The sequence below is a fragment of the Lithobates pipiens genome, unplaced genomic scaffold (assembly GCF_037356315.1).
Source record: "Lithobates pipiens isolate NorthernLeopardFrog02 unplaced genomic scaffold, aLitPip1_a1.2 Scaffold_8, whole genome shotgun sequence".
In the NCBI taxonomy this organism is placed as follows: Eukaryota; Metazoa; Chordata; class Amphibia; order Anura; family Ranidae; genus Lithobates; species Lithobates pipiens.
Genome location: NW_027507903.1, coordinates 541,363,760 through 541,435,848, shown reverse-complemented (window position 1 = coordinate 541,435,848; position 72,089 = coordinate 541,363,760). Strand labels below are relative to the sequence as shown.

The 72,089-nt window shown below is 43.8% G+C and overlaps 1 protein-coding gene across 2 annotated transcripts; it reads left to right on the top strand.

The window, feature by feature from the left end:
- Positions 1-38,321: 38,321 nt before the first annotated feature.
- NKX3-1 (NK3 homeobox 1) lies at positions 38,322-55,751 on the top strand. 2 transcript variants are annotated; one of them, XM_077469721.1, is made up of 2 exons: positions 38,322-38,925; positions 51,888-55,751. In XM_077469721.1, exons 1-2 carry the CDS (start codon positions 38,706-38,708, stop codon positions 52,307-52,309), a joined length of 642 nt encoding a protein of 213 aa, XP_077325847.1. In that variant the 5' UTR covers positions 38,322-38,705; the 3' UTR covers positions 52,310-55,751. The 2 variants fall into 2 exon arrangements, with proteins under 2 accessions (XP_077325847.1, XP_077325846.1); XM_077469720.1 differs by having other exon boundaries at positions 51,885-55,751.
- Positions 55,752-72,089: the final 16,338 nt, after the last annotated feature.

Sequence of the window (72,089 nt, the reverse complement as noted above, 5' to 3'; positions counted from 1 at the left end):
TGTGCTTGATTCCAAAAATTGTTTATAGACATATACATGGTCTACTGATCACATGTGTTGAATTCCTCCGAGATCCATGCCTCATTCATTTTTAGAAATGTGAGGTAGTTAACACTGTCGTGAGCTAGGCGAGTACGCTTATCGGTCACAATCCCCCCTGCTGCGCTGAACGTCCTTTCGGACAGGACACTGGATGAGGGGCAAGCCAACAGTTCGATTGCAAATTGGGCAAGCTCTGGCCAGAGGTCAAGCCTGCCCACCCAGTAGTCTAGGGGTTCATCACTCCTCAGAGCGTCCACATCGGCCGTTAACCCAATGTAGTCGGACACCTGACGGTCTAGGCGTTCCCTGATGCTGGATCCGGATGACACCTGTCGATGGGTCGGCTGAAAGAATGACCTCATATCCGAAGTCACCAACACATCTTCAAACCGGCCTCTTCTTGCAGGCGCTGTTGGATTGGTACCCGCAAATCCTTCTCTGGGAGTGGGAATTGCTCCTCTGCCAGCGCACGCAAAAGCAGAATGCAGCATTTCTCGAAGCAAGGCCTGGAAGTGCTGCATTCTGACAGCCCTCTGCGACGGCGGTAACATTTCCGCCATTTTGTGTTTGTACCGGGGATCTAAGTACGTTGCCACCCAGTACTGGTCCTTGACCCTCATGCTTTTTATACGGGGGTCCCTATTAAAACACTGGAGCATGAAGGCCCCCATTTGCACTCAAGCGGAAGGTATGTGGTGGTGGTGGTGTTGTTGGTGGTAGTGTCTTTGGGGGTGCACATAGCAGAGAGTGAAGAAGAGGGTGCAGATCGAGAGGATGAGGAGGGTGCAGAAGAATAAGGCTGAGTGAGCCACTCAACCAAGTCTGGTGCGTCCTTTAAAGTAATTGAACGCACCTTCTGCAACTTCCCACTTTGGCTCAAGGCTGTTGCTCCTGCCCTACCCCTACCACCCCTGCGGAAGGGCCTGCCTCTTCCTCTGCCTGTCATTTTTTAAATCACCCTGTGACAAAACTCTTAGTCCCTATACCGCTGAAGGACTGCTGCAGTATAGGGCAGCGGTCAGCAGTAGTGCACGTCAACCCTATGTATTGTGGACCGATAGCGGTCCTTACAGAACAGCAGACTGTACTGCACTCAGGCCTATGTACCGTAGCACCCTATACCAAGTTACCAGTCCTTATAAAAACTTTTGTGGACCAAGCAGGTTGTGTGTTAGTGATTAGCAGACTGTACGTCAGTCCCTATACCAATGAAGGACTGCTGCAGTATAGGGCAGCGGTCAGCAGTAGTGCACGGCAACCCTATGTATTGTGGACCGATAGCGGTCCTTACAGAACAGCAGACTGTACTGCACTCAGGCCTATGTACCGTAGCACCCTATACCAAGTTACCAGTCCTTATAAGAACTTTTGTGGACCAAGCAGGTTGTGTGTTAGTGATTAGCAGACTGTACGTCAGTCCCTATACCAATGAAGGACTGCTGCAGTATAGGGCAGCGGTCAGCAGTAGTGCACGTCAACCCTATGTATTGTGGACCGATAGCGGTCCTTACAGAACAGCAGACTGTACTGCACTCAGGCCTATGTACCGTAGCACCCTATACCAAGTTACCAGTCCTTATAAAAACTTTTGTGGACCAAGCAGGTTGTGTGTTAGTGATTAGCAGACTGTACGTCAGTCCCTATACCAATGAAGGACTGCTGCAGTATAGGGCAGCGGTCAGCAGTAGTGCACGGCAACCCTATGTATTGTGGACCGATAGCGGTCCTTACAGAACAGCAGACTGTAACGCACTCAGGCCTATGTACCGTAGCACCCTATACCAAGTTACCAGTCCTTATAAGAACTTTTGTGGACCAAGCAGGTTGTGTGTTAGTGATTAGCAGACTGTACGTCAGTCCCTATACCAATGAAGGACTGCTGCAGTATAGGGCAGCGGTCAGCAGTAGTGCACGGCAACCCTATGTATTGTGGACCGATAGCGGTCCTTACAGAACAGCAGACTGTACTGCACTCAGGCCTATGTACCGTAGCACCCTATACCAAGTTACCAGTCCTTATAAGAACTTTTGTGGACCAAGCAGGTTGTGTGTTAGTGTTTAGCAGACTGTGCGTCAGTCCCTATACCGCTGAAGGACTGCTGCAGTATAGGGCAGCGGTCAGCAGTAGTGCACGTCAACCCTATGTATTGTGGACCGATAGCGGTCCTTACAGAACAGCAGACTGTACTGCACTCAGGCCTATGTACCGTAGCACCCTATACCAAGTTACCAGTCCTTATAAGAACTTTTGTGGACCAAGCAGGTTGTGTGTTAGTGATTAGCAGACTGTACGTCAGTCCCTATACCAATGAAGGACTGCTGCAGTATAGGGCAGCGGTCAGCAGTAGTGCACGGCAACCCTATGTATTGTGGACCGATAGCGGTCCTTACAGAACAGCAGACTGTAACGCACTCAGGCCTATGTACCGTAGCACCCTATACCAAGTTACCAGTCCTTATAAGAACTTTTGTGGACCAAGCAGGTTGTGTGTTAGTGATTAGCAGACTGTACGTCAGTCCCTATACCAATGAAGGACTGCTGCAGTATAGGGCAGCGGTCAGCAGTAGTGCACGGCAACCCTATGTATTGTGGACCGATAGCGGTCCTTACAGAACAGCAGACTGTAACGCACTCAGGCCTATGTACCGTAGCACCCTATACCAAGTTACCAGTCCTTATAAGAACTTTTGTGGACCAAGCAGGTTGTGTGTTAGTGTTTAGCAGACTGTGCGTCAGTCCCTATACCGCTGAAGGACTGCTGCAGTATAGGGCAGCGGTCAGCAGTAGTGCACGGCAACCCTATGTATTGTGGACCGATAGCGGTCCTTACAGAACAGCAGACTGTAACGCACTCAGGCCTATGTACCGTAGCACCCTATACCAAGTTACCAGTCCTTATAAGAACTTTTGTGGACCAAGCAGGTTGTGTGTTAGTGATTAGCAGACTGTACGTCAGTCCCTATACCAATGAAGGACTGCTGCAGTATAGGGCAGCGGTCAGCAGTAGTGCACGTCAACCCTATGTATTGTGGACCGATAGCGGTCCTTACAGAACAGCAGACTGTACTGCACTCAGGCCTATGTACCGTAGCACCCTATACCAAGTTACCAGTCCTTATAAAAACTTTTGTGGACCAAGCAGGTTGTGTGTTAGTGATTAGCAGACTGTACGTCAGTCCCTATACCAATGAAGGACTGCTGCAGTATAGGGCAGCGGTCAGCAGTAGTGCACGGCAACCCTATGTATTGTGGACCGATAGCGGTCCTTACAGAACAGCAGACTGTAACGCACTCAGGCCTATGTACCGTAGCACCCTATACCAAGTTACCAGTCCTTATAAGAACTTTTGTGGACCAAGCAGGTTGTGTGTTAGTGATTAGCAGACTGTACGTCAGTCCCTATACCAATGAAGGACTGCTGCAGTATAGGGCAGCGGTCAGCAGTAGTGCACGGCAACCCTATGTATTGTGGACCGATAGCGGTCCTTACAGAACAGCAGACTGTAACGCACTCAGGCCTATGTACCGTAGCACCCTATACCAAGTTACCAGTCCTTATAAGAACTTTTGTGGACCAAGCAGGTTGTGTATTAGTGTTTAGCAGACTGTGCGTCAGTCCCTATACCGCTGAAGGACTGCTGCAGTATAGGGCAGCGGTCAGCAGTAGTGCACGGCAACCCTATCTATTGTGGACCGATAGCGGTCCTTACAGAACAGCAGACTGTACCGCACCCAAGCCTATGTACCGTAGCACCCTAGACAGACCAAGTTACCAGTCCTGATAAAGAGCTTTGTGGAACAAGTGAGTTGTGAATGATTAGCAGACTGCAGCAGAAGGGCAGCAGTCAAGTATAATATTCTTTCTATATTTGGAAGAAAGAATATTATACGTGTACAAGCCTATTACCGTACCACTGATACCAGTCCTGAAAAGAACCTTTGTGGAACTAATAGTAACAGCAAGTCTTTAAAATTATCCTCACTGCCTGACAACACTGCTTCCTGCCTGTCCCTATACAAATTGGCAAAAAAGAGTAGGCTGGAACGATTAGCTGGAACAGCTCTTTTGTGGACCTGATAGTAACAGCTAATGATGATGATGATGATGATGATGAAGAAAGACTAATCTGGCTGAGCTGTCCCTAAAATAGCAGCATACAGCGCTCTGTCCCTTTATCTAAACTGACAAAAGAAACTCAGGCTGCTGACCTAACACCTATACCAGTCCTGAAAAGAACTTTTGTGTACCAAATAGCTAGCGTTTTCTCTGTCCCTACTCCACACAGGATCCTTTCCCTACAGTGACAGAAGAAAGAATGTAAAATGGCCACCGGATCGGGTGTATTTATAGGTTAGGGGGAATGTCCAAGTGTCCATGAGCTGTCATGTCTCAATTGGTTGTCCTGTAACACATGATAAACGTGTCACGAAAGGTTAAAGTTCTTGTATACATTAAACACGTAAGTCCGCCGGGGCGAACGACGGAAAAAGGCGTTCGAACCCGCGGACGGCGAAAGTCGGAAATTCGCCGCGAAACGACCGCCGGGCGAACCGTTCGGCCATCACTAATTATGAAATCTCCAAATGCAGCGCACAAATTTCTTCTTCTTTAATGGGATAATAATGAAGCTGCTTTGCTGGTGATACTGATGGAGTTATTGCAAATTAATTTTCAAAGGTTTTTTTTTTCTTAGTGATATCAAGAATAATATTATTATGTATTTTTTATTTTATTTGGCCAAATTACCACAACACCATTATCCTGTAGTTTTTAAGATCAAAGATACAACTATGTTGGTGTCCCTTGTCAATTTTACATTGTATTTTTTTTAAATGTAACTGCCTACTCCCAAACTGTCATTTGAAGTAAAACACATAGCCAAGTATTATTCTACACAATTTTTTTATTATGCTTTAAAAAAAGAAAACAAATAAATTTAGTCATGCTATCTGCCAATATAACTTAACCAAAAAGTGCATTCTATGCATCCAAAAATATAGAAAATATTCCAAGTCAAATCATTATTCAACCAAAAAAATAATAATGTCAAAGCAATAACTCCAAGGCCAATAATAAATAACACGTTATCTCCTCCAATTCCGCAACATGTCTGGTTGGCGAACGGCCGTTCAGAAACAAACTGAAAAGTGCGAAATGAAAAACACAAAAAGAAAAGCATGAATCAACACTCACCAACTTCTACTGGCACTAAATTAACAGAAGAAGCCCAAAGGGTGGCACTTAAGAGCTGAAAAACCACGTAGTACGTCACTACATTCGTAATTGTTGGCCAAAATTTGTGTGACCATGTGTATGCAAGACAAGTTTGAGCCAACAACCTTTGGACAAAATTCCACGGTTTTGTTGTCGTAAAGTCCGATCGCGCGTACGAGGCATAACACTTCTTCGTACTCTATCCAAAACTATTAAGAAAAAAGGTTTGGATAAATATAAAACCAAATGATTCATATTTTAATCACTTGCTGCCAATGGCAATTTTGAATTTTATTAAGCTCGGCCCTCTCTCAGAAATTAGTGCTTAGAGTCCAGTCCACACTACACACAGCATAAGGGGCAGAGATGAGAACAGAATAGATCCTAGGCAGGATAGCAGATTTGTCCCTCCCCATCCCTTCGATTCGCATTAATAAGAACTGCAATAAACAGAGGAAAGCCACCATATCTGTACTGTGCAATGGCATGACCCTACTCCATCAGACACCAACTGCCTACAAATGTATCTTTCCTTGTGAAATAACAGGTAGGTGCACCAATTTTACCAATTGTATCGCCCTGGCTTACTGCAGGAGTGTCTGAGCCCCCATCCATCCTGTCCTAGGTTGCCTTGTGGATGATCCAGCTCAGATGGGAGAAAGGCAGCTCATAATCATGGGACTAATTATTAAAGAAACAAATGTAATATAATACAGGCATACCCCACTTTTAAGTACACAAAAGCTGGAAAGTGCAAAATTAGGTTCCCTTCTGCATAGAAACCAATGAGCTTCTAACCCCAGCTTGTTCAATTAAGCTTAGGTAATAAAACCCGGAAGCTCATTGGTTTCTATGCAGAAGTGAGCCTGATTTTTGCACTTTGCAGCTTTAGTAAATAAGCCCCAATGTGTACTTAAAAGTGGGGTATGCCTGTATAGAGCAAAAGTATATATAATATATGTCTGCAATACACATATATTTACCCATGTTTTATCCCTCCTAAGACCCCACAAGTACAGAAAAATACTGCAGAATTCTCTCCTAAGTTCTGTTTTGGGCAGTTTTGCAGAATGAGTGGTGCCAGCACTGCCCATTGTCTTTTGCTAAACTACGTAATCCTTCCCAGGGCCAGGACAAGAGGTGGGCAGGAGTGAAGCAAGGGGGTAAAAATAGATGCAAAGTGATACACCTATTCTACAGCATGTATTATGAGTGGGGGAGGGGGTGCACAGTTCTGGATCCTTGCCCAGGGAGCTGGAGGACCCTTTCCTGGTACTGATCCTTCCACTCTCAGATCCATACAACATAAAGGGTTTATTTACTAAAGCTGAAGAATGCAAAATCAGGCTCAATTCTGCATGTTCAATTAAGCTTTGGCAATAAGACCTGGAAGCTGGTTGGTTTCTATGCAGAAGTGTCAGGACAGCTCTGAATTCTGACCTGATCTATAGGTTTTATTTTATGTTTATAAAACAGATATAACAAAACACATTCAATTATAAATTTAACAGAGCAAAAAGATTCATTGTTAGAATTTGCATAGAATTTGCATTGGGAGCATGGTACTCAGGATGGGGAAGAAGTCATTACAACCTCGGTCCACTGTAAGGTGAACCCATGTAGTAGAATAAGGCCTCATGAACATACCTATATGAAAACTATAAATAAAATATATATATATACACTATTATGTATAATAATGTAAGCTCCTTGAGAACTGTAGACTCTGGTGGTAACTCCATGTCCCGTTTTTTTCTCCTGCCTCTCTGGAGGTCCCTTGGATGGGACAAATGGGACAGCTCCATCCCCTACAACTGGGACACTCCTTGGTATTACTTGGACACTTTCCAGTTTATTAAGGAGCTGGGGCTACATGGAGTGAAGCCCGACTTGTGGAAGCCAAAAACTATCCACAAGTTGATCAGAGCATCGGACATTGTTAAGACTGTTCCAGGCCTCCCTTCAGCCACTTGTAAAGTGGTCTGGAGGAATGTTTCTTCAAAGAGACTTACCAAGAGGCACAAAGATCTGGCATGGATGGCAATCCAAGGGGGGTTGCCACTCAGGACATTCATGCATGCCAGAAACCTGTGCAGATACAGACACTGCCCCTTTTGCATCATCCAGGAGGAAACTGCTCTGCATGTTTTCTGGGAGTGTCCCTTTGCACAGGACCTGTTGAGGGCTCTGGAACCTGATCTCAAAGACTTTGTTCCACAGACTGCCATTACACACTTTGGTGTGCTGAACGGACTCTTTTGTGGAACTCATTCACAGGAGGACATTGATAGTGCCTGGCGGGTGCTGTGTTGCTTTAAGGATGCTGTTTGGTGTGCCAGAAAGCGCCTCATCCACCAGAGGGAGAGGATGTCCATCAAGGACTGCCGCAGACTGATTCACAGTCTGCTCAGAGACTATCACCTGATGGACAACAAGGAGGAAGAGGAGGTCTGAAGATCCCCCCTCCCACCACTATGTAACCTTTTTGGCAGTTCAATAAAGCTTCGGGCCTGTGAACTCTTTCCCCTCCCTACCCCACCTTCTCCACCCCCCCCCCCCCCCCATCACACCTGTTGCTCATTGAAATGCCATTTTGACTTGGACTAAGACTGTATGACTTGATGACATGTTTTTGGTAATGTTTTTGGTAATGCTTTCAGGGTAATGCGGCGTCATGCATGATGTGATGTTTCAGGGTATTATTACTCTGCGCAACACATCAGGCATCATACCGCAGGATGAATGTAATTTATTTGTATGCTTGGAACTGTATTGTTATGTAGTGTATTTATGCGCTGCGTCGCAGTACAGTGTGGAATGTACCCTGTTCAAAGTATTTTGTTTTTTGTATATTTTCTTGCAAAATAAAGTATACATTTTCAATCAAAAAATGTAAGCTCCTTCAGGGTAGGGACTGATGTGAATGTACGATGTATATGTAAAGCGCTGCGTAAATTGATGGCGCTATATAAGTAACTGAAATAAATAAATAAACAAATATAATATATAGAAACTATAGGCTAGGTTCACATTGCCGCGTCAGGGGAATGTGCTCAAAATCGCATGCATTCCCAACCTGCAGAGAAACATGCTGCACTTTAGCAGACGCGCAGGGTGTCATATGGGCTACATTCACATCTGTGTTTTTGGTCAGCAGCGAGCAGATATGGAGAAATCAGCAGGGGGTCCCCATGATTAGCTGCAAGACTCAAGCCCCATTGAAAGCAATTGGAAGCTGCCGGCTTCTGCAGCTAATTGCGGCCGCTCACATGTAATACGCTATGGGAGCAATCGTCCCTGGATGCAGTCTGTGTCCAGGTCTGATCGCTCTCAAGTAATCGCTGCATAGCGAATTACATGTGAGTGGCTGCAGTTGTCTGCGGGTGCCAACGGCCTCCTATTGGTTTCAATGGGGCTGCCTCCTGCAGCTAATCACTGGGACCCCCTGCTGATTTTCTGATTTTCCCTTTTTTTTTTCTGTTCGCCGTCAGCCAGAAAGGTAAATATGAATGGACCTTTATTCTTAAAGCCGTGTTCCAGCCCAAAGTTTTTTTTTTTTTAAAGTCAGCTGCAAACACTGTAGCTGCTGACTTTTAATAAAGACACTTACCTGTCCAGGGAGCCGGCGATGTCAACCCCACGAGGCCGATCTATCCATCGGATCGGGTGCAGATGCTGCCATTACAACTAAGGGAAACCGGCAGTGGAGCCTTGAAGCTTCACTGCCAATTTCCGACTGTGCAAGCCGTGAGCCGCTTTGTGAATGGCCAGCTTGTCTTCTGGGACACAAACGTTCCAGAAAACAACGGGAGGGCTCTCGTGTGAAGTCCTCGGCTGCAGCCCGGCTGGATCAGAAGTACTCTTAGTACTTCTAAAAAAGGTACGAGAGAAAAAAAAAATGTTTAAATATCCAAAAACTAGGGGTGGAGAGGTGGTCTTTCGTTTAAGACCACCTCTCAAAATTGGGTGGAATTCCGCTTTAATAGCATTGCAATGCATCAGCAACCGTGGTGCGTCCAGCAGCGATCACTGCAGGTAATCACTGGCTGTGCAGACAGCCACGAATAGCTGCGGCCAGCGACACTATCATTGAAGTGTACAGGCTTGGTGACTACAGCTAGATGCTCACACCTGTCAAAAACGGCAACATGATCCTGCAGATTTCTGCCATTGCCATTCGCACCTTGGCTAAATTAATGTGCAAAGGCAACTTCATGGTTAAATTTTTTTTATGTACAGATCAGAATACAGCATAAGTTTACTTACCTTTATGCAGCTGTGTAAAGAAAAAAAAGTTTATTGATAATAACCCTGTGTTTTTTGCAGTTGCATGCATGAGCCCTTACAATTTCTCCTGCATGGGGTTAAAAATTCACTGGCTAAGCTCTTGTTACCTGGAATTCTATATTCACCAGTGGCAGCCTGTAATGCAGGAAGCAGGGGTTGCCCCCCCTTTCCATGTGCCCGGCCCCTTAATCTACATGCAGGGCGCCAGATGCATGGATTCCAATGGGTTTATTTTTTAAGCACATGATTAGAGCCAGAGGCTCTAATAAGCTTAAAAAAAGGGTGGGCTCGGGGTGCAGACCACAGCGCCCCAAGCCAACCTAGTTATGTGACAATAGCAAATTAATATTTCCTATTGTCTTCCTGATTCTCCTCCAATCAGGAAGAGGGCCATGAGACCCGTCAACCGATTTGCCCAAAAGGAGGAATATCCCATTGGTTGGTTGGGGGAGGAGGGAGGAGATGCACGGCGGATGCCGCCATGATGCAGAGGAGGAGGAGATGCACGGCGGAAGCTGCCATGATGCAGAGGAGGAGATGCACGGCGGAAGCCACTATGATGCAGAGGAGGGGGAGATGCATGGCAGAAGCCTGCCATGATGCGGAGGAAGAGGAAATGCACGGCGGAAGCCGCCATGATGCGGAGGAGGAGGAAATGCACGGCGGAGGCCGCTATGATGCAGAGGAGGAGGAGATGCACGGCGGAAGCCGCCATGATGCGGAGGAGGAGGAGATGCACGGCGGAAGCCACTATGATGCAGAGGAGGAGGAGATGCACGGCGGAAGCCGCCATGATGCGGAGGAGGAGGAAATGCACGGCGGAAGCCGCCATGATGCGGAGGAGGAGGAGATGCACGGTGGAAGCCGCCATGATGCGGAGGAGGAGGAGATGCACGGCGGAAGCCACCATGATGCGGAGGAGGAGGAGATGCACAGTGGAAGCCACCATGATGCGGAGGAGGAGGAGATGCACGGCGGAAGCCACCATGATGCGGAGGAGGAGGAGATGCACAGCGGAAGCCGCCATGATGCAGAGGAGGAGGAGATGCACGGCGGAAGCCACTATGATGCAGAGGAGGAGGAGACGCAGGGGAAGCCGCTGCCCGTTGCACAGAGGAAACGCTGCCCAATAGATGGGGTAATTGCGGGGCTGGTGTCCGACTAACTAAATATACCACCAGCCGCCACTGATTTTCACCATATCTAAATCATTATTTCTATACAGAAGGTGAATGAAATGAGAAGAGTAAAATAAAAAATAAATAAAAAAAAACAGTTGATGACTTTCATTGTAAGGACAGGTGCACTTCACAAGTTATAATACGTCCCCTTCATCTATTGTCCTATGTATCATATTAGTGCTACACCGTTCTCACCATGTGCCAAAATAAAGAAACTTCTATTGACAAATATGTAATATTTAAGCTGAACGTTGACACATTTTGCTTCATATTGTTCTGATATTATTCTGGGCACACAGCCAGCGAGTAAAATATTATTTGTATCAATTTGTTTCCAAGTCCAATTTGGTTATTTATATTGTCACATCATTATCCAGATAGAAGAAAGAATATTACCGTCAATTGCCTGCAAAGCAAACAAGGCACAACAACCACAATGTGATGTCATAATGGAGATGGTAAGCGTTTGAGGGTCGGAGGAGTTGAAAGAGATAAAGGAGAACTCTGGACAAGATAAAATTTAGGCAAGAGACAGTCATTTAAGGGGAAAAGAATAAATCGAATGCTCCGTAAGGTTTTGGTTTTGTGGCAGAAGTATAATCTTTTTCAAACAATATTTACAAAGGGTCTGTTCCTTTTTTACACATTAATGCTAGGAGGCAGCTCAAATTACTCCAAAAACGTGGCAGCTTTGATTGGCTCACATAGTGGTCACATGATGGAGAGCCAGTCCAAGTAGAAGCTGCATAGGCATGTGCAGGGGTTGTGCCGGGTGTGCCTGGGCACACCCTAATCCCTATGTGCAGTGCTGATCCCCCCTTACAGCCTGGGCTCCCCCGTGTTGGCATCCTTGCCCCTTTGTGCTGCTGGCTTCCCTCCACTCCCCCCTCCAGCTGCTGCAGGGAATGTTTCAGGATGGAGAGTGGGGGAAGGGGATACTAAATATGTCATTTACCCACCCTTTCCTTTTCTAAATGAACACAATGAGGACGCTCACACACTGTGTTCATTCGTAACTGAAGCATAGTAAACTATGTTTACTATGCTTCAGTTTGTGAATAACCAGGAAGTCTCTCAGCACAGAGCACGTCCCATGCATTCCCTGTCCAATGTAGCTGAAGCTGCAGAGAAAGGCATGTGTGTTTGAGCTTTGAGCTAATGCAATAGGCTGCACACACCTATGGTTTACCTTCTTAATTACCTTGATGCAAAGCTACGTGTTGTGATTCACTAATGTGCATTGTAACATATTGTTGTGAACAGCTCTACATAAAAAAATTCAGACAGCTGCATTTTAACACAACACACACCAACACATTTGTTTAGTGGGAACGGGGCACATAAAGACCAATTGAAAGTCAATGAAGCTCAGCGCACTTGGTGTGAACGAGCCCAAAGGCCCATCCAGACTTGACATTGTAGTACTGTCTTATCATGTGCTAAAGTGGTGCGAAAGCTAAGGCAGGCCATACATGGTTCAAATCTCGACCTGTTCAGCACAAACCAACTGAGATTCGAACGGTGTATGGTCAGGCTGAATGTACCAAGTTGATCCATCGTTCAACGTAAGTACAACCAGTATGTAGGTTTTACCTATGATTATCACTAGCGGCTGCTATAGCCTCTAGCAATAATCACTGTCTCCTCCAGGAGGAATCAAGCAAATTCCTTTCCTGCAACCCGTGGTTGCAGGAAAGAATTTTGCTTCATGTATAGCCTGCCTAAAACATTTTTTCCCTATTCCTTGCATTAAGATAAAAACGGTTTAGCCACTTGCTGTGCCTTTCCACCTCCCCCCTGCTCCAACACCTAACTGAGTCCTGTATGGATCCAGCACTGTGCTCATCTGCAGGTCTTCTCCCTTTGTCTTTCTCTTCTCACAAGAGTTTCAAGAAGCAGTGGGAGCCATTGGCTCCTGATGTTGTCAATCAAATCCTATGAGCATAGTGTCTAGCGACAATCAGCGACATCTACTAGTTAAAGCAGCACATATTGCACACATTACACTTGTTAGGCACACACTTAACCCTTTCATTGCTCCAGATGTTAACCCCATTCCAGCCAGTGTATTTAGTACAATGACAGTGTATAGTATTAGAACTGATCACTGTATTAGTGTTACTGGTGATGGCAGTGACAGTTAGTCAATCCCCACCCAGTGTCAGTTAGTGCAGGGGCTGACTGACAACTCATGGGACCCCCGGGCAATAGGAGATTATGGGGCCCCCAGGCAATCAGAGATTATGGGGCCACACAGTATACACACACAGTATACAATCACATAGTATACACACAGACATGTTTCTATTGGCTGAGAAGGTACTGGAGAGGTGGGGCAGCTATAATCTCAGGATTTTTAGACCAAAAGGATGTCAGTAAGGGATATTTCAGAGACAGAAGTAAAAAAAAACACAGGTTTTTATATACTGTCCCTGGTTTTACTGAGGCTGGCAACCCTGATGGGGCCCCTTAGTGGCTCGGGGCCCTCGGGCAGTGCCCGAGTGGCCGAATGGTCAGTCCACCCCTGAGTTAGTGTCAGATTTTCCGCCGCGCTATCATGGTCCCACTATAAGTCATTGATCACCGCCATTACTAGTATAGAAAAAAATAAAAATAAAATTCCAGTATATATAAAATCATTTGTAGAAGCTATAACTTTCATGCAAACCAATCAGTATACACTTATTGGGATTTTTTTCTTTACCAAAGACATGTAGCAGAATACATTTTGGCTTTAATGTATGAAGAAATATTATATGTTTTATAGCAGAAAGCAAAAAATATTTTTATTTTAATCTTTTCTGTCTTCTTTCATTTACATAATATTTGGGCTTAAATTTATAAAGAATATTTTTTTTCTATGGGATATGTTTTATGGCAGAAAGCAAAAACATTTTTTTATTTTCAACATTTTCTGTCTTTTTCTGTTTATATAAAATTTTGGCTTAAATTTATGAATTTTTTTTATTATTATTGGATATGTTTTATGGCAGAAAGCAGAAAGAATTTTTTTCCCCCAAATTTTCAGTCTTTTTACACTTATATAAGAAAAAACTCAGTGGCGATCAAATACCACCAAAAGAAAGCTCTATTTGTGTAAAAAAAAATATATCAGTTTTGTTTGGGTACAGTGTTGTATGACCGCGCAATCACCAGTTAAATTAGCGCAGTGCTGAAAGGCAAAAAAACCTGATCATGAAGAGGTGAAACCTTCCGGACCTGAAGTAGTTCTCATTATTCCTAAATAGCTCCACTTCTTTTTAAATCCAATATCACTTTGGGAACTGGGAACTGTGCGTGGGAATCATTAATTGAAAGATTATTATAATGTAAGTTCAGCTGAGTTTGGATGGGATGGTTCTAGGGAGGCATTATGCTGCTTGTTTCTGTGGTCAGAGAAAACAAGTAATTGTCCTAATTGCTTGTCAAACCTGACTCATTAAAAACAATTAGCTGTAGATTGTGTCTGCAGAGGAGGCTATCTGACCCAGCCATCAGCAGCTCAATGTGTGATCTTCTAATTACACCCCATCTGATGATCCTACCACTCCTGATAACAATCCACAGGAGGAAAACAGGGTGATGTCACCCTGCCACTCTCCCCCTGCCCCCCACACACACACATACAATGGTGTTAGTGACTTAAGTAGCATGAAGCTAATTAGTTAAAAAGACAAACACTACATGACACCACCTGTAACTTCCCTGCTCTTTTCCTGTCCATGTGTCCATAGTCTACTGCTGTCCAATGCTGGACACATTGACCAAGAATTGGTAGCCTATCTTGAGTTTGAGGGATGGTTCTGATAAAGCACACTTTGCACCCAATGCCATGCCATGAGAGATACAACGGGTACCCTATTCTCTATAAGACAAATACATGGATGCTGTTGTGAACAGTGTCAAAGCCTATGTTAATGTTTCAATATCAGACCAATTCCCATGGAGGTTCTTTTCAGACCTGCAATGTGTTTAAATGACAAGCCATATCACTGTACATCCATGGATAAGGCTCATCCTGTATACCATACGCATATATTCATACAACGATTAGACCAAATTATAGAAGGCTGCTGTTGTGAAAGGGCGGGTGGCCCCACTTGCATACCATGTTTGAATATGAAAAGGACACTTTTATAGCAACCAAAAAATTATGTTTCAAGAGTGTTACAGAGCGTCTGTAAAGTCTCAAAATCCAGAAATATCTATTAGCATAATTCCAATCAGAGCACTTAGAGGTTGGCTCATATTTCTTCACCTCCATTATACCAGGACAATGAGGATATTCAACACCACTATACCAGGGGCAAGGCTGTTTTTTTACCACCATAACTAGTGACGTCACAAGGGTTGGTATCACTTGGTGTGGTATAACATGGTATCACCCCACCTAGGGTAGCCAATTCATCCCTTTAAAACTGAGCACATATTAATTACACAGGTTCTGTGTCTGAGTAAGGTGATAATTAAACTCACTTGGTGCCTTATCTGCATTTAATTAGCCTCAAAACCTGTGTAATTCAGTTGTGTTCAGGTTTAAAGGGATGAGGTGGCAACTCTAACCCCACCCACCATCAGGCTCTCTCCTGTCTTACCTGCCACAGTGCCCTGCAGGGTGCTGGGTGGGCTAGTTTCCGGCCGACATGGATGGGGGGGGGGACATTGTGGCTTCTTACTTGATGGTGTCACCCCTCTAGTGTGTGTCCCCCATAGCGACACCACTGACCATGACACCAGGAACAAGGAAGTATATTTACCACCATTACACCAATGGCAAGGCAATATAATGACTACCATGACACCAGGAGCAAGGCAGTGTATATATATATATATATATATATATATATATATATATATACCCCCATTACACCCACAGCAAGGCAGTATATTGACTATCATGCAGGGGTGGACTGACCATTCGGCCACTCGGGCACTGCCCGAGGGCCCCAAGCCACTAGGGGGCCTCATCAGGGTTGCCAGCCTCAGTAAAAGCAGTGACAGTATGTAAACATTTGTGTTTTCCTTACATCTGTCTCTGAAATGTCCCTTACCGACATCCTTTTGGTCTAAAAATCCTGAGATTATAGCTGCCCCACCTCTCCAGTACCTTCTCAGCCAATAGAAACATGTCTGTGTGATTGTATACTGTGTGTGTGTATACTGTGTGGCCCCATAATCTCTGATTGCCTGGGTGCCCCATAATCTCCTAATGCCCGGGGGCCCCATGAGTTGTCAGTCCGCCCCTGCTATCATGACACCAGAAACAAGGCAGTATATTAAGTACTATGATACCATGAACAGGACCACACACTTTCTAAGATGTCTTTAAGAACACTACAATGCAATTTAGGCCTCATGCACACGGGTGTATTAAAATACTTCTATGCCAGGAGCTGGCAGAAAAAAAACAGCTTAAAAGATGTTTATTTTGGCATGTAATTACACAAGTTTATGCGCATCTACATGAGAATGGCATTTAGAGGTGTAAGTTAGTAGCTAGTTATTCTAGTTATTCTAGCCATTAAAATACATTTACACGTGTTTATGTGCTTTTACACACTTTTAGGTGCGTTTTTGTGTGCTTAAGTATAAAAAATGCAAATATGCTTCTCCAGCAGTTCGGGGCATTTTTTAATGCCTCTGAAAACAGCATGCACATATGTATTTAAATGCCTACCTGTGCATGGGCACATTAGCTAAAATGCAGCTGCATTCAAAGGCAAAAAAACAAAATGCCAGACCCCTGAAATCTGCGTTTTTTTAATGCCATGTGCATGAGGCCTTGCTTTCTACTGCATCACCCAGGCAATATAAAAATAAAAATATGGGCAATACAAATATATTTTATATAGGCAATGATCTTCACAAATACACAGTTTAAGTAATTTTTACATTCAGCCGAGTGTTAAAATATGAATTTCCTATTACTAAGTTTGTCTATAACTAATGAAATCCTACAAAGGTTATTTGGCCTGTTCTAAAAGTATGTGCTAAGAGAGGCAATATATGTCAGTGAGATGCAATAAATCAGCTAATTAGACACACTTCTTCCCAGTATGGAGGGCTCCCAGCAGAGTACATAGGGTGGGAAGATGTCTGACACTTTCCTGAGCGGGGAGCTGAGGGTCATCATGGGCTCCTCCAAACAAACACTACAATGTGTGCTGCAGGTGAGGGGCTCTTAAGCTGTTGAACAGATAGAAGGAGTTGTGCGGAGCCCACCCAGTCTGCACACTAATTAGGGGGAGCTGAGATCAGAGGCCATGACACTGGGCAGACTCACTAAATACAGTATGGGTTGAATAGACCTATAAATCAGTACAAAGTGCCTCCATGGGGTGATAAGCACTGATGTGGAAGTGTACTGTTACACTGTGTATATTACAGACCAGTCCTTCCAGTAAAAAGCGCTTAGTAGTCACTGGTCAGCAGTTTACACAACCAGCAGATCCCTTTCTCTTTGTGGAGTCAGCCTATGATATCAATGTACCTGGGTAAAACATGCCATTCACAATGTGCACAATGCAGCTTTCCACAGATTTAAAAAATATTTATACTAATTCAATGAATAAAAAACGTATTTAAAAAAAAAATTTAATATTTAAATTATACAAAGGGAGGGTTTGTGTTAGCAAAATACAAATGGGCAGGGCTTATACCATTTTGTCCGCAATAATGCTGTGTGTTATTAGCCTACAACAGGAACTGAATGCATTTCTGGCAGGTCATTTTTTGGAAAATAGGCATGTATTGAGGACATGTACTGCATATGTTTTTTTTTTTTTTTTGCCTTGATATACACTTTAAAGAGGAGTTCCAGTCTCCTGTGAAAAAAAATAAAAGCCAGCAGCTACAAAAACAAAAAAAAAGCCACTCACCTGTCCCACAATCCAGTGATGTGCTCACCCTAGTCAGTTGCACCCACTATCTTTGTTCCTACCCGGGTGCCCACTGTGCATGCGTGAATAGCACTGCGCAGTTCTCCCACATTCTTTGTGGCTTAAGTATTGGGGTTGTTTGCTTACTTTGTGAAAAGTCATATGCAACTGGGATCAGTAAAAGAGTGACTAACAGGTCCCAAAAGACTGCGAGGGGGGAGGGGAGGCAGGTAGCTGAACTTTAATTTCCGACTGCCTAGGCTAGGTTGCAAGTACCTGTCAAAATCGGGGTACCCCGCTCCTCAAAAGTGCCAATTCTTCAAGAGGAGCAGGGGACGAGTCCCTAAAACAGAACTTCACCTTTTGTGTGAGGCTCCGCTTTAAGGCTTGGTTCACACCTATGCAGTTTGGTTTTGATCCGTTTCTGCAGTGCTTTTTGCACACGTTTTTTACGCATCTTTCACACTTTTTTTATGCAGTCTGTGTTTTCCATTTATTATGCTTTTTTTCCCCCCAATTTGTTGGTGGGTGGATTAAAAAATGCAACATGCAAATCGTAGCAAAACACACAACAAACTTTTCTGCAGCTTCTCCATTATAGTCTATTGAACCAAAAACACACCATTTTGCTGTTAAAAAAGTCCCTGACCCTTTCTAAAATCACAGCAGCTAAAAAAGGCATAAATGTGAACACTTTCCATAAGAAATCATGTTAAATTATTATTATTATTGTACTGGGCCCCAGCAAGGCTTGCCCACGCTAACCCTGGTAGCAGTGACAGTGGAATTGTGGTCAGTGTGCTGGTGTCATACATATATGGTGGTCATGCCCACGTCTGATCGGCTTCTGGTCCAGAGTCTTTGGCCTATTGCAATCCTTATTTCATGTAACAATGCTTAAAGATGCCTGACTGGCTGTTTTACATTGTCCTATACCAGGTCTTTTCACGCTTCAGCAGAAATTGGCATCATACCTTTCTATATCTGCCAAGCGAAATCTAGCCCAGGCCTGGAAGACTCCATCTGTTGCTTTCCAGGGAGCGAAGGCCAAAATGACCGCACTGATGGTGGATGAGCAGATGTCTAGTATTTTGAAGGATTCACATGCAAAATTCTTAAAAGTTTTGGACCCTTAGATGACGTACTCCTGCCCGTCTCTGTCCCCGACTAGCTATGATCGACTTTAAACTTTGCTTATGCGGGACCCGCGCCTGTGGTACTTGCCCTCTCCTGGGGCCTTTCTCTCTCTTTCGTTTTCTTCTTTCCCCCCTTTTTAATTCTCCTCTGTCTTTCTTTTCCTCTTCATTCTTGATATGACAGCTATTACATGGAGAATGATTTCCCTTAGGGGACAATACAGTATAACTTGTGCTATTTACCTTTCCTCTACCCTGACCCTTTTCAGTTTATAGTTATGTTAATCATTCTACGTACATACGCTTTTTATTTTGTATGTGCCTGTTTAATATTGCCCCTGTGTGGGAAAACCATGGTGTGTCATACTCTCTCGAAACTTAATAAAAAATATTGAAACAAATTATTATTATTATACAGGTTTTATATAGCGCCAAACTGCGCAGGGCTTAACAAAATAAAGGCAGACAGTACATTACAATTTGGCATAGTAGGAATCAGAGGGCCCTGCTCCTTAGAGCTTATAATCTAAAAAGGAAGGGTTAATTGACAAATTGTTAAATGGACTGTAGTGCTTTTCTTTAAAAAGCATTAAAAAACGCATAGGTGTGAACCGAGTCTGAGGATCCAAGAGCCCAACAGTGATTTATTGATTTAATAATTGACCACAGAAATAACAGACATGACCAGGATTAGTGAATCAAGAGACTGGCAATGATTTACTCTTTCACTGATCCCGGTCGCATCTGACTTTTCACACTGTAAGCAAACAACCCCAGTATTTAAAGAACAAGCGGGAACTATGAGCCCCAAAATGCATTGGATGTTGGTTGATGTTTCCATGGTCATTTACTGAACCAATATTAGTCCTCTACTTATTTGTTTGGCAATCTTTTTGGTGTAACTGTATAAGGACTACTCAGTTTGAGAGATCCATATTTTTGAGGGCCCCCCCCCCCCACTTTGTGGAGAGCATTGAACCCAAGCCATTTTACTCCACTAAGGTTTTTTTTCTCTATTGGTAGAGGATCCCTATGCAACACTTCACCTTCACCTCATCTTCACCTCACCTTCACCTCATCTTCTCATCACCTTTACCTCATCTTCACCTCGCCTTCACCTCACCTTCATCTCATCTTCACCTCACCTTCTCCTCATCTTCACCTCACCTTCACCTCACCTTCACCTCATCTTCTCGTCACCTTCACCTCACCTTCACCTCATCTTCTCCTCACCTTTACCTCATCTTCTCCTCACCTTCACCTCATCTTCTCCTCACCTTCACCTCACCTTCACCTCATCTTCATCTCATCTTCACCTCACCTTCTCCTCATCTTCACCTCACCTTCACCTCACCTTCACCTCATCTTCACCTCACCTTCACCTTATCTTCATCTCATCTTCACCTCACCTTCGCCTCATCTTCACCTCATCTTCACCTCACCTTCACTTTATCTTTACCTCACCTTCACCTCATCTTCAACTCATCTTCACCTCATCTTCACCTCACCTTCACTTCATCTTCACCTCATCTTTGATACATTTGAAGGAAACCTTTGTTGAGAGAATATAAAGAAATATAGAGGCTGCCATTGCTGGCCTCCCTCAGAAAATGTTAGTTGCCTAGCTGGTGTGCCAAATCTTAATAACTTAATTAAAGCGGTTTTGTACTCAAAATTGCAACTTAATGTTATTTAAATCACTTTGGACCATATATGCTGAAATGACCATTAAAAAAAATTATTACGCAGTAATTACTTTTTAGTAGTAATTATTATAATGTCTTCCGGGCTCTCCTCCCTGGGAGTAGGCGTGTTTATCCCCTTTCCCCGGCTTCGCAAAGACCCCTGGGAGCTTTGTTAGATTCTTCCCAAGAATCCGTGGGGGATGCCGTCATGCCGAAATCTCGTGAGATTCCGGCGACGCCGCCCGTTGTGATGGCAACCCGAAATTCTACGGCGCTGCTCACTGATATCACTGAGCATGCGCGGGATCGAGCGGTGAATGCTGGGAGCACAGCATTCACCGCCTCCAGGAAATCAGTGCTTGTGGGCTTCAAATGCCCACAATAAAAATGGAAACCGCCGGGAGGAATTTTTATAAGTTTACCTCATGGATGAAATCGGCAAGCAACGGATATAAAAGTTGCAAGAAGTGAGTGATAGCATAATACTTTAAACGTATAGCAATGAGACACAAAAAAAAGAAAATTATAGGTCAGCGGAATCCCGCTTTAACGTGACGTAAAATGACTTCATTAAGTGAATTACACATTCAAGGTTAGTGTCTCAAAAAGAGTATCCAAAATGTCCTACAAGTTTTCTCTATTGTATCACTTGACAGGCGGACACCCTTCTAGAATGATCATTCAACACTTTTAAATGAATGTGTGTTTTGCCCCTGCAGGCAAAAGCTACAGGTTCTCTTAAACCCCCCCTCTCTAGAAGTATACACTCAACTTCTGCTGTTCAGAAGCTAAGAGCAGGAGTATCTGGCTTGTATAGACAAGTCACCCAAGTCATAGCTTAGACAGTGCTATAGATTCTCCCCATGTGATTGGGCCAGTACTGTCACATTGGGGTTGATTTACTAAAGGCAAACTGCAGCTGCTCCAGAGCTTATTAAATTAGCACATATTTGATTGTGTTAATTAAAAAAAAAATGAATTTTAAAAATTAAAAAAAAAATGTATTCCTTGCATGTGATTGGATATTCTCTGTGAAGTCTTACCTTATTTACTAAGTTCTGGAGCAACTGCACGTTGAAAAGTGTACAGTCTTTTTGCCTTTAGCAAATCAACCACATTGTGAGAGTCACATGCCCCTTCCTACTTGGAAGTATGAGGTATTTCTTTGTTTACAGCATCTGAACAGAGCAGTAGAGGAGTGAAGAAAGTGTGTTCTTCAGGAAAGAATAACCTGTTGAATGGCCCTGCATCGGCATAAACTGATCACAAATTAACGTGATCAGTGATACTTACTAATTTTCACAAAAATTATTTTATATATGGTAAACTGTAACATATTAATTGATATCTAATGTTTGGTTTATAATATACGCATAAAAAATCCCATTCCTATTCACTCCGTTTATGATACTTACTAATATTTACACTATTGCATGATTGTTCGCAATTGTCATGGGTCTTTGCCATCCCTGTAAATATCTGCAAACTGTTGGGCCTTGGGCATCCCCATTATTCAGTGAGTCAATCAAGATCCTGTGTGGCAAAGCCCTTAGGGACTGTTGTTGCCTATATACTTTTTATGTGTTTTACTGTTTTACATGATTTACATGCAGCAAGCAGGAGTTTTTAATATTTTTTCGTAGTGTGTAAGGTCACCATTAAAGTGGACATCCACTCAAAAGTAAACGTGCCACCTATTCAACTCCCCTCCCCCATCCCTAACACTTTAGATTTTTTTTTTTTTAAGAGGAACAGGTACCTTTTATGACAGGTACCCACTCCCACTTCCCCAATTCTCACCTTAGGCGAGAAGGATGTGGACTGCCCACGTCTCAGTTAGTTGCATCACGTCGCAATACATCCTAGGAGTAGCAGCACCGTGGGGAGCTGGCTGTGATTCCTTAGAAATGTGATTCCTTAGAAATGTGGCTTGCATATCCAAAATGGCAGCACCAGAGACCAGCAGTGGTAATAAGAACTGGCTGTGGGAAAACAGAGCTGGACCCCAGGCACAGGTATGTACCTTATTTTTACAGTAATTGTAGCTGCTGACTTTTAAATAAATAATTAAGCGAATAATAAAAGAATGCCGTTATTATTTAAGAGCAGAAGTGTAGATGAGTCATTTACAAAGCGTGAGCCTTACATAGCACCACACACATTACAATGCAATTGTATATTCTCCTTTAGCACTACCAACAACTATGTAGTGCAGGGGTCTTCCTGATTAGATACAGATTGATTGATCAGTGTAGTTTGGTCCATATATTACATAGTTTTGGTAAATATAAAGTTGAGTGTACAAAGATTGTATGCTCAGATTATATTGAGTACTGTACTGTCACTGTAAGACATGTCACCATAAATTTCATGGTGACATGTCTTACATGGTGACTTACTTACCTAGGTAGATGCAACATCGGTCCGATGCTGCATCTTTCCCCTGCCGGCTCCATGGCTGGAAACCGAGCAATCAAACACCGCAGATCGCTCAGTTCTCAGGGCTCAGCAAGCAGAGAGTTGGTGACTGTCAGTCTCCAGCTCTCTGTTCTGCACTCCATGCTCACTGGAGAGCTGGGCTGTGGAGGGCGCAGGAACGGCCGGCTACGGAACTCGGAAGCTCGACCAGGTTCTGGTCCAGGCATGTAAGCGGATCCTGACCATATGATCGCGATCCTTCCAAGCCTGGACTAGCTCTGTGATGTCAGCCAACAGTGGGCTTCACCCCGCTGTCTGCTGAAAACATGTCACAGGAGTGCACACCATAGTGCACTCATGTGATCCACAAAAATACAGCCAAATGAGCTTTGGCTGTACTTCTATAACTTTGAAAACTATCCTTTTCTGCAGGCATCTCATCCAATTGTACTATGTTCATGTGGATCTATAGTATATACAGCAGAGGCAGGAGGAGGAATTGCTGGAGAATAAGCATTTGAGATACGTCATATATTCTGATATCAGGTCTGTCCAGACACAGCTCCTAGTGGCGCATTATACTCATTCTTCCTGTTTACAACACACACACACAGTACATATGTATATATTATTATATTATTCAGCTTTAATCCATAAAGCTCTGCTGTGGAAATGCTCTTATTTGTGAAAAGGAAGCTGTAAGAATAGCAGAGTCTGAAACCAAAACACCACTACTGGCAGGATTATTCCCAGGAAGCTGCCCTGACCACTGGCTGCCAGTCTGTGCCCGCTGACTGACTGTAATTATCTGTCTAATTACGATGTGTCGCCTCTGGCTAATGATAGCTGTCACTATGCTAGTATGAAAACATTGTCCTCATACTACTCTTCTATATAGACAGGGAGAAGTACCGGTATGTACAGCACACAGAAGAAATGGACAACCACAAGGAATTATTCATTAATGAATTGCTGATTTTTATATAGCTCCAACAATTTACACTGTGCTTTACTCTTCGTATAATCATATGATCCCTTGCTTTCAAAGAGTTTACAATCTAAGGTCCTATCTCACTTACATACATACAGGATATAGACAGGAGCCAATTAACCTAGCATGGCTCTGGAGTGTGGGAGGAAACCCATGCAAGCACAGGGAGAACCTGCAACCTCCATGCAATGTATCCTGGCCAGACTTTAAACCATGGACCCCAGTGTTGCAAAGCAGATGTGCTGACTAGTAATAGGCTTGGGTTCAGTCCACACCCAAGTTCATTCAAACCCTTTAGTTAGTATCATTTGATCAATTTCACACTCTTTATATGGCCAAATGGTCATCTTAGGTCAATGATGTCTTGAGCATCTGCACCACTTTGTATATAGGAATCTCCCACCCAGCTCATTGGCCCAACCATGACTAATAAATTTGGACCACACCTAAGTTCACCCCTAGTGTGAACCACTAAGTCACTGTGCTGCCTTTAGTAAGGTGTAAATATTGTTTTATGCAAAACCATAGGTAGAAAATAGGAGGATCAATTCAGTGGATCAGACTTCATACCCACATATTTGGCCTTGGTGTGTGACTCACTAATGTAGAAAACAAGGGATTGTACCTTCAATAACAAAGCAAGCAAGAACAGATCCCATACTTTTTATTATAAGACTACATGAGAATAACTGTCAGAAATTATTCTTACCTTAAACATATTGACTCATTATTGGTTTTTCATTTTGATCACTAAAGTAATAAGGCGCATTAGAGGGTATACTTGCACATAATAATAAATAACTCCTAAAGTGTATCCAAACCAAAAATGTAATATATCGCAGCTTACTAGTCATTGGTATGGTGGCTGCATTCATCTTTCCTTTTTCCAGCTTTATTTGCTTTATATTCACCTGGGAATCTGGCAAATAACACACTTCCCCTCCTTGGGTGGCTACGTCACCCCTCCACTGTATCAATGGAGGGAACCATGGTTGTCACCCTAAGCTGCTCACCTGATATTGAATATAAACATGTTTGTATTCCTTCATCTCCATTAAATGGGGCAAAACAGTTTGTAGTTTACAGACGATAGTTAGGAAGGAAGATAGAATGTAAGCTCTACGAGCGGGGGCCCTCCTGTCCGTTTTGTATTGTACTGTAATTATGCTGTCCCCCTCTACATTGTAAAGCACTGCATAAACTGCCGGCGCTATATAAATCATGGATAATAATAATAATATTCTTCCGTACAGCTCACAGGAAGTGACAAGGACACCTTGCAATATATAGAAGTTGCAGCCAAAAGAAAACACAAGTCCAACCTAGGTGTGTGATATGTCAGTATTACATTGTATATTCCTGTATGCTGCGGTCATTCAGGTGCTTATCTAATAGTTTCATTAAACTATCGATGCCCCCGATGAGACCACCGCTTGTGGAAGGGAATTCTACATGCTTGCTGCTCTTACAGTAAAGAACCCTCTACGTAGTTTAAGGTTAAACCTCTTTTTTTCTAATTTTAATGTTACACTTTTTTTTCTTGGGTTTAGTTATACTTGCACTGACACTATAAAATTTTACATACATGAACATTTCCCCCGTATTAACACAATACTCTCATCACCACAATAAGAATGGACGACGTGACACAAAAAAAGAACATAATTCCAAAACAGAAGACATCTGTACAAATGTTTTCATCTTCCTAACGAGTCTAATGTGTGACAGTCCGAGAGTGTTTACCTGATTGTGACCAGTGTCAGTCAATGTGTACATTGTGTCAAAGATCCTGACCAGTGTGTCACAGACCACATACATGAGATGTCACACACCATGTACAATGTGACATGTATTTTGTATTAGTTATCAGACCCGGCACAGTGTGTCACAGACCACATACACAAATTGTCACATGCCATTTACACAAGATGTCACAGACTGAGTACATGAGATACCACAGAGCATTTATAATGTGATATATATATATACTGTACATTGTATTGGATGTTGGACCCTGGACAATGTATCACAGCCCATCTACACAGGATGTCACATTTTAATACATACTATTGGTTGTTGGACCCTGTATAGTATGTCACAGGTCACAGATGGAACACCGTGAAGCATCTATGAAACACAACAGTATCTACACTGAAAGCAGGTTTTACAGCAGATGTAAAGAAATGTGATTTGATGGCAGAGAATGTAACTTTGGAGTTTTGGGGTGAGGGTGCACTCATCAGATGATCGAATGACTGTTGTATTTTGTAAATATATGAATTGTAGATTCCCAGACCTGTTAGGTCTCTATATGCATATGTATATTGATATATATATTGTTCTGTTATTCATTTACATGTTTATTAAAATATTTTTTTTTTATTTAAGTGATATTACACATAGTGATATTGCACAAAAGCTCAGGAAGAAGCCATGATTATGGTAAAACATGTAGAGGCAACCAACTTTTGTAATACGACTGCCTAACCCTTTAAACCATTTATCGTATTAATAAAACTGATGAAATTATTATTGCTGTGCTTGCCGACCAGCCACTGCAGTTGTACGGCTCGGATGCGCGAATTGCCAGCATGTTACGTCACTTCCAATTTTGGCCACTAGGGGCACGCACCCCCTGCTTGCCCAAGGAGCCGATGTGAGTGGTCGCGATCACCGCCGGGCTCCCATGATCGCTCGGGGCACACCGAGAATCGGGATCTGTGTGTAAACACACAGTTTCCAGTTCTCTGAGGGAAGAAGAGACAGATCATCTGTGCATACAGAGTATGAACAGCGATCTGTCATCTCCCCTACACAGCCCTCTCCCCCCTACACACTAGGGAACACAATTAACCCCTTGATCGCCCCCTAGTGTTAACCCCTTCCCTATCAGTGACATTTTTACAGCAATCAAACAGCACTGATCGCTGTATTAACCTACCTGGCGGTATGATTCAGTCTGGAATTAGGTGTTGAAAGCGGTACAATTATTTTGCACGGAAATCTGGCTTTTATTTTGTAGTCCTGTAATTCTTAGGAATAACGCTCTTAAATCTGTTCAAACCAGAGTCTAGCAGACATCCCGGGTATGATAAAGTTTATAATATAATAAAGAATAATAAAAATTATTCAATAATGTAATAAAATCCTAAAACACTGAAAAATTTACACTTTTTGGTTGCTATGGACAATCTCCAAATTCCAGGCAGTAAAAAACTGTATTTATAATATAAAAGTGCATGCAGGGCATTGCACAGACCACTAGGGACAAAGGGGGTGTGTATTTTTTAATACAGCACTGTAATCTGTAAGATTACAGTGCTGTGTGTGTTTAGTGTGTTTTTACTTTTTTGAATTTGCCGCCGTTCTCCGCTCCCGTGCGCCTTAACGTCGCAGGGAATGGAGCTCGGCGGCATTCGGCACTGTGAATCGAGCGGAGGACAGCTCGATCGCACAGCGCGGTGGACATCGCTGGATCCAGGGGACAAGGTGAGTAACGCTCCCTGTGTCCTCCCTTGCATCGAGTGAAGCCATCCCGAGTCTGGCTCGGGGTTACCGCTCCTATCAGTATATTCCTACCCCGAGCCAGACTCTGGATTACCGCTAGGGGGGTTAATGCCAATGGTCCCAAAAATGTGTCAAAATTGTCAGACGTGTCCGCCATAATGTCACTGTCCTCATAAAAATCGCAGATCGCCGCCATTACTAGTAAAAAAAAAAATCATAATAAAAATGCCATAAAATTATCCCCTATTTTGTAGACGCTGTAACTTTTGTGAAAACCAATCAAAAAAAACAATCATTTTTTTTTAAACAAAAATATGTAGAATACATATCGGCTTAAACTGAGAAAAAAAATTGTTTTTATATATATATATATATATATATATATATATATTTTTTTTTTTTTTTTTTTTTTGGGGGATATTTAATATAGCAAAAAGTAAAAAATATTGAGCTTTTTTTCAAAATTGTCACTCTTTTTTTGTTTATAGCGCAAACAATAAAAACTGCAAAGGTGATCAAATACCACCAAAAGAAAGCTCTATTTGTGGGAAAAAAAGGACGTCAATTTTGTTTGGGTGCAACATCGCACGACGGCGCAATTGTCAGCTAAAGTGATGCAGTGCCGAATTGCAAAAAGTGCTCTGGTCAGGAAGGGGGTAAAATCTTCTGGGGCTGAAGCGGTTAAGTAATTTTTCTGCACCTTAAATCTCTCGTCCCTGTTTCCTATTTGTTAACTGATTTTTTTATTTTCTGCACAGATTTATATTGAATAGATTTAATTTCCTTTGCATTGTATCCAAGGCTTTTTTTTCAGTTGGAACATGGGGAACGCAGTTCCAGTATCTCCAGCACTGAATGGGGTGCTGGAGGATCTATTGTCGCTGGGGGGGGGGGAGATCACTTGCTGCTGGGAGGGATCTACTATTGAGGAGGAGTCTATTGTTACTGGCTGCTGGGAGATCTACTGTATTATTACATTGGGGTATATTGTTGATGGGGGGGGGGGTTATTGTTGTTGGGTAGTATTTTATTACTGAGGGTCTATTGTTGCTGGGGGGAGTAGAATCTATTATTGCTGGGGGGATCTATTGTTACTGAGGGTCTATTGTCCCTGAGGGATCTATTGTTGCAGGGGAGTCTATTGTTGCTGGAGGGGGAGTGGTCCATTGTTGCTTCAATAGCACTGAATGGGGTGCTGGAGGATCTATTGTCACTGGGGGGGTCACTTGTTGCTGGGAGGAGGGGTCTATTGTTACTGGCAAATCTACTGTATTATTACATTGGGGTATATTGTTGATGGGGGGGGGAGTTATTGTTGTTGGGGTAGTATTTTGTTGCTGATGTTCTATTGTTGCTGGGGGGAGTAGAATCTATTATTGCTGGGGGGATCTATTGTCGCTGGGGGATCTAGTGTTGCAGGGGAGTCTATTGTTGCTTTAGGGGGAGTGGTCCATTGTTGCTTCAGGATCTATTGTTTCTGGGTGGAATCTATTGTTGCTGGTGGGAATCTGTTGTTGCTGGGGGGGATCTATTGTTCCTAAATGCAGAGGATCCTGCTCGGAGGTGGGTAGGGGATGGAGACAAGAGGTGAAAGGGAGAGTACTTGCACCTATTGTCTGAGAAAAAGGCCCTGATTGTATCTAATGCAGAGCAGCACTAGGGGTTTATTTGCTGGTTACATAGGGGTTAATTTACTAAAAATTGAGAGTGCAAAATCTAGTGCAGCTCTGCATGGTAGCCAATCAGCTTCTAACTTCAGCTTCTCTAATTAAGCTTTGACAAAAAAAAATGGAAGCTGATTGGTTTCTTAGCAGATCTGCACCAGATTTTACACTCTCTAGTTTTAAGTAAATCAACACCATAGTGTCCCACTACACAAACCCAGACAAAGATGGCAATAAAACCCTGACAATGAATTTAAGCCCTTGTACACACGGTCGAAAATTCCGACCACAAAATCCGTCTGATTTTTTCAGATGGATTTTGTCCGAAACTGGTGTTGCATACACACGGTCGGACAAAGTCGTCGGAAAATCCGATAGTTCGGAACGCAATGACATTCGTTCGTTCTGATGATGTTCGTTCATTCCAACGGAACTATGTTCAGCCTAGTAGCCAATAGCTTTGCTCTCATACTTTGATCTGAGCATGTGTGGCACTTTGTCCGATTGGAATTCTCTACAAACGATCGGACAAAGTGTTGTCTGAAAATTTTATATCCAGCTCTCAAACTTTGTTGGTTGGACATTCCAATGGAAAAAGTCCAATGGAGCCCACACACGGTGTGTAAGCCTTAACCACTTGGTCCAGAAGTTAAGAAAAAAATTGATGGTCGGATCACCAGGAGTGAAGTGTTGAGACCAAGTTGCCTATCTGCCTTTTCCTGTTTGGTTGAGACCTATTGAGATTGAGGGGTCTTCATTTACCTTCCAATGCCTATTTGACCTTTGTTATGAGGGTCCGAAGAGGAGAGTAAGCGGCAGTGTGATCAGGTTTCCGGTAGTGGTTTCTCTTTCCTGTCCGTATCCAGTGACTACTCTATTATATATGTTGTTTCTAATATCTACTATGGACCAAAACCCAGTGGACTCATTTAATAAGCGCTGCACCCATTGCATATTATCTTGTGCTGTTGTTCATCAATATTGTGCTGGCTGCTTTCAAAGGATATTACTATTCGTGTAAAGTGTGATAAGCGCAGCAGTTACCCATTTTTGGAACTATAAAATTTTGTAAATAAGTTAATTTTCTCCTCCACTGATGGGCGCTGATGAAGCTGCACTGACAGGCACTGATGAGGTGGCACTAATGAGGTGGCACTGATGGGCACTGATGATGAAAGCACTAATATGCAGCACTGATGGGCACTGATAGGCAACACTGAATTGCACTGAAAGGCCGCACTGATGGGCATTTATAGGTGGCACTGATGGGCACTGATAGACAGCACTGATGAAGAGGCACTGGCAGGCATTACTGATGGGCACTGATTGGCACCTGTAATGGGCACTGATTGGCAACCCAGGTGGACATACCCGGTGGTCCTGGGTGGGCATTCCTGGTTGGACACGGGTGGGCATCCTTGGGGGGGCTGCACTGATAATCAGCGCAGACTCCCAAGTCAAAAGAGCAGCAGATCGGCTCTCCTCTGCTCGAGTCTGTCAGTACGAGTGGAGGAGAAGCCGATAAATGGCTCTTCCTGTTTATGCTGTGATCAGATGTGATTGGACACAGCTGAGCACATGGTAAAGAGCCTACATCAGAGGCTCTTTACTGAGATCGGTGATGTGCTGTGTCAGACTGACACACCACACCAATGATCGAAGAGCTGCATGCACCCGCGAGCAAGCAATCATGGATTATTCTGCTGGATGTCATATGATGTCAAGTCAGAATAACTTAACCACTTTCCGGCCATCATTCTGCTATATCACGGGTGGGAAGTGGTTGAAGAGGAGCTCCAGGCTCCCTCCAAAAAATGTAAAAGTCAGCACCTGCAAATAGTGTAGCTGCTGACTTTTAGGATAAGGACACTTACCTGTCCAGGGATACAGCGATGTCTTCACCTGAGCCGATTCTTTCATTTACTTTGGGTGCAGGCGCTGGCATCTAAAATAAGGGAAACAGGAAGTGAAGCCTTTGGGGCTTCACAGCCAGTTTCCTACTGCGCATTGTGTGAGTCATGCTGCTCCTTGTGAATGGTCCTGTAGTCCTCTGGGACCTGTGATGTGTCCCAGAAGACTGCAGGGGAGGAGGGGGGCTGAATGCCTTGCTCAGATTACCACAGTGGTCTGAGTTGGAAGTGGGAATGGGTACCTGTCGAAACCAGGTACCCACTCGCCCCCACCCAAAAGCAGCAGGGGAGCTCTGCTCCAAAAAGTCCCTTCTATTGCTCTCAGCCTCTTCCAAATCCTTCAACTTCTTTTTTTTGCTGCTGTGATCTGACTTCCTGTTAGACGGTGGCTACTATTGTTCTTGGTGGTCCCGATGTATGTAGGAATGCAGCCACCCTTTCTTTCTCACTCCCGAGATGGACTAAGGACTATTGACTATGGGAGTTGTAATGCATAGAGCAGTGCAAGTGACTGCAACTAACATGAACTGCTCAAACAAAAGGAAATGAGAGGGAATAGGTGAGGCACATAAGCCTGATTATACAATGTTCCTTTGTTTTTTTACCAACAACTTTGTAGTGAACACAAAGATCGGTTCCTCTAATCTTTCCTCATAGCTGAGCTCCTCCATGCCTCTTATCAGTTTGGTTTTCCTTCTCTGCCCTTTCTCCAGTTCCCCAATATCCTTTTTTGAGAACTGGTTCCCAAAACTGAACTGTATATTCCAGATGAGGTCTTACTAATGATTTGTCCAGGGGCAACATGATATCTCTCTCTCTGGAGTCCACACCTCTCTTAACCTCCCTAGCGGTGATCCCGAGTCTGGCTCGGGCTGGGATTTCAGTACCACGAGCGGTAACCCCCGAGCCAGACTCGGGATCCCATCACTGGATACAGGGAGAGGTTACTTACCTTGTCCCCTGGATCCAGCCATGTCCTCCACGCTGTGTGAGCGAGTGCCCGAGTGCCGCCGGGCTCCGTTCCCTGCAACGTTACGACGCACGGGAGCGGAGATCGGCACCAAATTCAAAAAAGTAAAAACACACAATACACATACAGAACTGTAATCTTACAGATTACAGTACTGTATAAAAAAATACACACCCCCTTTGTCCCTAGTGGTCTGTCCAGTGCCCTGCATGTAGTTTTATATTATAAATACTGTTTTTTTCTGCCTGGAATTTGGAGATTGTCCATAGCAACCAAAAACTGTCCCTTTATGTCAAAAGTGATTTTAGACCAGCTAGAAAACAGCGATAATAAATTAGAATCACTTGCACAATTGAGCGATAGCGATTTGTGGGGAGATCCGTCATCAAACACTAAATCTAATGACAGCGACAATTCTGCAAATGAGCAAATTTCAGTGTTTTTGGATTTGATTACATTATTGAATATTTTTTATTATTATTTATTATCATTATTTATTATATTATACATTTTATCATACCCTTGATGTCTGCTAGACTCTGATTTGAACAGATTTAAGAGAGTTATTCCTAAGAATTGCAGGCCTACAATATAAAACACCAAATTTCCATGCAAAATAATTGTACCGCTTTCAGCACCTAAAATCAGAACTAATCATACCGCCAGGGAGGTTAATACAAGGAAGAATATCTCTCTCTCTGGAGTCCATACCTCTTCTAATTCAAGAAAGGACTTTGCTCGCTTTGGAAACCGCAGCTTGGCATTGCATGTTATTATTGAGTTTATGATCTACCAAAACCCCCAGATCCTTCTCCACTATGGATCCCCCCCAGTTGTACTCCCCCTAGTATGTATGCTGCATGCATATTCTTAGCCCCCAAGTGCATAACTTTACATTTCTCAACATTAAACCTCATCTGCCACATAGTCAATTAGACAGAGCATTGAGGTCGGCTTGTAAATTTGACTTTATTCCACTGCATAACTTGGTGTCATCTGCAAAGACTGAAATGGCATTTTTAATCCCAGACCCAATATCATTTATAAAGATCTTAAAAAGTAAGGGTCCCAGCACTGAACCTTGGGGTACACCACTGATAACCTTAGACCATTCAGAGTAAGAATCATTAATCACTACTCTCTGAATTCTGTATTTTAGCCAGTTTTCTATCCAAACTGATATTTCCAAGACTTTACCTTAGGCCGCGTACACACGGGCGGACTGTCTGACGGACTTGGTCCGCTGAAACGTGTTTCAGCGGACAGTCCGCTCGTGTGTGGGCTTCAGCGGACTTTTTCAGCGGACAGTCTGGCGGACTAAGTCTTTCGGAATTTCCGTAATATTGTCCGTCCAACTTTGGTTTCAGCGGACAGTCCGCTCGTGAGTAGGCTAGTTGGACGGACTAAGTATGGCGCATGCTCAGAAAGGATTTACACGGCCGAAGGTTGCATTGCAGTGTATTGGACGTCGTATTTCTAGTCCCGTCGTACGTGCTGTACACGTCATCGCGCAAGCTTTCAGCGGACTGTCTGTTCATCGTGTGTGGTCAAGTCCGTTCATTCAAAAGTAGGACGGACTGTCTGTCAGATTGTCTGACGGACTTAGTTGGCCAGACAGTCCGCCCGTGTGTACGCGGCCTTACACATTAGACATGTGTGGGGAACTGTATGGAATGCGTTTGTAAAATCCAAGTACACCACGTCCACCGCCATCCCTCTGTCCAAGGTTTTACTTACCTCCTTATAAAAAAGAAATCAGGTTTGTCTGACAACTTCTGTCTTTCATGAATCCATGCTGTCTGTTGCTTCAAATAATTTTTTTCCAGCAATAACTCATCTATGTGGTCTTTTATGAAACTCTCCAGTATCTTCCCGACTATAGAAGTTAAACTAACAGGTCTATAGTTACTTGGTAAAGATTTTGATCCTTTTTTAAATATAGGCACCACATTGGCCCTACGCCAATCCAGTGGTACCATTTCCATCATTAATGAGTCCCTAAAAATTAGATACAATGGCATTAAAATGACAGAGCTCAATTCTTTTGGGATCCGTGGATGGATGCCATCTGGTTCAGGTGTTTTATCCACCTTTATTCTGTCGAAATATTTCTGGACCATATCACTTTTGAGCCATTGTGGAGCATTTGGGGCTGCGTCACTACCACCTTCATTATGGACATGAGCTCCCCCATGCCCCTTTGTATACACAGAACTGAAGAAAGTATTTAATAAATTAGCCTTCTCTTTGTCCCCAGTCACCCACTCTAGATTGTTCTGTAAAGGGCCTACATGCTCAGACCTGACCTTTTTACTATTAATATATTTGAAGAATTTTTTGGGGTTTGTCCTACTATCTTTTGCAATCTGTCATTCATTTTGAATTTTTGCGTCCTTGATTTCCTTTTTCCAAAATTTGTTATATTCTTTGTAACATTTAAACGACAATAGTGTTCCTTCATTTTTTTTTTTTAAAAAGCTCTTTTTGTATTGTTAATAGTTTTTTTTAACTTTGGCCGTGAGCCTTGTAGGTTTTAATTTTGGCCTTTTAAACAAAGTTATTGCCCATGGGAATATACTTTGCAGTGAGTTTGAAGAACTCCCATTTCTGTTCTGTGTCTATTGATGCCAATATTCCCTCCCAGTCTAAGCTGGAGAGCAGCCCTCTTTCTTGGAAAATTTGCTCTCTTAAAGGTAAGCGTTTTTATCTTTCCTGTATGTATTTTTTGCTTACAGCTAACATCAAATAAAATTGTGTTATGGGCCCTGCTACCCAGATGTTCCTTTATATGAACATTAGTAATAAGCTCTGCATGGTTTGAGATTACCAGGTCCAATAGAGCATCATTCCTAGTCGGGCCCTCAATAAACTGGACCATAAAATTGTCCTGTAATAGCTTTATACATTTTCGCCCTTTAACTGTCCCAGCAGTGCCATTACTCCAGTCAATTTCCGGGTAGTTAAAATCCCTCATTATTATCGCCGTCCCAGCCCTTGCAGCCCTTTCCATCTGTGCAAGGAGCTGAGTCTCCACCTCCACATTAACATTGGGTGGTCTATAGCAAACTCCACTTATTAACTTTGAACTGCACACATCTATCTTCAGTTCCACCCATAAATCTTCAGCCACATAACACTCTCCTTCAATTAGGTACTCATTTACACTCACTTTGTGATCACTTCTCACATAGAGACAGAGCCCGCCCCTTTCCTTTTTACCCTGTCTTTCCAAAACAGTGCATAGCCAGGAATAATAATTGCCCAGTCGTGTGAGGGCTGAAGCCAAGTTTCAGCAATACCGATTACATCATAGCTCACCTCGTGCACCAGAGCTTCCAACTCACCTATTTTGCTTGGCAGACTTCTGGCATCGTTGAACAAACACTTTAATGCAGCATTATTATCATTATTATTCTATTCTATTCTTTTATTTTCTATTCCATTTTGTTTTTTTTTACTCTATTTTATTCTATTCTTTCAATTTCTGTTATATTCTTTTCTATTCTACTCTATTTTTTCTATTCTATTCCTTTATCTTCTTTTCTATTTTATTGGCTTTGGAAATTGGAAAACAATTAAAAAACTATTACAATTCGAATTTCTAATTCTTTTTTGAATTGATCCAAAAATTAATTAAACAGATTCAACTAATTTAACTAAATTAATTTATGTAAATAACGGATCAAAACAAAACTCATTTTTTTGTTCTGCACATGTCTAATAGATTGCAACTTACCAGTCCTTTGATGTAGTTACTGTAATAGTTTTATTTTTTATTTTAGGCTTTTTTTCCCTTTATTTTCATCTGGTGATCCGACCAATAAGACACTTCTTGTACTGGGGTGGATCCACTCTGGATAGAGGAACAATGGAGCCACCCGTGAACAGCAGCATTGTCAGTCTGGGGAGAAGGTCGTGTTAGATGCACTAGCAGATTACACTCCCCATACACTGTTAATTTTTGTCCACAGCTGCTTGTCAAGAAAACATTTTCAACATGTGCCTTGGACAGAAGTTGATCAAAAAACTGACTTCTGTCAAGCAGGGACGACCACACACTGACCAATCTTCCAAATTGCTATCAGTGTATGGCCAGCTTTAGATAGACTTGCCTAAAAAATTTACGCCAAATCCAGCTAATACTCTTTAAACAGTTACAGTAACTTTTTATTTTTGTTCCTTTTGTGATAGAGCTGACCATTGTTTTTTTTATTGTTTTTTTATTTAGCGCAACACATTTATTTAACATGACCATTGTAAGTACCCCTGTCAATATTTAATGGTTTGTCTCAACCCTCTAATTGCCACTTATGCGGAGAAGCTCAATCTGTTAAAACAGTATTAAACCCAAAAACAAAAATGTAATATTGCAGTATAACAATTATTAAATATGGGGGCTGATTGGATATGGGTTTCCGTAAGACATGATGGAATGTCCTTTACTTTCCTATGTGCTTGTATTATTTCCCTTGTTTCTCCCAATAAAATGTTTAAAAAAAATAAATAAATATGGGGGCTGTATTGGTCTTTTATAAACTCTTTCTCCCCTCTGTTTCCACCTGTGATCTGACCAGTAACACACCTCCTGTATTAGAGTGCCTCTACTCTGGATGAAGGAGCACAGTTGGACCTTTGGGGGAGAATTTTTTGGGGGGGCAGCAAACAAAATCCCCCCCACCCGCCCATCAGCCCTGCACTTACCCCATCCAGGTCGCAGGCGGCTTCAGCGACTTCCCTGGCTTCTCCTCCAGGCCAATCCAGTCTTAAGACCCCCTTCCTGTCCTGATTGGCTAAGAGGAGAAGCAGGAAGACAATAGTGAATGTTGATTCAATAATGTCACAAGTGGGTAAGCTCAAGGTGCTGAGCCCAACCTTTCTGAAGCCAATTAGAGCCTTAGGCTCTAATAATGTGCTTAAAAAATAAAAAAACCTAAAAGAAATCTATGCGTCCGGCACCCCGCATGGAGATTAGGTGCCGGCGCATTGAAATTAGGGGGGGTGGCGCCCCTTATGAACCAGCCACTGCTGGATCTGGGGTCTTATTGACCCCAGATCTCTCAATAAAGAGGACCTGTCATGTTTATTTCTATTACAGGGGATGTTTCCATTCCTTGTATAAGGGATAAAAGTGATCTAAAAAGTAAAATAAATAAGATTTTTTTTTTAAAGTGCCTCATCCCTCCGTGCTCACACGCAGAAACGAACGCATACATAAGTCATGCCTGCATATGTAAATGGTGTTCAAACCACGCGTGTGAGGTATCATTGCCATCGTTAGAGCGAGAGCAATAATTCTAGCATAAGACCTCCTCTGTAACTCTAAACGGGTAACCTGTAAAAAAAAAAAAAATGAATGCGTCACCTATGGAGATTTTTAAGTACCATAGTTTGTCGCCATTCCACGAGCGTGACCATCTTTAAAGCGTGACATGTTAGGTTTTACTCAGCATAACATCATCTTCCACATTATACAATAAATTTGGGTCACTATTATGTTCTTTTTTATTATTATTATTCATTAACGTGTATATTTTCCCCATAAGAATTGCATTTGAAAGACCTCTGCACAAATACAGTGCGACATAAAATATAGCAACAACCACCAGTGAATTTTCTAGGGTCTCTGCTAAAATATATATATAGAGATATATAGATCTCTCTCTCTCTCTCTCTCTCTCTCTCTCTCTCTCCATATATATATATATATATATACAGTATACAATGTTTGGGGATTCTAAGTATATTTTTGGCAAACAAAATACTGATTTTAACTTTATAAATGTCAGAAAAAGACAGCAAGTTATTAAGTATAATAATTCAACACTTGCGTAGTCCTATACTCAAGAAAGGTGTTTATTACTTCTAGATATACTTTGTTATCAAGGAGCTATTTTGCTTTCCCCAGAGTGCAGCTTTAAGCAATGCAAACAGTAATATATGATTTTTTTTCCTCTGGGGTTTCTATAAGCTGTAAATTGTAGTATGTGTGTCTAGCTTTATGTCTCAATCTCATTAGCATCCCTAATTAGTGTCACTCATTTGTACGTGTGAATTCAGGCACTCTGCATGTGAATGGTCCCCTGCTGTCCCCCTATTCTGGGATGACATTGTGATATCAAGGAAGAAGCAGGGTTAGTGTAAACACATAGTAAATGACAGGAGGATTACTAATACAATCAGCAGTGAAGTCCCAGTACCGGGAGATAATGACCGCTAATTACTGCTGAGAAGTTAATCCTTTTCTTAGTGTCCTGATCAGCGGATACAGTGATCCCCCTAATTAATATTACACTGTACATACACACACCTGGCACAGGTACCTCTGCATGCCTCAGCACATATACAATATCAGCTTATGACTGTAATAAACTGAGAATATAATAGATGTGTATATAAGGTGTATATAGACTTGTGCTGTCCATAGCGCTCGCAGAGTCTGTAGCGATGTGCTTAGGATTTGCGGCATTCCTCCGCTGGGTGGAACGAGAGCCGTTGTACCTGTCCAGTGCAAGGGAGGGGAGGACAGGGGTGTGAGCTTAGCCAATCAGCAGGAGGACAGGGGTGTAAGGCCAGCCAATCAGCGAGTTCTGGGTGAGCGCATGGGAGCTATATGTAGAGGAGATAGAGAAGGTGTATGACTGTATGCGATAAAGTATCAGGATAGGTATCCTGCAGATCTGGGACATATTACAGACTTTTTTTGATAAGATTCCCATGAAGTCCACCCATATGATCTGCTGTCAGATCTACTAGTATCCTGTAGCTGTCTTCTTTAAGTATCTGATCTCACCCTAAAGTTTTCTGGACAGCTTCTGCCAACATGTCTTCTGTCACCATCAGCCGGCCTCGGACATCCTTCCTCATCCAGGACATTCTCTCAGATCTGGGGGGTAAAAACAGAGACAGAGACCCAGGTGACAACCAAGAGAAGAGTACAGGAGAGGAGGAGGGGGAGATCACCCCACAGAGGGAGAAGACTGGGGGGGACCCTGACAGGGGACATCAGAACCCACTGGAGGCTCAGAGCCTGAAGATGACTGGTAAGTGACATGTCTAAATATAATGTGTATATCAATAGAAGATTTAGATGGCACTACAAATATCAGCATACCTTTCATTTTTCACATGTGCTCACTCTTTACTATAATTTTCCTGTATGTAGCCTCCAGCTGCTGTGGAACTACAAGTCCCAGCATTAGATGAAATACGTTTGCCAGGGCATGCGGGAGATTTGCAGTTCCACAAGACTGGGAAGCACATGTTCGTTCATAATAGATGTTTTAGAGTAAGACCATCCAGGGTTCCTCCAGATTTTGCTTGGAATTTAGAGTACAGTGGCAGTTTGATCTCCCAACCTTCAATGATCACCAATGTTAGGGGGCGATTTCCTCAATGGGTCACTTCAACACCAATGGAAAGGGACTTTTCTCCATGGATCTCCAACATAAGGGGGGATTTCCCCCTGACATCCAATGTAAGAGATTAGTTATTATACAGTGGTCCCAATTTTCTCCATTGACCACCAGTATTATTGGCAATTTCTCATTGACCAACAATTATATAAATTATTTAAGGTACTTATATAGCGCCGTCAATTTACGCAGCACTTTACATATACATTGTACATTCACATCGGTCCTTACCCTCAAGGAGCTTACAATCCAACAATGTAGGGGGTCACTTCTACACTGAACACCAATGGAAAGGGGCTTTTCTCCATTGCCCAAATATGTAAGAGGGCACTACTATTTTAAAATATGTAAGGGGACACTACCATTTTAGTTTCCAGGTCATTAATATTTTTTGTTTCATGTATTTTTACCATGTAGAGCAGAGGAGTGATGTAAAATAATTCAATCTGGGTAGCAAAGATCTAGTCATGTCATTTTCTTTATTCTTCTATTTAAAACATTCATACAGCTTACTGATCAAGCTAATGTATTATGATTTGTAGATATAATAATTTTCTCAGGTTTTCTATTAGACCTTAAAAATATTTCAAAAATGTATTCTGCAATAAAAAGGTTGGGAATGGCTGTTGTAAATTATCAACACAAATAACATTAGAAATGACATTTTCTGGATGAGGGGGCTTTGTGGATATTTTGTAGAGTACCACTCATTGACAGTGCATGTTTTCCAGCTCTCCCTATAGAATTATACAGGGTTTTTCAGAGCAGTAATGGTAAGCAGACTGCAGTCCCTTATTTGCTGTGTTCACATGTAAGTGGTTCTCAGCCAGCAACCTGTGCATATAAGTAAACATGGACAGGTGGGGGCCCGTAGAAATGAATGATGATCCAGTAAATACACAGAAATTAAATTTGACTTATTGACCTATTTATTTTTTTCTTTCTTTCTTTTTTTTTTCTTTCTTTTATTTAATATTTTTTAATTCATTGTAGTTTATTTTTTATTTATTTAATGTTCTGTGAGTTTTGTTTTTTTCCTTTAAATCAGCTTCCAGGTTTTTTTCATCAAAGCTTAATTAAACCTGCTTAAATTGGCCCTCATTCACATTGAAAGTGGCTCTGACATCACACAACTTCATCTGAAATCGCACAATTTCAAAGCCGCATGTCAGTGCGACATCGGGTGTGACTTGGAAGACATCTGTGCGGCTTCATGCATAGATGTCTATACAAGTCGCACCTAAAATCGTCAAAAGTAGTGCAGGAACGACTTTTTCAAATCGTTGCAGCGTCACACCAATTTGAGCAGTGCAGTTGCTGGCAATAGGGTGTGACTTGTCATGCGATTGAACCTGTTCAGTCGCAGTAATGCGAACAAAGTAAATCAACCCCTAATTAGTCTAATTAGGGGCCCAGTTTAGTTGAAAACTATATACACCTAAAACTGCCAACTTTTGCCCAAATGTCGGGCAAATAAAAAGAAAGAAAATCTGCACCTACAGAAATATGGGGAATGCCATTGCCAAGCAGCTAAGAACAGAATCAAATTTTCCTGTCTGTCTGGTTTTAGTGCATTCTGAATCATTGATCTAGAAGATGCATACAATTTACAAAAAGTGATATGAGAACTCCAGAACGGTGTCCTTGTTCCAGATCAGTCCTCCAAAAATAAAAAACCATTGAACCAGTATGACATGCAGGAAACTAGCAATTTCAGAAGCAGAAGCCAGCTATGACAAATCTCCTTTAATACCGTTGTAGCCCTCCTGCCCTACAGCTCTGACCTAATCCCACCTGGGACAATATCTGCATGGAGTTTGTTGTTCTTCTTGTGTTTATATGGCTTTCTGCAGGGTTGTCTGCCTGTCACACTGAATGACGCATGCTTTGTGCTACTTCACTGTTAGCACATGGCTGACTGCATCCCACACACAGCTTTTTCCACCCTCCTCCTGTCTCATCTCCCCCACCAGCCACAGGGTTGCTTGTGTGTTTTTACAGGTTAAATGAACCTGAACAGGGCAGAAGGGTCATTGCTAGTGATGGACGAACTTCCGACGGGACGTTTCGCGAACGCGAAACGCGAACGGACACAAACGTTCGCGAAAACGACCGTTCGCCGCGGGCTCCATTGACTTCAATGGGAGGCGAATTTCGCAAACCTTTAGGTCGAATTTGCGGCCACGGGGTAATTATTAGGGGGTAGCACGTAGTCCCACCACCTGGACAATAGCATAATACATGTATGAGGTGAATTTGGGATCGATAACTACAAGCATTTTTTTTTTATTTGGGAAATTGTTCTGACAATTCAGGACTATGGAGCTAATGAAGGCAATGGAGGAGAGGGAAGGTCAGGGACCAGGGTAGGCAAACAAGAGGGTGCAGGAGATACAGAGCACTGACAGCAGCACCGTAATACAGAGCACTGACATCAGCACCGTGACATACAGCGCTGACAGCAGCTCCGTGACATACAGCGCTGACAGCAGCTCCGTGACATACAGCGCTGACAGCAGCTCCGTGACATACAGCGCTGACAGCAGCTCCGTGACATACAGCGCTGACAGCAGCTCCGTGACATACAGCGCTGACAGCAGCACCGTGACATACAGCGCTGACAGCAGCTCCGTGACATACAGCGCTGACAGCAGCTCCGTGACATACAGCGCTGACAGCAGCTCCGTGACATACAGCACTGACAGCAGCTCCGTGACATACAGCGCTGACAGCAGCTCCGTGACATACAGCGCTGACAGCAGCTCCGTGACATACAGCGCTGACAGCAGCTCCGTGACATACAGCGCTGACAGCAGCTCCGTGACATACAGCGCTGACAGCAGCACCGTGACATACAGCGCTGACAGCAGCTCCGTGACATACAGCGCTGACAGCAGCTCCGTGACATACAGCGCTGACAGCAGCTCCGTGACATACAGCGCTGACAGCAGCTCCGTGACATACAGCGCTGACAGCAGCTCCGTGACATACAGCGCTGACAGCAGCTCCGTGACATACAGCGCTGACAGCAGCTCCGTGACATACAGCGCTGACAGCAGCTCCGTGACATACAGCGCTGACAGCAGCTCCGTGACATACAGCGCTGACAGCAGCTCCGTGACATACAGCGCTGACAGCAGCACCGTGACATACAGCGCTGACAGCAGCTCCGTGACATACAGCGCTGACAGCAGCTCCGTGACATACAGCGCTGACAGCAGCTCCGTGACATACAGCACTGACAGCAGCTCCGTGACATACAGCGCTGACAGCAGCTCCGTGACATACAGCGCTGACAGCAGCTCCGTGACATACAGCACTGACAGCAGCTCCGTGACATACAGCGCTGACAGCAGCTCCGTGACATACAGCGCTGACAGCAGCTCCGTGACATACAGCGCTGACAGCAGCTCCGTGACATACAGCGCTGACAGCAGCTCCGTGACATACAGCGCTGACAGCAGCTCCGTGACATACAGCGCTGACAGCAGCTCCGTGACATACAGCGCTGACAGCAGCTCCGTGACATACAGCGCTGACAGCAGCTCCGTGACATACAGCGCTGACAGCAGCTCCGTGACATACAGCGCTGACAGCAGCACCGTGACATACAGCGCTGACAGCAGCTCCGTGACATACAGCGCTGACAGCAGCTCCGTGACATACAGCGCTGACAGCAGCTCCGTGACATACAGCACTGACAGCAGCTCCGTGACATACAGCGCTGACAGCAGCTCCGTGACATACAGCGCTGACAGCAGCACCGTGACATACAGCGCTGACAGCAGCTCCGTGACATACAGCGCTGACAGCAGCTCCGTGACATACAGCGCTGACAGCAGCTCCGTGACATACAGCGCTGACAGCAGCTCCGTGACATACAGCGCTGACAGCAGCTCCGTGACATACAGCGCTGACAGCAGCTCCGTGACATACAGCGCTGACAGCAGCTCCGTGACATACAGCGCTGACAGCAGCTCCGTGACATACAGCGCTGACAGCAGCTCCGTGACATACAGCGCTGACAGCAGCTCCGTGACATACAGCGCTGACAGCAGCACCGTAAGCAGCCCCAGGAGGAAGTCAGCACAGCACAGGGATGGTGTGATCCCCTCATAATAAGAACCCCCAGGAGGAAGTCAGCACAGCACAGGGATGGTGGGAGCCCCTCATAATAAGAACACCCAGGAGGAAGTCAGCACAGCACAGGGATGGTGGGAACCCCTCATAATAAGCAGCCCCAGTAGAAATATGACACCGCTCAACCTCTTCAAAGAGGAGGGTAGGGGCATATAGTACGGTGTGCTTTTTTGGGTCAGGGAAGTGAGCCAAATGAATTAAGAAGGTCTGTGTGCTTGATTCCAAAAATTGTTTATAGACATATACATGGTCTACTGATCACATGTGTTGAATTCCTCCGAGATCCATGCCTCATTCATTTTTAGAAATGTGAGGTAGTTAACACTGTGGTGAGCTAGGCGAGTACGCTTATCGGTCACAATCCCCCCTGCTGCGCTGAACGTCCTTTCGGACAGGACACTGGATGAGGGGCAAGCCAACAGTTCGATTGCAAATTGGGCAAGCTCTGGCCAGAGGTCAAGCCTGCCCACCCAGTAGTCTAGGGGTTCATCACTCCTCAGAGCGTCCACATCGGCCGTTAACCCAATGTAGTCGGACACCTGACGGTCTAGGCGTTCCCTGATGCTGGATCCGGATGACACCTGTCGATGGGTCGGCTGAAAGAATGACCTCATATCCGAAGTCACCAACACATCTTCAAACCGGCCTCTTCTTGCAGGCGCTGTTGGATTGGTACCCGCAAATCCTTCTCTGGGAGTGGGAATTGCTCCTCTGCCAGCGCACGCAAAAGCAGAATGCAGCATTTCTCGAAGCAAGGCCTGGAAGTGCTGCATTCTGACAGCCCTCTGCGACGGCGGTAACATTTCCGCCATTTTGTGTTTGTACCGGGGGTCTAAGTACGTTGCCACCCAGTACTGGTCCTTGACCCTCATGCTTTTTATACGGGGGTCCCTATTAAAACACTGGAGCATGAAGGCCCCCATTTGCACTAAAGTGGAAGCGGTGTGGTGGCCTGGCTCCTGCTCATCATCCAGGATAATGTCGTCCTCTTCATTCTCCTCTCCCCATCCTCGCACAACAGGGATCCCAGAAAGGTTTAAAGCATGCTCTTCTTGCTCCTGCTCATCCGCCCCGGCACCATCCTCCTCTGACTCCTCATCAGACTCCTGTTGTTGACTTGTCTCAGATAGAGTAGCCCCCCCTGGGAATTCATCCAGCATTGCGACTTCCTCATCTTCCCGCTCCTGCTCCTCCACAGCCTGATCAATGACACGACGCAATGCACGCTCCAGAAAGAAGGCATAAGGTACCATGTCACTGATGGCGCCATGGCTGCGACTGACCAGTTTGGTGATCTCCTCAAATGGCCGCAGAAGTCTGCATGTGTCGCGCATGAGCAGCCACTGGCGCGGTGAAAAAAAACCCAGCTCCCCAGAACCGTTTCTTTCGCAGAGTTCATACAGGTAGACGTTAACTGCACGTTTCTGCTGGAGCAGCCTATCAAGCATATAGAAGGTTGAGTTCCATCGCGTCGGGCAATCGCAAATAAGACGTCTGACCGGCAGATGGTGTCGCCGCTGAATGTCAGCAAGGCGAGCCATGGCCGTGTAAGATCTTCTGAAATGGGCCGAGATTTTCCTTGCCTGCCGCAAGATGTCCTGGACCCCAGGGTATTTGACAAGGAATCGCTGCACGACCAAGTTTAAGACGTGTGCCATGCACGGCACGTGCGTGATTTTGCCCTGTTTCAATGCGCTAAGCAGATTGGCACCGTTGTCACACACCACTTTACCAACTGTCAAATTGAGCGGTGTTAGCCACTCATCTGCCTGTGAACGCAAAGCTGAAAGGAGTGCCGGGCCAGTGTGGCTCTTTGCTTCCAGGCACAACAGACGCAGCACGGCATGGCAACGTCTCACCTGGCATGTGGAATAGGTTCTGGGGAGCTTGGGCGGTGCAGTGGAAGAGACGCTAGCAGCGGAAAAGGAGGAGGCAGCTGAGGAGGAGAGGGAGGAGGATGGAGTAGGAGGAGGAGAAGAAGAGTCAGGCCTGCATGCAATCCGTGGCGGTAAAACCAAATCTACACGGGTGCCACGGGTTACATGCTTGACGGCCGTCAGAAGGTTCACCCAGTGGGCAGTAAAACTGATATACCTTCCCTGCCCGTGTTTGCTAGACCACGTGTCTGTGGTCAGATGTATCTTGGCACCGACACTGTGTGCCAGAGATACATTCACTTGCCGCTGAACATGGCCATATAGCTCTGGGATGCCCTTCTCTGAGAAATACTTCCTTCCTGGGACCTTCCATTGTGGTGTTCCAATGGCCACAAATTTGCGAAAGGCCTCCGAGTCCACCAGTTTATATGGCAGTAGTTGGCGGGCTATGAGTTCTGACAAGCCAGCCGCCAACCGTTGGGCAAGAGGGTTATCCGGCGTCATCATTTTTTTACGCTCAAACATTAGGCCCACGGAAGCCTGCCTTTTTGCAGAAAAATGTGAGCTTGGCGTGATGGAAGGTGGAGTGGAGGACAATTGTGAGGAGAGAGGAGAAGGAGAAGTAGAAGACGAGGCTGGACGGTGAGAGCCTGCAGTGTGGCTTTGTGTGTTCCGTTGCTCCCACTGGGCTCGGTGATGGCTGCTCATGTGCCTTCTTAAGGCGGTCGTCCCTAGGTGAGTATTGGGCTTACCGCGACTAACGCGTTGACTGCAAAGATTGCAGATGGCAACGCTATTGTCAGCAGCGGACACGTTAAAAAAAGCCCACACTGCGGAGCCATGTGCCGGTGTCCTGGGAGCGCCAGATGTGACCGTACATGGTCGATGACTCGCTCCTGATACATTTGCAGTCTGCTTTGTCCCTGCTGTGCAATGTAAGTCATTGCTGCTTCTCCTCCCTATCTGCTGGTCCATATCTCCCTCTGAACTCCCCTCCTCTTCCTCTCTTGTGGGCACCCACGTGACATCACTAGACACGTCATCATCAACGTCACCTTCCCCACCGCTATAAGTAGAGTAGGCAGCAACACCGGGGACCAACCTCCTCCTTGGGCTGATCTGGGTACTGGCGTCAGACTGCTGAGTAGCGCTTGTTGCTACCTCCTCTTCCTGATCCAATACCAAGAGTGGCTGCGCATCAGAAATGTCCTCTTGATATGGATCGGAAAATAATTCCAGTGACTCAAGCGGAAGGTATGTGGTGGTGGTGGTGGTGGTCGTGTTGTTGGTGGTAGTGTCTTTGGGGGTGCACATAGCAGAGAGTGAAGAAGAGGGTGCAGATCGAGAGGATGAGGAGGGTGCAGAAGAGTAAGGCTGAGCGAGCCACTCAACCAAGTCTGGTGCATCCTTTAAAGTAATTGAACGCACCTTCTGCAACTTCCCACTTTGGCTCAAGCCTGTTGCTCCTGCCCTACCCCTACCACCCCTGCGGAAGGGCCTGCCTCTTCCTCTGCATGTCATTTTTTAAATGACCCTGTGACAAAACTCTTAGTCCCTATACCGCTGAAGGACTGCTGCAGTATAGGTGAGCGGTCAGCAGTGGTGCACGTCAACCCTATCTATTGTGGACCTATAGCGGTCCTTACAGAACAGCAGACTGTACCGCACTCAAGCCTATGTACCGTAGCACCCTATACCAAGTTACCAGTCCTTATAAGAACTTTTGTGGACCAAGCAGGTTGTGTATTAGTGTTTAGCAGACTGTACGTCAGTCCCTATACCGCTGAAGGACTGCTGCAGTATAGGGCAGCGGTCAGCAGTGGTGCACGTCAACCCTATCTATTGTGGACCGATAGCGGTCCTTACAGAACAGCAGACTGTACCGCACTCAAGCCTATGTACCGTAGCACCCTATACCAAGTTACCAGTCCTTATAAGAACTTTTGTGGACCAAGCAGGTTGTGTATTAGTGTTTAGCAGACTGTACGTCAGTCCCTATACCGCTGAAGGACTGCTGCAGTATAGGGCAGCGGTCAGCAGTGGTGCACGTCAACCCTATCTATTGTGGACCGATAGCGGTCCTTACAGAACAGCAGACTGTACCGCACTCAAGCCTATGTACCGTAGCACCCTATACCAAGTTACCAGTCCTTATAAGAACTTTTGTGGAACAAGCAGGTTGTGTGTTAGTGATTAGCAGACTGTACGTCAGTCCCTATACCAATGAAGGACTGCTGCAGTATAGGGCAGCGGTCAGCAGTAGTGCACGGCAACCCTATGTATTGTGGACCGATAGCGGTCCTTACAGAACAGCAGACTGTACTGCACTCAGGCCTATGTACCGTAGCACCCTATACCAAGTTACCAGTCCTTATAAGAACTTTTGTGGACCAAGCAGGTTGTGTGTTAGTGTTTAGCAGACTGTGCGTCAGTCCCTATACCGCTGAAGGACTGCTGCAGTATAGGGCAGCGGTCAGCAGTAGTGCACGGCAACCCTATGTATTGTGGACCGATAGCGGTCCTTACAGAACAGCAGACTGTAACGCACTCAGGCCTATGTACCGTAGCACCCTATACCAAGTTACCAGTCCTTATAAGAACTTTTGTGGACCAAGCAGGTTGTGTGTTAGTGATTAGCAGACTGTACGTCAGTCCCTATACCAATGAAGGACTGCTGCAGTATAGGGCAGCGGTCAGCAGTAGTGCACGGCAACCCTATGTATTGTGGACCGATAGCGGTCCTTACAGAACAGCAGACTGTAACGCACTCAGGCCTATGTACCGTAGCACCCTATACCAAGTTACCAGTCCTTATAAAAACTTTTGTGGACCAAGCAGGTTGTGTGTTAGTGTTTAGCAGACTGTGCGTCAGTCCCTATACCGCTGAAGGACTGCTGCAGTATAGGGCAGCGGTCAGCAGTGGTGCACGTCAACCCTATCTATTGTGGACCGATAGCGGTCCTTACAGAACAGCAGACTGTACCGCACTCAAGCCTATGTACCGTAGCACCCTATACCAAGTTACCAGTCCTTATAAGAACTTTTGTGGACCAAGCAGGTTGTGTATTAGTGTTTAGCAGACTGTACGTCAGTCCCTATACCGCTGAAGGACTGCTGCAGTATAGGGCAGCGGTCAGCAGTGGTGCACGTCAACCCTATCTATTGTGGACCGATAGCGGTCCTTACAGAACAGCAGACTGTACCGCACTCAAGCCTATGTACCGTAGCACCCTATACCAAGTTACCAGTCCTTATAAGAACTTTTGTGGAACAAGCAGGTTGTGTGTTAGTGATTAGCAGACTGTACGTCAGTCCCTATACCAATGAAGGACTGCTGCAGTATAGGGCAGCGGTCAGCAGTAGTGCACGGCAACCCTATGTATTGTGGACCGATAGCGGTCCTTACAGAACAGCAGACTGTAACGCACTCAGGCCTATGTACCGTAGCACCCTATACCAAGTTACCAGTCCTTATAAGAACTTTTGTGGACCAAGCAGGTTGTGTGTTAGTGATTAGCAGACTGTACGTCAGTCCCTATACCAATGAAGGACTGCTGCAGTATAGGGCAGCGGTCAGCAGTAGTGCACGGCAACCCTATGTATTGTGGACCGATAGCGGTCCTTACAGAACAGCAGACTGTACTGCACTCAGGCCTATGTACCGTAGCACCCTATACCAAGTTACCAGTCCTTATAAAAACTTTTGTGGACCAAGCAGGTTGTGTGTTAGTGTTTAGCAGACTGTGCGTCAGTCCCTATACCGCTGAAGGACTGCTGCAGTATAGGGCAGCGGTCAGCAGTAGTGCACGGCAACCCTATGTATTGTGGACCGATAGCGGTCCTTACAGAACAGCAGACTGTAACGCACTCAGGCCTATGTACCGTAGCACCCTATACCAAGTTACCAGTCCTTATAAGAACTTTTGTGGACCAAGCAGGTTGTGTGTTAGTGATTAGCAGACTGTACGTCAGTCCCTATACCAATGAAGGACTGCTGCAGTATAGGGCAGCGGTCAGCAGTAGTGCACGGCAACCCTATGTATTGTGGACCGATAGCGGTCCTTACAGAACAGCAGACTGTACCGCACCCAAGCCTATGTACCGTAGCACCCTAGACAGACCAAGTTACCAGTCCTGATAAAGAGCTTTGTGGAACAAGTGAGTTGTGAATGATTAGCAGACTGCAGCAGAAGGGCAGCAGTCAAGTATAATATTCTTTCTATATTTGGAAGAAAGAATATTATACGTGTACAAGCCTATTACCGTACCACTGATACCAGTCCTGAAAAGAACCTTTGTGGAACTAATAGTAACAGCAAGTCTTTAAAATTATCCTCACTGCCTGACACACTGCTTCCTGCCTGTCCCTATACAAATTGGCAAAAAAGAGTAGGCTGGAACGATTAGCTGGAACAGCTCTTTTGTGGACCTGATAGTAACAGCTAATGATGATGATGATGATGATGATGAAGAAAGACTAATCTGGCTGAGCTGTCCCTAAAATAGCAGCATACAGCGCTCTGTCCCTTTATCTAAACTGACAAAAGAAACTCAGGCTGCTGACCTAACACCTATACCAGTCCTGAAAAGAACTTTTGTGTACCAAATAGCTAGCGTTTTCTCTGTCCCTACTCCACACAGGATCCTTTCCCTACAGTGACAGAAGAAAGAATGTAAAATGGCCACCGGATCGGGTGTATTTATAGGTTAGGGGGAATGTCCAAGTGTCCATGAGCTGTCATGTCTCAATTGGTTGTCCTGTAACACATGATAAACGTGTCACGAAAGGTTAAAGTTCTTGTATACATTAAACACGTAAGTCCGCCGGGGCGAACGACGGAAAAAGGCGTTCGAACCCGCGGACGGCGAAAGTCGGAAATTCGCCGCGAAACGACCGCCGGGCGAACCGTTCGGCCATCACTAGTCATTGCTAATTCCCCAGCTTCTTCTCACCAGTAAATACAAGCATCCCATCTCCAGATCACTGACACACACATCTGTGGTGGCATTTCACGCCTCAATCTAGCTGTACACATTTCATCTTCTCTGGATCGGCTTGCTATTTTATGTTGAGAGCCACAGCACCAATGGTTGCCTGAATACCCAAACAATGACCGCATCTGATAGGATGCAGTTGCTGTTTGGCCGATAATTTCCACCCAGCTCAGTCGATTTTTTAATTAAAATTTATCAAGATGAGTGGTGCTGGTGTCCTATCACATTGTGTCCAGGACACACAGATTCCGAAAATAGCCGAAGATGAACAGCGCCTGCACCGTGAGTCCAGGTTCTAGCCCCACCATCCAAGTGGACATAGATTAGGAATAAAAAGAGCCGAGCGGAGCGTAGCCGTGCCCGAAATGTGGCGAGCGAAGCGAGCCCGCGAGAGGCCCTCTAATATTTGCAGCCCTATGTCCACTTGGATGGTGGGGCTAGCACCTCCACTGACGGCGCATCTTCTGAGATTTTACGAATCTCCTTCTGCTCTGTAATGCGCAAGCGCTGCGCCTGTGCAGTATGCCAGAACACCGGCAAGGCCAGCCACTGCTCGAATTTTGGCTGATTCAGCAGGAAATCATCAAAATTTAGGTCCTGTAAAATTTGATAATTTAGTCTGGTTGGGCATTTTACTTGGCTTGGCTTGTTTAAAGGAGTTGCAAAGAGCGAATATGCAGCAATCCATTTCAACCAGTTTCAGTACATTTTTTAGTCTGATGAATGAAACATAATTTCTCTTGGCTGCTTTGGTTTACTGCATTATTGACTTTATATTGTTATCCTTTATACCAGAATCAGAATTGAGACACATCCCACTCACTATAATCAGTGCAATAATCATTGTAAACCTGTTTTTACCTTGAATACTAAATCATGAGCCAGGGATTTAAAAAAACAGAATGCTTGCTAGTGTGTCACTGTCATTCAACTTTAGTGGACATTGCCCTTTACTGTGTCCAGTCTCAATTTCTTTAAGCTGGTCATAGATGGATCGAAATTCGACTGGTTCAGCAGGGACCAGGCAAATTTTGATACATGTGTGGCCACTTCCACAAAAATCAAACAGGCTTGTTGGAAAAATTTTCTTGATCAGTGGTTGCAGCCATTGGGATGTAAGGGTACATTTAGAGCCGGTTCACACTGCGGGCGATGCGAGGCGACACGACTCGCCGCGCTCTCGCAAGTCGCCCCCGTTCTGTACAATGGAACCGTTCTGAGAGGAGCGACTCGAGTCGCTCCGACTCAGAAAAAAGGTTCCTGTACTACTTCTGGGCGACCTGGGGGCGACTTGCATTGACTTCTATACAGAAGTCATCTGCAAGTTGCCGCTGAGGTCGCGGCAGGTCACGGCGAGGCAAGTCGGTGTCGCCTCGCATCGCCTGCAGTGTGAACCGGCCCTTACACCGGCATTTGGTCCAACCTGCAATCATGTATATATTTTGTTTTCTAACCTGCAAATGAAAAAAATGCTACCATCTTTGTAGTTGAACAACACAGTTTTTTTCCTTGTATCTCCAATCAGACCTGTCTGAACATGCATTACCTACCTCTCTCCTCTTGTTTCCCCTCTAGCAGAAAATCAGATGGCAGTGGAGCAGTTGGACTTTGAGACACCTCAGCAGCCTACAGTAGAGGAGGATAAAGTGACCAAGCAGCCCCAGAAAAGGTCCCGTGCTGCCTTCTCACATTCCCAGGTGATAGAGCTGGAAAGAAAGTTCTCCAGCCAGAAATATCTGTCTGCTCCAGAAAGAGCCCAACTGGCCAAGAGCCTGAAGCTAACTGAGACCCAAGTGAAGATCTGGTTCCAGAACCGGAGATATAAAACAAAGAGGAAACAGCTGGCCACTGACCTGGAGGAACTTGACAAAACCTCATCTCTCCCCATCCTGTGTCGCGATGGAGATCTGAGCCGGAACTCTCTCCTCAGCCTCTACCAGAACTACCACTGTTACCCATACCTGTACTACTTGGCAGGCTGGCATCCACCACTGTGGTGATGGACTGACTTCGAACATCCCAAATTTTAATATATTTTTTTTATAATTGTGTTTTATATGTTGATTCCAGGTGGGATGGCCTATGGTAGCACCCCCTAGAAGAAGTAAGACGTTTAAAGTACCCCTTGGTGATTGCTGTTCAGGTGTTCAAACAGAGGGTATGGGTGTAGCCTCATGTGGCAGAGGCCAGTAGAGAAATAAGATATCCTTTGGAATTTTCTAGAGCATGTAAGTGTCTTGACAGCACGTATCTCTACTCAAAACAAAAATTTCAATCCTAGATAGACTTCAGTGGCTTAAATCATGACTCCCTATATTCATGAGTTGCTCCATCTGCAAGATCTTTACAATGGCATGCCTGATTTTAATGCAACAGTCTCCAGGGGATTTACCTCTAAAATCTGTTTTCTCTTTTTATTCCATAACTGAGAATGCAGCAGGCAGAGTAAGATTCCCTTGCTAGTCTTTGTAACAGTTGCTGTTGCTTCAGGCCTGGGAATTCTAGTGGGTAGTTCTTAGTGCTTAAAGCCCAACTCCATCTGAAGAGAAGGGTAAAGCCTCGTACACGGTACAATTGTTGGCAGTGGATTGTCTGTTGACAGACTGTTGTCCTAAAATCTTATCGTTAGTACGCTCCTTTTGATAATTCTTGTCCAATTTTCGGCCAACAAATGTTGGATGACAGGCTAGTAAATTTTCGGTAGACAACAGCTTGACGTCAGATTTTCGTATGGTCAGTACACAAATCCATCTCACAAAAGTCGAAAGTACAAACATGCTCGGAATCAGTGCTCACCAAACACAACATTAGTAGAAGGGCCCAAAGGGTGGCGCTCAAGAGCTGAAATTCCTCATAGTATGTCACTACGTTCAGGTTTGGGGCACGAAAATTGTGTACCATTAGTATGCATGACAAAATCCTGGCACACGCCCTTTTGGCAAAAATCTGACGCTCAGTTGGCCAACACTCGTACCGTGTGGGCTTTAGACCCTCTGTTATGTTTGTTATTGCTTTGTCCCTATTGAGGAGATTTAACCTCACTCCCTGTGAGGACAGAAAGTGATGGGAAATCTCTCCAACAGGTAATCAGAGAAACACAAAAACACATTTTAGAAGAATATGGAAGGGTTAGAATTTCTGGCAATATTTTTATTGCTGCCTGTGCTTTCTTTTCCCAATTACAACCTCTCCTTTTATTTTTTATGTTGGTGCCACAGGAACAAGAAGTGAAGCAAGATCTCTCTAGTGGGGGGTTGCCCAGTTCTTTCGGCATGTATTCTAACCCTTCTTGGTGTTTAGCAATTGCAATCTTAAGTCACCCATAGATGGATGGAAGTTCTTGTTGAACCAGCCAAATTTTGATCCACCTATGGGCAGGCTGGTTGTACTGAAGTCAATCCTTCAATCAACTTCAGTACAACTAGCCTGTCTGGGTTTTTTTTTTGCCCGATCACTGCTAGCGGCTATAGCCGGGGAGCATTGTATCCTGCCAGTGGGGAAGGCTTCCCGCTACTCCCTGGCAGAACACAATAGCGCTGCAGGATTACCCCAACACTGACTGTGTTGATAGGGGACTTGAGCAACTTTCTTTCCTTCACCTGTGGTTGAAGGAAAAAACATTGCAAAATGTATGGGCTGCCCAAATGTCAGTACTGCCAAGTTTGGCATTTATACGGCTGTGCACTTTCAGTGCCCCAAGGGTGCCTAATGCACAACAGTACAGTGTAATTCCATTACACATCAAAGCACTTGTGCATAAGCCATTCCTGAGTGTTCCGTATTCATACTGGGACATGTCTGCCACAGCGATGGACTTCTTACATTAATAATCAGGGAATGGGGTCTTTTAGAAAGATATGTGATATTTAATTATTGACATCTTATATTTTATAATGAATATTTCTACTCTCATAAAAAGAGGGTGCAGCCTGTATCAGGTGTTATTTAATATTATAAGGTCCTACATTTTATATTATTAATTAATAGGCTGTCAACTATTTTATGGAATAAGTGCACTTATATATTTTTTTGCACTGTGCTACTCAGGACCATGAAGGCTGCAGCTTTCACAGTTATGTTTGTTTTATCGTTTTACTATCAGTGTCTTATTCAGCACAAAAAAGAGGTTAGACGGCAGTAATACCCTAGCAGGTGTCAGCATGCTTTGCTAATGTTGCTGGATTTTGGAGTGCCTACAGAAGACATACACTAATATACATATATGCCTTTTGTTCAAGCTACATGTTATTTATCTCTGAGTTCTCCATAGATATCTGTGGGATGTGGGGGTATTTTTTCTAGATGATGAAAAGTCTGTGATTTTCAACATATAAGTCTTCCCTCTTGCTGAATAATATGCATACATTTCCCAGCAGGCTGAAAATCTTAAAGTTAATTTCCAGGCAAAAGCTAAATATACAGTTGGCCTGATTTTTATTTTGCCGCAGTTAACCAATAAAGCTAGGGAACCTTTCATGCCTCTAGCTTGTGATTGGTCAGTGAAGGAGCATCAGATCACCCCTCTATTCACTCTGAATTGTCCTCTGCTTGCTCTAAAATTCTCCTCCTGTCAGCGCGTTTAATGTTGGAATATGTGCAGCACACCCTTTTGCTCCAAGTGCTGCTTTACAAGGCTGTACAAGGGATTAAAGGCTGATATTAAGGTAAATTCAGGTATACCAGTTGCATATAAAAATATAATCAATTGATATAATAAATACATTACAGTAATAATTGCAATTTTTTTATATATCTGTCTGGAGTTCAGCTTTAGTCTTACCTTGAAAATTAGAAACATAGAGAGAACTGTTACCTTGGAATGTAATATCATAAAACTTATTCCTTAAAAAGGAGGGTTTGTTGCACATAAAAGGGGAAGACTTACTAAAACTGGAGAGTGCAAAATTTGGTGCAGCTCTGCAAAGAAACCAGTCAGCTTCCAAGTTTTATTGTCAAAGCTTAACTGAACAAGCTGAAGTTAGAAGCTGGCTACTATACACAGCTTCACCACATTTTGGGCGCTCAGCGTTTTAGTAAATACCCCCAAAGCGTTTTCATTATTTGCAATTTATTAAATAAAGGCAGAAAGCTTTTAGTTATAGACCATAGTAATGGATTTTGCATTCCAACATTTATATTAATGACATCTTGCAGTTGACTGTTTGCAATCGTCATGCACACAACCTTCTGTTCTTCTATTTTCCTGGTGTCTGCCTCTTTTTTCAGTCATTCTGTGCTGTACTATAAGGCTGATTAGGGTATGGGAAGACAACAAAGATCTGTCACACTCATAAATCTCATGATATTGTCACACAAAATTCCCACAGCTAAGAGCCAACAGTGTTTTACAGAAAAAGGATACAGACGAAAGTGTGGCCATATTGTCAAATTCATTCCAAAAACTGTCTCTATACAATTTATATTAATGTATGTAAATAAAGATGTTTGTAAAAACGTTATACAGTCATTTTGTTGGCTAAGGTGTTTTGTTAATGGGTTTTTTAAATCTGTTAAACTTTATCTGGGATATCAAGGCAAGGGATGAGATATGAGCGGTTCTTGAGAAAGGTCTCATTCCAGGTAATTTTTGCAAAACATCCTTGTACTGCTACTTCCTAAAATCATTTGGTCATGATGGCACTGGTTCATTGGATCTGTCACAGTTTTCATTCTCAACCCTTTTCATATCAGCAGTAACTTACTTAAAGTGAGAAAGCTATGTAATACACCTGTAGTGTGGACCACTCAAGACCTCTTCTTAGCCCTTGTACAATCCGACCGTGTGTGGGCTCCATCTGACTTTTTCCGTCAGAATGTCCGACCAACAAAGTTTGAGAGCTGGATATAACATTTTCCGAAAACATGATCCGATCGTACTTTGTCCGATCGTTTGTAGAGAATTTCCGATCGGGCAAAGTGCCACGTATGCTCAGATCAAATTACAAGACCAAAGCTATTGGCTACTAGCTTGAACGTAGTCCCGTTGTAACCAATGAACGTCATCACGTTCCGAACGATCGGATTTTCCGACAACTTTGTCCGACCGTGTATATGCAACACCAGTTTCAGACAAAATCCGTCTGAAAAAATCAGACGGATTTTGTTGTCGGAATGTCCGACTGTGTGTACAAGGGCTTAGAGGATGACTATGTTGGATCTATAACTGATGTCGATATTCACACTGATAGCCAAATCTGATGGTTATGGGTGGTATAAGAAGGGTTTCAGATACCCAAGAGCTGCAAGAAACCTTCATACATACTGATCACATCTTCTATTCCACATAGACAGTATCTACAGAGGTAACAAAAGGTAAAGGTGGCCCATACAGGTCTAAAATGGGACTTATATGTATGTGCATGAGTACCTTGAAGTGGAATAGAAATGTCTATGCTCAATTTCTAATAGCTTACATACTATATACTGTATATAATGCCTCAGGTGCCAAAGGGGAGTGACCGCACGTTAATACTGAAAATTCTGAATACATTTTTTTGCAAAATTCAATACATTCTTACATATTTCTAGCAAATTTCTTCATGAAAGTTTAAATCTTGATTCACATATATTGCAATTCATGTTTAAGCTGGTCAGCTGCATCAAAGTAATCTCTTTCTGGCCAGTCCCCACTCTACTCTGCTAAATACCAAATACTTACATGCTTATATAATACTTTGATGGACATATAGTGCCAATATGAGGGAGACAGACATAGCTGGAGATAAGCTATAGACTCAGGTCTGGTCACTGACCTGCACTATACAATAGAAATGGAGAGGTGCCTTGTTCATCTGATATATATATATATATATAACACATCAAGTGCAAAAGGGGTGTGACCACATGTTAACACTGAAAATTCTGAATGAACCTTTTGCACACTGCAATACACCCTTACATATTTCTACCCATTTTTCAGAGCAGAGTACAGACTGGCCAGAGAAGGCTTACTGTGGCGCAGATCACCAGCTTGAACATGTATTGCAGTATGTGTGAACCAAAAACCTTGAAGTGGAATAGGGTTTACATCTTCAAGAAGATATAACACAGATATTCCCATGGTTGTGTAATTTGCAGTCCAAAAACTTTTAACACTTTTTCACCCAAAACAAGAAAGGATATACTTATGGTGCAAGATGTGGAGGTGTGCTACAGACACCCCTCCCAGCATGTTACATCAGAGAAATAAAAAGTCATTTTATACATTTCTCTATGTGTAATTCCTATTTCCCCCAAATGACACCATTGACAAGAGTCACTTATAACAAGACATTGCTCTTGTCAATGTCTTCTCCGTAAACATTCTGTGGCTGTCAGACAGCCTGCACCCCTCCTTCATCAACAACTCAATGATGGCACATTGCTTCTTCTTGGAATTCATTATTTACCTGCAATGAAAAAGAAGAAGAGTTACTATTGAGGAATAGTTACTCTACCAACATGTGAAAGTTGAACAATCTATGTATGTTATTAAAAAAGCTATGCACATTTTTTCATTACTTTCAGTACAGTCCTCATATTAGAAGACACAAAGGCAGTGAGTCCTCTTTACCTATATGGCTCATGTTTAAGATTGGAGACAAATGCTTCATAACCTTCCGACAAATCTATTATAAAATTGAGATCCTTCATATATGAATGAATGGACATCACTGCATTATATTGGGGCACCACTATCAGAACCTATTTGTAGTTTCCATACAGCCCCCTAATAAACTACACTACATGTCAGGCAGACACAAACACATGTAAGTAAATATAAAATAAGTATGGTAGGATGCATATTATATAAGATAGATGCATACATATGGAAGTGGTCATTGCTTACTATTGTATTTGGAACTGCCATCCTCCATCAATGGAAGCCCATATATTAGTATTCTCCCAGGTTTCCTTTAATTAGAAAGACGAGTGCAAACAGCAAAGCACAGAAGCCAATTATATTTCACCTGTCATTATTTCTGAGCAGGTTACTTAAAGTAAGACAGTTGTTGATAGTTTGACATGGGCTACTGCATTTTCTTCTTCCAAGGTACTGTTTGACTTATTAAATCAAATATATACAGAAAGTAGGGTACTCAGTCCTGTACAATATGTACTAAAGGATAACAGGTACCAAAGTACTCCTTCTGACAGTCTTTGTTTTTTTACTACCTAGTGACAGGGCCGTCTTTAATATTGATTGGACCCTGGGCAAATCTTTTCTTTGGGCCCCCCCATGCAGTTTTGCTCACCACCTGCTCTGAAACATACAATAAATAGCAGCTAGACTCAAAATCAGTTTACTGAATCAGACCAGGCAGCGATTGTGATTGATTGCCAGAGGTTACAGTGTATCATTACTGTTCACTGACTGGTTGCTAGAGGTTACAGAACACATTACAGCTCACTGATTAGTTGCTAGAGGTTACATCACATGATTTCTGCTTGTTGATTGTTTGATAGAGATTACTGTGGATATGACCTATGCATATGAATGCCACTGGCTGCCAATATTTACATATGAATGCTGCCGCTATTTACATATGTAGCAGCACTTCACACTGAAATATTGGAACACAGCACAGGATTAAAACCTCAAGGGATGAGGGAATTTAAACCAGGATAGTTGGCAAGTATAAGTTAGCTGCTTTGGGCCCCACAACAATGACAGGGCCCAGGGCAGCTGCCCCTTTTGCCCTGCCTTAAAAACGGCCCTGCCTAGTGAGACTATAAAAAAAGCAAGCTTGGGCAATGTGTTTATTCCATGTTGTAGACAAGCAGTTGGGCTGACCACAGATGATGGACATAACTGAGTTATATAGCAGTAACAGTCATAGAGGTTTATTTACTAAAACTGCAGAGTGCAAAATCTGGTGCAGCTGTACATGGTAGCCAATCTGCTTCTAACTTCAGCTTGTTCATTTAAGCTTTGATTAACAAAAGCCTGGAAACTAATTGGTTTCTATGCAGAGCTTCACCAGATTTTGCACTCTTCAGTTATAGTAAATTAAACCCATAGTCACTTTTATTTTGTGAAAAAAAAAAAAAAAGACACGTGGAGGCCATCACACTTACAAAATGTCCAGTTCCCTGTAGAAGTATTAATGTTTTATACCCCCATTGTCTTACGGCATCAATCCATCACAAGGTGACTGTGCACACTGTATTTACAGAGCAGCATAAACATCAAGAGCAAGTCTTACTGGAAAATGTGTGGAATATAAATAAGAGGGATCTGTAGGCTATAGATATGATCCATCACATGGAGGGATCATCAGATAAGCAGCACAGATGAAAACGGGGAGATCTGTGTGTTTACTGAGAAGGGGATATTCTCTCGGAGCTCTGGGGTCTGGCAAAGGAGACACTGCAATACCTTGTAGGTATCCAGAGACATTCTTAGATAAGGCAAATATGCTGGACTGTAACAATGGGAATGAATTGAGGATTTTAAACTCATTCGGGAGCCATAAAATAATTTCCACATGCTTTTAAATTCGTACAACATTGCTGATTTCTGGCGTTGACATACAGTGCCTTGCGAAAGTATTCGGCCCCCTTGAACTTTTCAACCTTTTGCCACATTTCAGGCTTCAAACATAAAGATATAAAATTTTAATTTTTTGTGAAGAATCACCAACAAGTGGGACACAATTGTGAAGTGGAACGAAATCTATTGGATAATTTAAACTTTTTTAGCAAATAAAAAACTGAAAAGTGGTGCGTGCAAAATTATTCGGCCCCTTTACTTTCAGTGCAGCAAACTCACTCCAGAAGTTCAGCGAGGATCTCTGAATGATCCAATGTTGTCCTAAATGACTGATGGTGATAAATAGAATCCACCTGTGTGTAGTCTCTGTATAAATGCACCTGCTCTGTGATAGTCTCAGGGTTCTGTTGAAAGCGCAGAGAGCATCATGAAGACCAAGGAACACAACAGGCAGGTCCGTAATACTGTTGTGGAGAAGTTTAAAGCCGGATTTGGATACAAAAAGATTTCCCAAGCTTTAAACATCCCAAGGAGCACTGTGCAAGCGATCATTTTGAAATGGAAGGAGTATCAGACTACTGCAAATCTACCAAGACCTGGCCGTCCCTCTAAACTTTCAGCTCAGACAAGGAGAAGACTGATCAGAGATGCAGCCAAGAGGCCCATGATCACTCTGGATGAACTGCAGAGAACTACAGCTGAGGTGGGAGAGTCTGTCCATAGGACAACAATCAGTCGTACACTGCACAAATCTGGCCTTTATGGAAGAGTGGCAAGAAGAAAGCCATTTCTCAAAGATATCCATAAAAAGTCTTGTCTAAAGTTTGCCACAAGCCACCTGGGAGACACACCAAACATGTGGAAGAAGGTGCTCTGGTCAGATGAAACCAAAATCAAACTTTTTGCCCACAATGCAAAACGATATGTTTGGCGTAAAAGCAACACAGCTCATCACCCTCAACACACCATCCCCACTGTCAAACATGGTGGTGGCAGCATCATGGTTTGGGCCTGCTTTTCTTCAGCAGGAACAGGGAAGATGGTTAAAATTGAGGGGAAGATGGATGTAGCCAAATACAGGACCATTCTATATGAAAACCTGTTGGAGTCTGCAAAAGACCTGAAACTGGGACAGAGATTTATCTTCCAACAAGACAATGATCCCAAACATACAGCAAAATCTACAACGGAATGGCTCACAAATAAACGTATCCAGGTGTTAGAATGGCCAAGTCAAAGTCCAGACCTGAATCCAATCGAGAATCTGTGGAAAGAGCTGAAAACTGCTATTCACAAACGCTCTCCATCCAACCTCACTGAGCTCGAGCTGTTTTGCAAGGAAGAATGGGCAAGAATTTCAGTCTCTCGATGTGCAAAACTGATAGAGACATACCCCAAGCGACTTGCAGCTGTAATCGCAGCAAAAGGTGGCTCTACAAAGTATTAACGCAAAGGGGCCGAATAATTTTGCACGCACCACTTTTCATTTTTTTATTAGTTAAAAAAGTTTCAAAAATCCAATAGATTTCGTTCCACTTCACAATTGTGTCCCACTTGTTGGTGATTCTTCACAAAAAATAAAAATTTTATATCTTTATGTTTGAAGCCTGAAACGTGGCAAAAGGTTGAAAAGTTCAAGGGGGCCGAATACTTTCGCAAGGCACTGTAATATCTTTCCGCAGATTTTCTATAAGTATAAAAAAGCTGAACATACATAAGTCAAATTTCTATCCATGTATGGGCACTCTGGTTGTGGTGGAAGGAAAGAAAATTGCATAATCTATAGCCTGCCTGGGGGGGGGGGGGTGTTCCCAGTGGCCCATTGGGGAGATTTCCCCTCAGTTCTGCCCCATAGATGCAACAGTAAATGAGATATCTACAAGTGAAGAGAATTCTCGCTCTTAAACAGTTGTCGCCAGTAGGGATAGGGTTGGGTTCAGTCTGAACCCATATTTGGCTGAATCCAAAAAGAAGCTGTCCTAATTAGGGATGTGCCGAATGACCCCCTGTTCAGTTCGCACCAGAACTTTCAAACATCGCAAAAGTTCGGAACTGAATAACGAACCCTATTGAAGTCTATGGGACCTGAACGTGAAAAATCAAACGTGCCCATTTTAAAGGCCTATATGCAAGTAATTGAGCATACAATGGTTATGGGGTCCGGGTATTGCCCTGGGGGACATATATCAATGAAAAAAAAGTTTGTAGATGTAGCACCCTGGTGCTTAGACATTGTTGCTCACAAATTTAGTATGCCAGGTAGTAAGTGTCCTGGCTAATTGTTAGAAGATCCACTTTTTCCTAAAACTGGGTTTGCTGCACTTTGCTATTTTGTCACTGGCTGGCACTGGTGACATTGGATTGACAAGGGCTCAGCAAAGCCAGACTTTGAGTGGATGGTTTGTCTTGGCCAATGGGCAGGGGTCTTTAATCCCTCGGCCTGCTGGGAGAGCCTATTTATTTGGGCGGAGTCAGGTGATTGCTGTTCTGTGCCACCTGGACAGCTGTCTGGGTGGACATGTATTAAAATGCTCTGGGTTGCTAGGCCAGAAGCCCGAGGCCTATCCTGGGAGTACCTGGCTGCTAGGCAGCCTGAGGCTATCCAGGAGTAGGCGAAGAAGCGTGGGGTTGGGTCTTCAGAGGTTCAGCTGGACATGAAACCAAGTTGTTGCTATCAGGAACGATCCGGTTGCCAGTGACAATCATGGATCAAGGCCAGAGGTAGGGAAGATGTCACCACTAAGGGACCATCCCTCCTGTTATCAGAGGCCAGTTTATGGAAGCCTAAAATAGTACCAGAGCAGCCTTTTTCACTAGCCGGGGACGGTGAAGAAGTGGGAAATCTTCAGCAAGTGCCAAGCCAGGGACCCAACAGTTTAGCGGGGGTGACGATTGAGGAGTATACAGCGGGTTAGCTGTGGAAGAGCACAGAGGATAGTGAAGACTTGGATCTTGATGTCTAGTGAGAGACTGGGAGTTCAGGTAGTGAATATCTACAGTGGGACACTGACATGAGAAGATCTATATCTATATAAGGATCTATAGTGACAAGTTCAGTTGCCATAGCGGATAGCAGTTCAACAAATACAGTGGCCGTATCCGGCTGGAAGGCCCTCAACCTGTATAGCTGTCTGCCTATTAATTTGTCTCGAAGTCGGCCAATTACCAATATATCTGCCTAAGGGTGTCCTGGCTCTAACCCTCTCTCCCCCAGTTCTTGTTAACAGACAATTAATCTCATCTGTTCGCATCCAAAAAGTGACTGGTGCCCAATTATTCCATCTTGCATTACACCCACTGTGCCTAGTAACCCACTCTACCAGGAAAGATGTCAGCTTTCCCTGATTCTGGAGGTCACTATTAGGCTTCTAGGGGTCAGGGCCAGTGCTACATTAAAAAAAAAATTTAATTTTTAATTGAGCTGTGATTTATTGATGCTTAAAGTGAAAGCATAGAAATGAAAAATTCTTTCAATATCTGCAGCAATAATTGCATTTATAAAGCCCAAAAATTACCTTTTTGGATCAATTCTGGTGCCTCTACGACAGACTTTGGATAGAAGTAACGGGTGCAGAACAATTGTTCTTTGGGTGTCGGTGGTGCCTTCACACCATAACCCTATAGAGGTACTCTTGATGAAAGCAAGAATTGGCCTTGCTGTCAAAAAATTGCAGCGATATGCACCTGTCAAACAGGTGCGTAAATATAGTTTTACAGTTAATGCCCAGCGTCTAAATACAAGCTTGTCAAAGCTGCTGGCTCTACAACTTCTACCTTTCCACCTGGTGGATTCTGCCCCTTCCATGAATTTGCAGAATTTACTGTACCACAATGGCAGGTTCCCAGTCGCTATTTATTTTCATGTAAGGCTATTCTAGCTCTCTACCATTACGTGGAGAGCAATGTTGTGGCATCGTTGGGCAAGGTAGTCATCCGCAACTCAGAAGGATGCAGGACAGGGCTCAGTGCTGCAGCTTGTTGTAGATTCTATACAAAGGTGTAGCGCTCAAAACCGGGCATATTATATCATTCTTATATAAAATAATATACACTCATATATGAAACATGTGCATATGTGTTCTAAACATTAACAATGTGAAATAAGAAAAGGGGTGACCTATAAAGTCTTCCTGTAAATCACATATATATAATAATTACAGGTAAGTGAAAAAATAACAGACAAAAAATCCAAAAAAATAAGAAGTCCAAAAAGCAGAGATACAAAGTCTCTTATATGTGATATCTGTGTCTGATCCACAGGTGTGCAGGAAATCACCATCTACCTTCTTTACATATAAAGGTCATGCAGACACCACGTGGTATTCCCTCCACCAAGCGAGATATATGCTTACCAGATCTGTTGGATCCAAACGAATATACATTCGAAGGATCACAAAAGCTTATATATTTGTGTGTAGATTTCTCAACAGTAAATTCTCCAAGGGGATTTCAAGTGTAACCATTCAGTTCATGTACTGGGCAGTAGATTATCTCCAGCCATACACACCAATAGAAATAGTTGAACACATGTAAAGGAAAATAGGGACCAAATAGCGTAATTCCGTTTTTAAAAGAAATTTTATAAAAGGTAGTAAACTCACATGTGTACAGTAGATCAAGCGCTTTTCAATAAAAAACACGGCTGCAGTGGAGTCCCGACGCGTTTCGTCCTAGAAGACGTCATCTGGGGTACTACTTCACCGCAGCCCACTTACTTTTATATCTGAACACCCAATTAGGCACAAATTCTGTCCGTCCGTGTCACCGCATCTTACTTCCGGTTAAACATGGCCGCCGGCATGCGTTCCACGCCTCGTTGTGGTGTTATTCATTAAAAACGGGACTTAACATAGTAAAGCGATATATTATATAATAGCCACTAGTTAGTTTTAACATAAGGCCAACTCCGGAATGTTTATTCATTTATTATATATATAAGAATCAGCTAGGGGAACCTCGCACAACCACACAGCATCCGGAAGGCAAACATCACTTCCGGGTTATAACTTGAGTCTTATCCAATGACAAATATAGAAAGGAGCATGGCGCGAACGTCATTGCGCCTGCTCCAACCATCATACGGCCAATCGCGCCGCAGTCCAGCGCCGATCAAACGGAGAGTCATATCAAATCACGGAAGCGACGCAGATATAATCGCGTCACTTCCGGAAACTAATAGACGTGTGTTGAGACGCACCGCCTACAGGGAGTATTATGTGGACCGAAGAGGTATATTTAATCACGGAAGTGACGCGAATACAATCACGTCACTTCCGGAAGTCAATGAACCGCAATCAAACCCGCGGTGAAACGCACACTGCAGCTTGTTGTGCCCCCATGTCTTCATACAGCTGGTGATGATGTGAGATTTGTCAGCTCTACCCCCTCCTCCTCCTCCATGTCCTCCTCTGCTGAATTGTCCTATGAACCTCAAATACTCTCTAAGCATTCAAAGGACTATTCAATGAGTCAGGCTAAAAGGTACCATGCATTACTTCAGCTGGTGTGTCTAGGGGACAGGAACCACACCAGAGCAGAGATTCTCACAGCTTTGCAGGGACAGGCCCAGAGGTGGTTCACGCCACGCAAGCTGGAGCCAGGAATGGTGGTATGTGATAATGGCACAAACTTCCTGTCTGCCCTTAGACAGGGAATGTTGAAACATGTGCCTTGCCTGGCATTTCCTAAATAGGTACCGAGGGTTGGAAGATCCACTAAAGCAGACCATAAAAGTCTGTACACAGCCAGTGCTCGGTTGGCTGAAATTCAGCGGGAATTCCACCTGCCTATAAACCGCCTGATTTGTGACATGCCCTCCAAGTGTAACTTGACTTTGACAATGCCTCAAGCGGCTGCACATGCAGCAGAGGGCTGTCAACGAGTACCTGTGTGAGTATGGCACAACGACAGGCTCAGGCTGGCTTGGTTTTTTTCCCCATGCCAATGGCTGCTCATAAAGGATGCATGTACTGCACTGGCACTATTTCAGGAGGCCACAATGTTGGTAAGCCATGACAATGCATGCATCAGTGACACAACCCCTGTTATATTCCTGCTGGAGCAGACTCTACATGGCATTATGGACAGGGCACTTGAGGCAGTGCAGCGGGTCCAAGAGGAGGACTTCCTTTCCTCTCAAGGCCCACTTTACGCAGACACCATTGTTCCTATGCCTATGTTCCTAACCTTAGTCTGTCCCTGCTATACCATCATCCCTGTCAGCAGAGGCTGCTGAGAGGTGATGAGGTATAGCAGGGACAGACTAAGGTTACTAAGGAGGAAGGACAGATTTGTGTCCCTTTTGTGTGGCTTTTAGGGGCTCTTGCCAACAGGATGAGTGGTGGTAGGTTAAATACCTTGTCAAACATGTGGTACCCAAATAGTTGGTGTTTTTACCACGCTTGATGTGTTTAAGACAACTATGCAACAGTGCGATCAGCTGCGCATGTACTGAAAAAGGCCTAGACAGCTGAGCTGTGGAAAGTGGGCCGGGAGATAACAGCTCCACAATGTGATGGAATAGGATGGCTGCTCTCCTTCCATCATAGCTGCCTCATTGGGGTTGTGCCTCACCCTCACCCTCACTTTCCTCCTCTGCTCTATCCGGCACCCAAGTCAAGTCAGTGACCACATCATCTCCTCCATCCTCATTACCACTGGAGACAACTTTTCAATACACTGTGGCTGGGGGAACATGAATGCCAATTTGTGTACCAGTGTTTTCCCCTCTCTGTAAGCTCATGTTCCTGCCTTCCTCAACCTCAGAACCAACATCTGAATCAAATAATGGCTGTGCATTGTCAAGGAGCAAGTGACTGATGCTGTGTTCAAATAACTTCGCTGACTCCTCCATGCCTGATGCTGGGGCTATGGCAGGAATAGCTGTTGGCAAGGAGGCAGGTTTTGCCACCCTGGCAGCTGCAGAAGACTGCGCACTAACCTCTGCTTGGGTGACGGAGGATGAGGAGGATGAGGATGGTTTAGTAAGCCGGACCACCTCCTCTGCATGCTTTGGCTGGATAGCACAGGCAACTTCACTAAACAGAGGAAATGATGCCCTGCCTGAGGACTGATCATGTCCTTCCAGACATGATGGGGGGTAGTGGGGGGTGCTTATTAACAAAATGTAATAAAGATGTGTACGTGGATGCGCTTTAATCAATGGAAAGTGGTGTTTGGTGTACTTTAATTTGAGTATTTACTACACAGACACACTCCACGGATACACTATAATATTCGGCAATATACTGCGTCAAATGTGCAGTAACGCACAGAACTATATGGCGTTAAACTTGCAGTAACGCAATGAAATATACGGCGTTGGGGCTGCATTCATGGCACTTGTGAGGCTGCAGATGGCCACTTATTAGGCTGCATTGATGGGCACTTACTCTTGCTTCACAGTTCTTTATTGAAAATTTAAGATTTTTTCCTGAAACTTCCTTTTTAAAGTTAAAGTGCGTGTTAAAACTCTTCACCACACACAGCCACAAAAGTGAGAAAATTCTTGTTGGGCAGTGTATTAAAGCTTGGACAAGCACACTTAGACCAATTTTTTATGGTTTGAAGAATGTCAGGCAAATTGGTCAGCCCTCACGCATATTTACTTTATCAAATCTGGCCCTCTTCGAAAAAAGTTTGTACTCCCCTGCCATACATAGACAGGGCAGTGTGCTGCAGGTGTTATTTCTAGTTTTAATTTGGTACTGTTAAACATTTCTTACTCCAAGTGTATATTATTGGTATCAATAGACAGGTGACAGTCACAAAGGACTAGATAAGTGAAGGTCTATGGGCACCAGAAGGCACCAGAAGACACCGTCAGCTGACATGTTATGAAGGAGAAGTGATGGTAGAATCTCAAGATTCCCACACCTCCCTCCATAAACGAAGTACAATGCTAGAACAATGTGTGATAATAACTAAGACTGCCTTTAGAGTTTGATTATTTACCAATGGCTTCGTGGCTTTATGCCTAAGAGGTAATCATAGGCATAATGCATTATAGGAGAGGAATAGTTAACACTGGTCTTTCCATTTAGTTAGGTTGCACAGAGATTCTAAGAAGTGTTTACATTAGGGCCTTACTTGCTTCCATTACCTGTGAGGCTGATACTATACAGATGAAGATCTCCCTATGGGAAAAGGCTCTTATCACAGAATGCAATACAGAGAGGCACCAGAGGTTAAATCCACCAGCAGCTCTCCCTTCTGAAAATAACGTTTTTGAGGAAGTTTTATTATAGCTATACACAGGAGTTGGCCACTGGAAGATGCCCCGACTGCTAAAAGATCTTTCCATAAACACAATGACTTAGCATGTCTGTGTTTCAAGCACTAATGGCTGTGATTGCTTGGAGAAACAATAGTACTTACTTGAAAAATCTATTCAAAAGATACAGATGAAATAATTTAACCCCTAGAGATTGGATAGCCTGTGGTCACAGAGTGTCTATAGCTTTTGAGCTGGTCTCCACGGGCTTTTGTTGGCATTAACCAAAAAAAAATCGCATTATTTTTTACATTTTGCTATAATAAATATCCCCTGAAAATATATAAAAAACATTTTTTTCCTCAGTTTAGGCCGATACATTGTCTTCTACATATTTTTGGTAAAAAAAATCGCAATAAGCGTTTATTGATTGGTTTGCACAAAAGTTATAGCGTTTACAAAATAGGGGATAGTTTTATGGCATTTTTATTAATATTTTTTTTTACTAGTAATGGCGGCGATCAGTGATTTTTATTGTGACTGCGACAATTATGGCAGACACACGTTGGACAATTTTGACACATTTTTGGGACCATTGGCATTAATACAGCAATCAGTGCAATAAAAAATGCACTGATTACTGTAAAAATGTCACTGGCAGTGAAGGGGTTAACCACTAGGGGGCAGTGTAGGGGTTAAGTGTGTGTGTGTTTTTTTAACTGTAGGGGGCGTGGCTTGGCGTCTGACATCACTGATCATCTTTTCCTATAACAGGGAACAGACGATCAGTGACAGGCTCAGTAGGAAGCACAAGGAGAGGTTTGTTTACGCTTACCTCTCCTCGTTCTTCAGCTCTGTGACCCAATCGCGGGACACCGGCGGCAATCGAGGCCGCGGGTCCCATGGCCATGGTCACAGAGCTCAGGACCGAGTCGTGAGTGCGCCGCCAGCGGCGTGTTCGTGACCCACAGCTGGGCACTTAAAGAACAACTTACAGGTACGTGATTGTGCCCAGCCATGCCATTCTGCCGACGTACATCGGCGTGAGGCAGTCCTTAAGCGGTTAAGCAGGTTTTGTTTTCCCATACATGCCTATGAGAATGCAAAATCTACTTGAAGCAACTAAAAAGGTGGTCGACTGTAGGTCAAATCCACCTGTCAACGAATTCTGAATTATTTTAGAAGTGACTCAAAGCGTTGTCAAGCTGATGCAGTTGACACAAGCCCAAAGCCCATGGACACAGGCCCTTACACACGGTCGGACATTCCGACCACAAAATCCGTCTGATTTTTTCCAATGGATTTTGGCTGAAACTTGTCTTGCATACACACGGTCGCACAAAGTTGTCGGAAAATCCAATTGTTTGGAATGAGGTGCGTCGGAATTCTCTACACACGATCGGAAAAAGTCTGATCGGATTTTGTTGCTGGAAAATTTTAGACCCAGCTCTCAAACTTTTTCCGTCGCAAATTCCAACAGAAAAAGTCCGATAGAGCCCACACACTATCGGATTTTCCGACAACATCATCCGATCTGACCTTTTCCGTCTGAATTTCCGACCGCGTGTATGGGGCATTAGACTAATTTCAAAGGTGTCAATCATCTAAGAATAGGGGTATCCCTAAATTATAACTGCCCTTTTCATGCAGTTACATTTCTGTTGTACTGTTCCCCCCCATCTCCAGGCCCCAATACCAGGTTTATACCTGTCACCTTTCCCAATTCAGCAAGATATCACAGATGAGGCCATACAGCCACTTGTCAAGATCTTCTGGAGAGTGCTGTACATTGTGCACCCTCTATTCAGTCCCATTGAGGGGTATGCATGCATGATCTGCCAGCACTTAATCAGGGCGGGCCCCTTCACACTTTTGCAGGACATCAAAAGTTAATGAACATCTTCCCAGTGGGTTCACAGACACACAACATTCAAGGAAGACACCACTATCAGCTATAGAACCAAGACTAGCAGGACAACCAGCTTCCCAAGAAGGATTTTAGAATCATTTAATTTGTAGTCTGAGTCTCTTGATTTACTCTGAATACAAAGGCTAGCTAAAAATGTACACTATATTACCAAAAGTATTGGGACACCTGTCTTTACACACATATGAACTTTACTGGCATGCCAGTCTTAGTCCATAGGGTTCAATATTGAGTTGGCCCACTCTTTGCAGCTATAACAGCTTTAGCTCTTCTGGGAGGCTGTCCACAAGGTTTAGGAGTGTGTCTATGGAAATGTTTGACCATTCTTCCAGAAGCGCATTTGTGAGGTCAGGCACTGATGTGGACGAGGAGGCCTGGCTTGCAGTCTCCACTCCAATTCATCCCAAAGGTGTTCTATCAGGTTCAGGTCAGGACTCTGTGCAGGCCAGTCAAGTTCCTCCACCCAAAACCTGCTCCTCCATGTCTTTATGGACCTTGCTTTGTGCACTGGTCCAAATCATTTGGTGGAGGGGGGGATTATGGTGTGGGGCTGTTTTTCAGCTAGACCTTGCTTGGCCCTGTAAACACGGTCGGAAATTCCGACGGATAAGGTCCAATCGGATTATGTTGTCGGAAAATCCGATTGCGTGTGGGCTCTATCGGACTTTTTCCGTCGGAAATCCAGACGGAAAAAGTTTGAGAGCTGGATCTAAAATTTTCCTACAGCACAATCCGGTCGGACTTTTTATGATCGTTTGTAGAGAATTCCGACGGACAAAGTGGCACGCATGCTCAGATTAAATTACAAGACCAAAGCTATGGGCTACTAGCCTCTACTTAATCCCATCGTATGCAAGGAACGTCACCTCGTTGTGAGCGATCTGATTTTCTGACAACTTTGTCCGACCATGTGTATGCAACACAAGTTTTGGCTAAAATCCGTCTGAAAAAATCAGATGGATTTTGTGGTCAGAATGTCCGACCGTATGTACAGGGCATTAAGGCGCCAGCATACCAAGACATTTTAGACAAGTTCATGCTCCCAACTTAGTAGGAACAGTTTGGGGATGACCCCTACCTGTTCCAACGTGACTGCTCACCAGTGCACAAAACAAGGTCAATAAAGACATAGATGAGCGAATTTGGCCTGACCACAACCTGATAGAACACCTTTGGGATGAATTAGAGTGTAGACTGCGAGCCAGGCCATCTTATTCAACATCAGTGCCTGACCTCACAAATGTACTTCTGGAAGAATGGTCAAACATTTCCATAGACATACTCCTAAACCTTGTGGACAGCCTTCTCAAAAGAGCTAAAGCTATTATAGCTGCAAAGGGTGGGCCAACTCAATATTGAACCCTACGGACTAAGAATGGGGTTACATTCATGTGCGTGTAAAGGTGTTCCAATACTTTTGGTAATATAGTGTAGATTTCTCTCATTAAGCAAAATCACCGAAAATACAGCATTTAGCCTTTAACCAATGCTAATATATTCAGGACCTCAAAATAGAATTTGAGTAACTGGCAACACCCTTTACAAAAAATGTATGCTATTAAGGCAAAACCTGTGCCACTTAACTCTAAAGTATATCTAAAGCCAAATGTTTTTTCTTCAGTAGTGAGATTTTCTTTCTATTCCTGTCGGTATAACAGGAAGTAAGAGGAAATCTCGCAAAAAGTGAAAGCAATCCCCTCTTTGGCATTTAACACTTCAACAGGTGCCCCCACTGGAAGATATCCCCTCTATGGCTGTTCCAATGACAAGTAAAAGTTTGGATTTTTCGCCACTTTCTGTTGAATGACAATTGTCAATCGAACAAATCCCAGTGGGGACACAGACAGCAATAAAAACCTGACAGGAGTTCTACCCTTCCCTACTGTATTCAACTCTAAAATAAAAAAAAGTTTTGGAATTAGGCACACAAAACTCAAGGCACTTATAATTTCTAGTGTCTGACAAGTGTCCATCCAAAGAGGCATAGATATGTTTAAGTAGTAAGACCGGGCATACAAAGCACAGAGCATTCGTAAAATTAGATACCAGTGACTGGTCCTCTTAAACCCCTGCCAGCTAGCTGACTGCTGGCGGTTTATCTTCTGTTTAATATGTAATAAAAAAGAAAAGGTCAGAATTTACATAGACCTCTATGGATTAATCCTGACA

Excerpts from the sequence above, each read along its gene's own strand:
- NKX3-1 (XM_077469720.1), top strand. The coding sequence starts at position 38,706 with ATGTCTTCTGTCACCATCAGCCGGCCTCGGACATCCTTCCTCATCCAG. Across the intron at positions 38,926-51,884 it reads TCAGAGCCTGAAGATGACTG|CAGAAAATCAGATGGCAGTG; the intron begins GTAAGTGACATG and ends TTTCCCCTCTAG.